This window comes from Rhinoderma darwinii, chromosome 2 (genome assembly GCF_050947455.1).
Source record: "Rhinoderma darwinii isolate aRhiDar2 chromosome 2, aRhiDar2.hap1, whole genome shotgun sequence".
Lineage (NCBI taxonomy): Eukaryota > Metazoa > Chordata > Amphibia > Anura > Rhinodermatidae > Rhinoderma > Rhinoderma darwinii.
In genome coordinates, this window is record NC_134688.1 from 85,466,366 (window position 1) to 85,538,454 (window position 72,089).

The 72,089-nt window shown below is 42.4% G+C and overlaps 1 protein-coding gene across 1 annotated transcript; it reads right to left on the minus strand.

Annotated features, from left to right (window-relative positions):
- Positions 1-19,480: 19,480 nt before the first annotated feature.
- CALCOCO1 (calcium binding and coiled-coil domain 1) lies at positions 19,481-51,876 on the minus strand. The gene is made up of 13 exons (XM_075851871.1): positions 51,796-51,876; positions 46,404-46,569; positions 44,425-44,527; positions 44,039-44,229; positions 42,842-43,000; positions 41,387-41,535; positions 39,858-39,948; positions 38,812-39,066; positions 35,943-36,068; positions 34,316-34,411; positions 34,115-34,220; positions 33,281-33,492; positions 19,481-20,741 (listed from the first exon to the last, which is right to left on the minus strand). The coding sequence occupies exons 2-13, from the start codon at positions 46,548-46,550 to the stop codon at positions 20,736-20,738; spliced, it is 1,641 nt and encodes a 546-aa protein (XP_075707986.1). The 5' UTR covers positions 46,551-46,569; positions 51,796-51,876; the 3' UTR covers positions 19,481-20,735.
- Positions 51,877-72,089: the final 20,213 nt, after the last annotated feature.

Genomic DNA, 72,089 nt, shown 5'->3' on the forward strand with positions numbered 1-72,089 from the left:
GACACTGGACGTGGCAGAAGACACGGGACGTGGAAAACGACACTGGACGTGGCAAACAAGACGACGTGGCAAATGACAGCAGGTGCAGTAGACACGACTCCAACACTGGTAGGCACAGGAACAAGAACAATACTGGATACAGGAACGGGTAACAGGGCACGGGTAACAACTGGAACGGGGAACACTAAGGGACCATTTTCAAGACAGACTGGGAAAAACTAACAATGCTCAGGCAAGGATCAGAAGGCCTGGGGCCTTCTTATAGACCAGGAAATCATGGTAGTTGATAATGATGACGATTTCCTTTGTGCGCGTGCTGGCCCTTTAAGGCCGGGCACGAGCGTGCGCGCGCACCCTACGGGACACAGCAGAACGGAGTGGATCCATGGCTGCGGGCGCATGGAGGTGAGTAAACCCGACAGCCCGCGGCCATGGACGCTACAGACAATAATGTGGTTGCATAATGGTAAGGACACACGGTGCGGTCACCGTGCATTTATGTTGCGTTTTTAAACTGCAGCAAGTAAATTTTCAATAGAAGTCAATGTTGAAATGTTTCTTATGGACAGACTGCTGCTATTATATTACAATGTGATTTTTGTGCAGTTAACTGCATCTTCATAATGTCCGACCGCATGCAGTTAATGACCGCGCTGCCAATGTTGTTGCTGAACTGCTTGCGGTTTTGTTAACAGTTCTGCAATGCATTGTAATGAACTATATACAGGAAGCACCTAACAAACTTCAACACGGATGAAAACTATGTCCATCAATTATTTCCTTTAAAAACGCAACAGAACTGCAGCATTACAGACAAAAAACGCATGCAGTTGACCGAATGCAATTTTCAAACGCAGCAAAACCGCGTCAACGACGCACCGTGTGGCCTTACCCTAAGTGTGAACACCCTCTTATAATTGGGGATGTGGTTGTGTGCAAAATTAGCCAATCACATTTAAACTCATGTTAAATAGTAGTCAGTACACAGCTGCCATTATTTAAAGTGATTCTGAGTAACCCCATATAAAGTTCAGCTGTTCTATTAGGATTTTCCTAACATTTCCTTTGTGGCATGTGACAGCAAAAGCCATGGTCCGTAAAGAGCTTACAACACATCAAAGAGATCCGATTGTTGAAAGGCATCAGTCAGAAGAAGGGTACCAAAGAATTTCCAAGGCATTTGATGTACCATTGAACACAGTCATTAAGAAGTGGATTACATTTGGCACAATAGTGACATTACCAAGAACTGGACGTCCCTCAAAACTTGCTGAAAAGACAAGACGAAAATTGGTCCGGGAGGCTAACAAGAGGAATAGCAACATTAAAGGAGCTGCAGGACTTTCTGGCAGGTACTGGTTCTGTAGTGCATGTGACAACAATCTCCCGTATTCTTAATATCTCTGGGCTGTGGGGTAGGATGGCAAGACAGTAATCTTTTCTAACAAAGACAAACATCCAAGCCCGGCTATGTTTTGCATAGACCTACATGAAGTCTGCCACAAGCATGTGGGAAAACGTGTTATGGTCCGACGAGACCAAGGTTGAACTTTTTGGCCATAATTACAAAAGGCATGTTTGGCGCAAAGCCAACACTGCACATCACCAAAAGAATACTGTACCCGCAGTAAAGCATGGTGGAGGCAGCATTATACTTTGGGGCTGTTTAACTGCAGCTGGAACTGTGGCTTTAGTCAAGGTGGAGGGAATTATGAACAGTTCCAAATATCAGCCAATATTGGCACAAAACCTGCAGGCCCCTGCTAAAAAGCTGAGGATGAAGAGGAATTTCATCTTTCAGCACGACAACGACCCAAAGCATACCTCCAAATCAACAAAAGAATGGCTTCACCAGAAGAAGATCAATGTCTTGGAATGGTCCAGCCAGAGCCCAGACCTGAATCCCATTGAAAATCTGTGGGGTGACCTGAAGAGGGCTGTACACAGGAGATACCCTCGCAGTCTGACAGATTTGGAGCGCTTTTGCAAGGAAGAGTGGGCAACAATTGCCAAGTCAAGATGTGCCATGCTGATAAACTTCTACCCAGAAAGACTGAATGCTGTCATAAAGTCAAAGGGTAATTCAACAAAGTATTAGTTTAAGGGTGTGCATATTTATGCAACCACATTATTTTTGTTCTTTATTTAAATTTTTCCACCCTAAATAAAAAACAAAAACCTGGCATTTAACAGGGGTGTGTAGACTTTTTATATCCACTGTATGTATATATATATATATATACAGTGAAGGAAATAAGTATTTGATCCCTCGCTGATTTTGTAAGTTTGCCCACTGTCTAAGACATGAACAGTCTAGAATTTTTAGGCTAGGTTAATTTTACCAGTGAGAGTTAGATTATATAAAAAAAATAAAAAAAATCACATTGTCAAAATTATATATATTTATATGCATTGTGCACAGAGAAATAAGTATTTGATCCCTCTGGCAAACAAGACTTAATACTTGGTGGCAAAACTCTTGTTGGTAAGCACAGCAGTCAGACGTTTTTTTGTAGTTGATGATGAGGTTTGCACACATGTTAGATGGAATTTTGGCCCACTCCTCTTTGCAGATCATCTGTAAATCATTACGATTTCGAGGCTGTCGCTTGGCAACTCGGATCTTCAGCTCCCTCCATAAGTTTTCGATGGGATTAAGGTCTGGAGACTGGCTAGGCCACTCCATGACCTTAATGTGCTTATTTTTGAGCCACTCCTTTGTTGCCTTGGCTGTATGTTTCAGGTCATTGTCGTGCTGGAAGACCCAACCACGAGCCATTTTTAATGTCCTGGTGGAGGGAAGGAGGTTGTCACTCAGGATTTGATGGTACATGGCTCCATCCATTCTCCCATTGATGCGGTGAAGTAGTCCTGTGCCCTTAGCAGAGAAACACCCCCAAAACATAATCTTTCCACCTCCATGCTTGACAGTGGGGACGGTGTTCTTTGGGTCATAGGCAACATTTCTCTTCCTCCAAACACGGCGAGTTGAGTTAATGCCAAAGAGCTCAATTTTAGTCTCATCTGACCACAACACCTTCTCCCATTCACTCTCAGAATCATCCAGATGTTCATTTGCAAACTTCAGACGGGCCTGTACATGGGCCTTCTTGAGCAGGGGGACCTTGCGGGCACTGCAGAATTGTAATCAATTACGGCGTAATGTGTTATCAATGGTTTTCTTGGTGACTGTGGTCCCAGCTGCCTTGAGATCATTAACAAGTTCCCCCCGTGTAGTTTTCAGCTGAGCTCTCACCTTCCTCCGGATCAAGGATACCCCACGAGGTGAGATTTTGCATGGAGCCCCAGATTGATGTCGATTGATAGTCATTTTGTATGTCTTCCATTTTCTTACTATTGCACGAACAGTTGTCTCCTTCTCACCCAGCGTCTTACTTATGGTTTTGTAGCCCATTCCAGCCTTGTGCAGGTCTATGATCTTGTCCCTGACATCCTTAGAAAGCTCTTTGGTCTTGCCCATGTTGTAGAGGTTAGAGTCAGACTGATTCATTGAGTCTGTGGACAGGAGTCTTTTATACAGGTGACCATGTAAGAGCTGTCTTTAATGCAGGCACCAAGTTGATTTGGAGCGTGTAACTGGTCTGGAGGAGGCTGAACTTTTAATGGTTGGTAGGGGATCAAATACTTATTTCTCTGTGCACAATGCAAATAAATATATATCATTTTGACTATGTGATTTTCTTTATTTTTTTTTATATAATCTATCTCTCACTGGTAACATTAGCCTAGCCTAAAAATTCTAGACTGTTCATGACTTTGACAGTGGGCAAACTTACAAAATCAGCAAGGGATCAAATACTTATTTCCTCCACTGTATATATATATATATATATATATATATATATATATATATATATATATATATATATATATACATATATATATATATACACACACATACATATACACACTAACAGGGAGACATATATACAAATGCAGTTACATATAGGCACACAGGCACATACACATACAGATACAAACACAGACACATATATGGCACTTACACTTACCATCTCTCATTGCTGACATGCTCACAGGTTTCTTGCAGGGGTGAAGCTTCCTCCTCTTCATTCCTCTTCTCTTCCTCCATGTGTGTAACCAAGAGCAGAGGACAGAGCAGAGGCAGAGCCCAGTGGCGCGCCTACACGCTGGGAGGGTGCAGCGTGTCATGTCCATGGCTGCGGGCCGTCAGGTTCACTCACCTCCTGACGGCCGCAGCCATGGGTCTGCGAGTGCTGGCCCCAGTCTCCTCTTAAGGAGACGCCAGCGCTCACTTCCACTCACCTCGGCCGGGTCCCGTATGGTGCGCGCGCACGCTCGTGCCCGCTCTTAAAGGGGCAGCGTGCGCACAGGACTTTAATGTTTTAATCAGTCCATGAGTGCCCTGGACTTTAAGAGGGGTCCATTCCCTTGCTTCGATGCCTGAGCGTTGTTTGTCATATCCTAGTTTGTCTAAGCTAATGGTCTCCTAGTGTTTTCCAGTTCCCAGCTCCTGTATCCTGTATCCGTGCTATCCTGGTCAAGTGCTGTGCTTTATTCCACGCCTGTCCTACTACTCCATGCCTGACGTCTACCTGCTGCCTAGTCCCAGCCTAGCCTGTCATACTACTGTCCGAGCTGTCACAGGTACCCTATACGAACTATAGACTGTGACCTGCGCCCTGTTGGCCAGCTGCCATACCGCCAAGGCGGTACGGCCCAGTGGCTCCATGAACCCGACATTACACAGCGCCCTGTGCACTCACGCAGGTCGCACACCCCTAAGGCCGGCCCTGGTCACTGCAGCTACTGTGGGACATCTGAGAGAGGAGGATCAAAAGCAAGAGAGAAGAGTCTGTGCTGGGGAACCTAAGGGTAAGTTCTACTGAACCTAACTACAGAGGAGTCTATTTGTAGTCAGAATCAACTAGTTAACCACAAGATTCTGTCCATCGGTAGCAAATAAATCCAGTGAAACAGCACTACGAAGGAAAAATAAGTGATTAGGGTATATTACAAAGTGGTGTATATTTACACATAATGCATTCTTTGTCTATGGACAGGGATTTAAAGGGTGAAAGGATGCTTAATATGATGGGGATGGACAGGGGTTGGAAAAAAATCCAACATGGATGATCTTATTTTCAACTCCCTAAAAAAAGCTTATTCTTGGGGGAGTCTATCAGCCTTCTATAGAAAACCAGAAGGAATCTGAAGTAAATGAAGGTTTCAGAAATGGAAAAGGAGTTGCCTATAGTAAATAAATGGATTTAATTTCCCACCAGAAGTAACCTCACAGATGTTGTAGGCAGCATCTCCACTTTTCTGTGGCGTATTTTGCATGTCTCCTTTCTCAAAGGGGTTGTATGAGTCTAGGAAAACATTGCTACTTCTAGAAACAGGGCCACTTGTCCATAGGCTGTGTCTGCTATTGCAACTCAGTCCTATTCTAGTGAATGGGGCTGTTGTAATACCAGGCATAGCCCAAGAACACGAGTGGTGCTGTTTCTGGAAGTGGAAATGTTTTAGCTCAATTTTCTATAGGTGTTCAGTTGACAACACATTTGTGACAACAGTTTTGTGCCCTAGAAGTCACATGCTTATATTGTCCTAGTCCGGACATGTATCTGCCACCGTTTTGTTTCAAGTGTCCAAATAGTACCCCTGTGTTTACGGAGAGTCTGCCTGTGACGGAACAACCATCACTTTGCCAATTATTATCCTCCATGTACAAACCTGTATTAATGAGGTGGTGTAGCCATTTTTGTAAGTCTGTCACTATTAATCCATTCATATTAATTTATGAAACTTTGCTATGGAGTGCACTTCACTGCAAGACCATCTGTCAGTGAATTGATTGCATTAATTATTAATTGTTCATCCTGCAGAGCTGTGCAGTAATATTAGGAATTAAACACTTTGAAATGGTAATTGCTATAAAAAAAGCAAAGTGTTAAGTGCAGAGAAGAAATTAGACAGTATTTATAACATAGATCTGTGCGACATGTGTAAAGATAATGCAATTTGCTCTGTAATGAGGATTAAGAAGCGAGAAAAAAATGACATTTGTGCCGCTGACATGTACATAAAAGTGGTTAATATGCTTTTAGATGAGATACAAAGAGTGCGGCCCCAGCCTGCTGGATTTAGAAGAGAAAATTTTGAAAAGGCTGCTATTCATGATTCATTTTATACCACTTAAAGGAGAACAGCATATGGGTCTGGTGATACCAGAAATCTGTTTCTCTACATCAGTAAAATACACAAAAAGAGAGATGTAGTTATATATTGATGCAGTCGGACACAATTGCTATTGAGTAGATCAATACATTACAAACATACAGTAGTATGTAAAGAAAAGTCTTAAAGTTTTATGTCTAAAATATACTGTGTGACTGCAAACAAACCCTATATGGTCTGATCCTTCTATCTGTCCCATAATTCATGCTAGCATACGAGTGTGTAGATGGAATGAAATATAGTTGCAAGATTGACTGCACAGGGTTTGTTTGTAGTCTGTTACCATGGAGACAGATAGGTCTGTATAGGAGTTGTAGACACAGAAGAGTAGTATATTTTTAATCAAGACTATTTGCAAAGTTGCTTAATTTTTATTTAAGATGCATGAGAGCAATACAAAAAATTGGTTGTAAAGGCTTATGTAGTCTTTAAGTCGCCTGTCATCCCTACCCTGTTAGAGAAGAATGTACCATATGTATTATAGATAAGAATCTCAGGCGGAAATACCTCTTTTAACCCTTTCAGGACCAAGGGTCCTCGATGCCTCAATGATCATCCCCATTTTTTCCAATCTGACATGTGTCATTTTATGTGATAATAACTCTGGAATGCTTTTGCCTATCCAAGCGATTCAGAGAATGTTTTCTCGTGACATATTGTACTTTATGTTAGTGGAAAAATTTGGTCAATATATGCATAGCTTATTTGTGAAAAACGCCAAAATGTAAAGAAAATTTGCAAAAATTATAATTTTTCTAATTTTAAATGTAATCTACATTGTAAAACAGATAGTAATACCACACAAAATTGTTGCTAATTAACATCCTCCATATGTCTACTTTATATTTGCATTGTTTTTTGAACATTATTTTATTTTTCTAGGACGTTACAAGGCTTAGAACTTTAGCAGCAATTTCTTACATTTTCAAGAAAATGTCAAAAGGCTGTTTTGTCAAGGACCAGTTCAGTTCTGAAGTGGCTTTGAGGGCCTTATATACTAGATAGACCCCATAAATCACCCCATTTTAAAAACTGCACCCCTCAAAGTATTCAAAACAGCATTCAGAAAGTTTATTAACCCTTTAGGCATTTCACAGGAATTAAAGCAAAGCAGAGGTGAAATTTACAAATTTCATTTTTTTTGGCGAAATTCATCCGTAATACATTTTTTTCTGTAACACAGAAGGTTTTACCAGAGACATGCAACTCAATATTTATTGCCCAGATTCTGCAGTTTTTATAAATATCCCACATGTGGCTCTAGTATGATAATGGACTGAAGCACCGGCCTCAGAAGCAAAGGCGCACCTAGAGGATTTTGTGCCTCCTTTTTTTAGAATATATTTTAGGCACCATGTCAGGTTTGAAGAAGTCTTGTGGGGCCAAAACAGTGGAATCTCCCCAAAAGTGTTTTGGGAAAATACACACCTCAAGGAATTTATCTAGGGGTATAGTTAGCATCTTGACCCGACAGGTCTTTTGCTATATTTATTGGAATAGGTCTGTGAAAATGAAAAACTACTTTTTTTCGTAAAAAATATAATGTAATTTTTACAAGGAATAAAGAATAAAAAGCACCCCAAATCTTGTAAAACTATTTCTCTCGATTACGGCAATACCCCATATGTGGTAATATACTGCTGTTTGGACCCACGACAGAGCTCAGAAGGGAAGGAGCGCCATTTGGCTTTTGGAGCGCAGATTTTGCTTGGTAATAATTCTGTTTGGGGTTTTGCTGGTATTTCAGTTTATAATGTGGGGGTATATGTAAGCTGGGCAGAGTACATCAGGGCATAATAAGGGGGTAAATAAATAATTCATAGATTTGTGGCCGGTGTCGCACTGATAAATGGTGCCCAATCTTATCCATTTTTTTTTTAACGGTTTATTTTTTTTTCCTATAATAAGAGACTTATTATAGGAAAAAAAGCATTTTTTGTTTTTGCAGCTTATAACTTGTTTTTACACTTGTATAAAACATTTTTATTACTTTTTTTTTTTACTTGAAGACCTGTAGCACTGATATCTGCTATAACACATTACACTACCCAGGTAGTGTTACGTATTATAAACTGTCAGTGTGACGCTGACAGCTAGGGTATGTTCACACGAGGTCATTACGTCCGTAATTGACGGACGTATTTCGGCCGCAAGTACCGGACCGAACACAGTGCAGGGAGCCGGGCTCCTAGCATCATACTTATGTACGATGCTAGGAGTCCCTGCCTCGCTGCCGGACAACTGTCTCGTACTGAAAACATGATTACAGTACGGGACAGTTGTCCGGCAGAGAGGCAGGGACTCCTAGCGTCGTACATAACTATGATGCTAGGAGCCCGGCTCCCTGCTCTGTGTTCGGTCCGGTACTTGCGGCCGAAATACGTCCGTCAGAAACGGACGTAATGACCTCGTGTGAACATACCCTCACACTGACAGGAAGCCTATGAGGACCATCTGGTCCTCATAGGCTTCCGTGAATGGCAGACCAGAGGCTGTTGTATGGCCTCCGGTTTTGCCATGCAACTGACGGCAGCACCCGCAATCGGTCCTCGGCAAACTTTCCAGTTTGTTGCTACAACAAACTTTCCCTGCGATCACATGATCGGGACCTGAACCAATAAGGTCCCGGTCATGTCTGCGGAACCAGAGGCAGGAGATAACAGCGCGATCCGGGTGTCAGCACTACTCTGAGACACCCGGATCGCGCTTTTAACACCCACTGTGAATTCACATCGGCGCTGCACAGAGCCCAGCAAGCGCCGACGTGAATTTACAGTGGGCGGTCAGGAAGCGGTTAATGACGGTGATCATATTCTCTGCAGCCGAACCAATCGGTTCGGTTGTCAGAGAACAGGTTGCTGGGGAGCCGGGGACACTGACACAGCCGGCGTTCGAGCGCTTTTCACAGCGCTATGCTGGATGGAACAGTGATCTGTATATTCACGCACTGGCTGCACGGGGTATGTGCGAAAAGGACGTGAATATACAGATTGTCGGCATGAAAGGGTTAATATATCCTCTAATTGAGTTGAGCTTTATGCCCCCAGTTACTATTTACAGGGGTCCATCCTATGGACCTTTAGAGGAGTTGTCACTTTGAAAAACTGAAAACAGAGCACCAGGATTTCATTGTAGAAAAATAAGAGAAACTTATTTTCACTTTACGGTTACCAATTCATATAAATACATGTAATATCGTAATTAGTTGATATGAACAAAATTAAGGGGTGGACTTAGGTTACATATCATACACAACAATCTTTTTATCCATAAATGAGAATGTTACATCTGTTTAATAAACACGTCACAGAAAGTCATATCAGGTTTTTGCCTTCCATCGGAGGTAAACGTCGGCAGCATTTCCCAACATATATATTCCCAATAAAGGCTGTGACACATGCCACTGTATAGGCATACAGTAGCATACATCACCCATAGGAGCCCATAGTAAAAACATAATGCATACCGCGTGGTATGCTTTTATACTGTATTCCTCTGTATAGAAAAGCATAGCAGACTACACTTTCCTATACAGTAAAAAGAAGGTATAGTGACATTTACCGTCTGGTCTGCCAAAAGTACACTCTTAACATACGCTGGGTACCTGGGACCCTTCGGATATGTTTGGCGTATGTGCATACACCAAACATAGTTCACAAATGTGAACTGTCCCTAACTGGGCAATTTGCAGCAATGTATTGGTTCCATAGCCAACAGAGTACAGTAGTAAAGGCTGTGGAAAAATCACCCTGTAATTAAAGAGGGATGCCCCTCTATAGCAAAGGCCTCATGAAGCCCACTCCACTTGGTGTGGACCCTTGATTGGTGGCACCAAGGACAGGATTTTAAAGTGTATATTTTTGGGGCCATGCTGAGGATGAGATTAGACGTTAACCTATACCTTGAATAGAACTCATGTACAAAACCTTATGCTTTGTATATCAGCATAGCATGTGGGAAAAATAGCGGTTTATGTCTTGCTTGTCTGGCATGTATGTGAAAATGTGGGATCATCTACTTTCCCTGTTGAAACAGGTGCGAAGAATAAATATAGCTTCAAACAGGCATGGCAGGAAACCGATCAACACGGGAAAGGCTCTTGGGCAGTGTGGATATCAAGCTGTTTGCAGAGTTGTTGACACCGTAATTGGTTTCAATTATCATTGACAAATTGTGCAGTAAATGGTTTGACAAATGTCTTAGATCTACGAGGGGGCATGGGGCCAAAGACTAAGTACCTTTAGCACTCTCAAAATGTGTCAAAATTGACATCATTGAGTGCATAAGTATGTGCTTATAAAATGTCCTGAAAGCACAGAATATAAAATCAGATAGTACATGGTAATACCAAGCTCCATTCTTATAGGTCAAGGTCTCTGCTTAGTAGATCGTGTTGGGTAATAACAAGAAAGCAATGAAAACAGCCTGCTGATGTCCACACAGTCAACTGACAACATATACAATAATATAAAAATGAAAGTTGTATGAAGAGATGACTAATTAATAAGTAATAATAATAATGTACAGTAGTTATGAAGACGCTTTAATCTGGTTGCTGGAAAATATGCGTCATGTCCGTGGCTGCGGGCCATCAGGTTCACTCTCCACCTGATGACCGCAGCCATGGGTCTGCGAGCGCTGGCCCCAGTCTTCTCCACAGGAGACGCCAGCGCTCACTTCCACTCACCTCGGCCGGGTCCCGGACTTTAATGTTTTAATCAGCCCATGAGTGCCCTGGACTATAAGAGGGGTTCAGCCCCTTTCTTCGATGCCTGAGCGTTGTTTGTCATATCCTAGTTTGTCTAAGCTAATGGTCTCCTAGTTTTTTCCAGAACCAGTTTTCCCCTTTTCCTGTATCCCGTGCTATCTTATTCTAGTGCCGTGCTGTGCTGTATTTATGCCTGACCTGGTGCTCCACGCCTGACGTCTACCCGCTGCCTAGTCCTAGCCGAGCCTGCCTTGCTACTGTCCGAGCTGCCACAGGTACCTTATACGAACTGTGGACTGTGACCTGCGTCCTGCGTCAAGGCGGTACGGCCCAGTGGGTCCACAAACCCAACGTGACAGTACACTCAGGCCATGGACCCCGCTGGTCGATCCAAGACCATGACGACGTCACAAGAGATGCGGGCGGATATGCTAGACCTCCGGTCTCAACAAGACCAACTCCTCCAGGCCTGAACATTCTCTCACAGAAAGCACGAGCTGCCGTTGCTCCTACTAACCCTCCTGGCAGTACTGTTCCTCAGACTACACCTCCTGGCAGTGTTGATCCTCGTTTTTCTTTGCCACTTCCTGACCGCTATGATGGAGATGCAAGTACATGTCGTGGATTTTTGAATCAGTGCCAGATCCACTTCAGCCTGTATTCAAGGGCATTTTCGTCTGATGGCGCAAGGGTCGCTTTCATCATCTCTCTTTTTACTGGCAAGGCACTTGCATGGGTGAACCCTATCTGGGAGAGACAAGGACCAGAGACCCGTGACTTCCAGGGGTTCGTCCGGACATTTCGCACAGTGTTTGAAGAGCCTGGACGAGTCTCCTCTGCAGCGGCTTCCTTGCTGAACCTACGCCAAGGAGACATCTCTGTGGGCGAGTACGCCATCCACTTCCGCAACCTGGCAGGAGAACTGCTGTGGAACAATGAGGCCCCAGTGGCTACATTCTGGCTTGGACTGTCTCCTAAAATTAAGGATGAACTTGCCGCTCGAGACCTGCCATCTACCCTGGATGACCTCATCCTTCTGGCTGCCCGGATTGATAGAAGGCTCCGAGAATGGCTCCAAGAGGTTCGTCGGGAGGGAGGTCTTCCTAGTCCGGTCCTTACCTTGCAGAAACCCCTGCCGTCCTCAGACGCCGATCCTCCTAAGGAGTCTGTGGGGATGGACCAATGTAAGCTATCTACCCAGGAGAGACAACGCAGACGCACATCGGGACTCTGTCTTTATTGTGGCCTCAGAGGCCATCTTGTGGGTCTGTGTCCACAAAAGCCCTAAAGAGCCTAGGGTTGGTAGGAGAGACAACCTTGGGCAAAAAGGGACTCCTGTCTAAATTGTCCATACCCGTGACCATAGTGTCTGGTGAGAAAACGCATCAGGTCTCTGCATATCTGGACTCTGGATCTGCTGCTAATTTCATTTGTAGAGACCTGGTGGGCCTTCTTCAATTACCCACTACCCCTCTGGAGAGACCGTTGATGGTTGCATCAGTAAATGGACTACCTCTGCCAGACCCAGTTATAGCTGTGACCAAGCCGCTGAGGCTCCAAATAGGGGCTCTACACTCCGAACTTCTACCAATTTATGTCCTGTCCATGGCCATTAACCCTGTGCTGCTGTGTCTGCACTGGCTCCGACTACATGCCCCAATCCTGGACTGGAACTCTGGAGAGGTTCTCCAGTGGGGTCCGGAGTGTCACAGCCGATGCCTGGTGCAGATTCGTTTGGCTCAGCCTCCTCTGCCTCGGTAATTGGCAGGATTGTCTGGTCATTATGCTGCATTTTCGGACATCTTCAGCAAAAGGGACGCGGAGACATTGCCCCCACACCGGGCGTATGACTGTCCTATCGAGCTGATACCTGGTGCATCCTCTCTCCTTGCCAGAGACTCTGCCCATGTCCACCTATGTTAAGGAGAACTTGGAGAGGGGCTTCATACGGAAGTCTTCCTCCCCGGCAGGAGCCGGGTTCTTCTTCGTCAAAAAAAAGGAGGGCTCCCTGCGTCCTTGTATTGACTACCGGGGTCTCAACCAAATCACGGTGAAAAATAAATATCCGTTGCCGCTGATCTCTGCATTATTTGATCGTATACATGGTGCAAAGATTTTTTCCAAACTAGACCTGGGTGGGGCTTACCACCTAATCCGGATTCGTCGGGGTGACGTATGGAAGACTGCGTTTAATACCCGTGATGAACACTATGAGTACATAGTAATGCCATTGGGCCTATCTTATGCTCCCGCGGTCTTCCAGGAGTTTGTTAATTACATTTTCCTTGACCTCCTCTATGTTTGTGTTGTGGTCTATCTTGATGACATCTTGATTTTTTCTCCAGATCCTGTGACTCATCAGAGACCTGTCCATCAAGTTTTGTTGTGGTTAAGAGAGAATCGTCTCTACGCTGAGGGTATGTGCATACGGTAGCAGGCTTTTACGTCTGAAAAGACAGACTGTTTTCAGGAGAAAACAGCTGCCTCGTTTCAGACGTAAATGCTCCTCCTCGCATTCTGCGAGGCTTCTCTGACAGCCGTAAATTTTGAGCTGTGCTTCATTGAGTTCAATGAAGAACGGCTCAAATTACGTCTGAAAGAAGTGTCCTGCACTTCTTTTGCCGAGGCTGTATTTTTACGCGTCGTCGTTTGACAGCTGTCAAACGACGACGCGTAAATAACAGGTTGTCTGCACAGTACGTCGGCAAACCCATTCAGATGAATGGGCAGATGTTTGCCGACGTATTGTAGCCCTATTTTCAGACGTAAAACGAGGCATAATACGCCTCGTTTACGTCTGAAAATAAGTCGTGTGAACCCAGCCTAAGTTGGAGAAGTGCGTGTTTGAAAAGGATGCTCTACCCCTCCTTGGCTACATTGTCTCGAATAGAGGTCTCAAGATGGATCCTGAAAAGGTAAAGTCCATTCTGGAATGGCCACGCTCTCAAGGCTTGAGGGCCATGCAGCGCTTTCTGGGATTCGCTAATTTTTGCAGACAGTTTATTCCAAACTTCTCCTCACTGACATCTCCTATCTCTGACCTCACTAAGAAGGGCATGAACGCCAAGGTGTGGACTCCTGAGGCAGAGTCTGAATTCAATAGCCTGAAGAGTGCCTTCACGTCAGCTTCTATCCTCCATCATCCAGACGTTTCCCTACAGTTCTTGTTGGAGGTGGACGCATCCTCTGTCGGTGCTGGTGCACTCCTGTTCCAGAGAGGTTCCAAGGGTAAGTCTATGGTATGTGGATATTTCTCTAAGCTCTTCTCTTCCGCAGAATGCAACTACTCGATTGGGGATCGGTAGTTACTGGCCATCAAATTGGCCCTGGAGGAGTGGAGACATCTACTAGTGGGCGCAGCTCATCCCATCCTGATTTTTACTGACCACAAGAACCTCACCTATCTCCAGACGGCCCAATCGTCAGGCCAGGTGGTCGCTGTTCTTTACCAGGTTCCAGTTTGAGCTCCATTATCGCCCGGCCGACAAGAATGTGAGGGCTGATGCCTTGTCCAGGTCTGTCGAGACAGAGGTCACCATGGAGATTCCACAGAACATTATTGATCCGTCTTGCATTGTCTCTGTCAATCCCCTGCAAGTTGGGGACATTCCTCCAGGGAGGACTTTTGTGCGCCTGGCTGACCGAGGGAGAATCCTCCGCTGGGGACACTCCTCTAGAATGGCAGGTCACACGGGAACCAGTAAGAACCGAGATCTGATTGCCCGTCATTTCTGGTACCCCACGCTGCCCAAGGACATTTTGGACTTTGTTTCGTCCTGCTCAGTGTGTGCAGCTAACAAGGTCACTCACTCCAGACCTCCTGGCCTGCTCCAGCCATTGCCTGTGCCCGATGCTCCCTGGAAGCATATAGCTATGGACTTCATTACTGACCTGCCTCTCTCTGCAGGATGCAGTGCTGTCTGGGTGGTGGTGGATCGATTTTCGAAGATGGCCCACTTCGTTCCTCTGACCGGTCTTCCTTTCCTTCTCCTCCTCTACTGGCCAAGCTGTTCATCCAACAAATCTTCCGCTTGCACGGTTTGCCGCAGAATATTGTGTCTGATCGGGGGGTTCAGTTCACCTCGAAGTTCTGGAGAGCCCTCTGCGGACTCCTAGGTGTGAAGATGGAATTTTCCTCGGCCTACCATCCTCAGTCCAATGGTCAGAGGATCAGTCAGATCTTGGAGAACTACTTACGCCACTTAATCTCCAAGCAGCATGATGACTGGGTGCAGTTGCTTCCGTGGGCTGAATTCTCATACAACAATCACACCAGCGAGTCCACACAGAAGACACCGTTCTTCATTGTCTACGGCCAACACCCACAAATTCCTCTTCCGGTGCCTGATACGTCCGAGGTACCAGCTGCTGACACGGCTTTTGGAGACTTTCTGCAGATCTGGCAGCAGACACGATCCTCCATTCTGCTGGCATTTGACCGCATGAAACGGAAGATGGACACAAGGAGAAGAGAACCTCAATGCGTCTACCCTTCTGAAGAAGTTTCTCTCTCGCCCTGTCCCCAAGAAGAGGGGGCGTAAGAGCGCTGACCCCAGTCTCCTCCTCATGAGATGCCAGCACTCACCTCGACCGGATCCCATAGGGTGCGCGCACATGCTCGTGCCCGCTCTTAAAGGGGCAGCGCGCGCACCGGACTTTAATGTTTTTATCAGCCCATGAGTGCCCTGGACTATAAAAGGGGTCCAACCCCTTGCTTCGATACCGGAGCGTTGTTTGTCATATCCTAGTTTGTCTAAGCTAATGGTCTCCTAGTGTTTTCCAGTTCCAGTGTTCCCTGTTCCTGTATCCCGTATCCTGTTCTAGTGACATGCTGTTGTCGTGCTGTGCTGTATCTACGCCTATCCTGCTGCTCCACGCCGGATGTCTACCCGCTGCCTAGTCCCAGCCGAGCCTGCCTTGCTACTGTCCGAGCTGCCACAGGTACCTTATACGAACTGTGGACTGTGACCTGCGTCCTGTTGGCCAGCTGCCATACCGCCAAGGAAGTACGGCCCAGTGGGTCCACGAACCCAACGTGCCAATATGTATTTCAAAGTGGAGCTCTGTCTTTAAATAATGGAACTTAGATACTGGTATCGAAGTAAATTTGTCTGCCTTTAAATTCCGGGACTTAAACATTGATGGCCTATACTTAGGATAGGCCATCAATATTTGATCGAAAGAAGGGGCTCCAGCCCCTTCGTTGTTTACACAGGTACAGCACCTTAGGCCCCATGCACATGACAGTAAAAAAACTCCGTAATTGCGGACCGCAATATGGTCCGCGATTACGGATCCGCCCGGTTCTATTGGCCGTGGACACCTTTCCTTATTGCTACGGAAGGGTGTCCGTGCCGTAGAACCGTGCCGGGAATTATGGAGCATGTCCTACTTTTATGTTTTTACGGGCTGTGCTCCCATACTTTGTATGGGAGCACGGCACAAAAATGCGGCCCACGGCCGTCCTCACTATCGCAGGCCGTGATTACGGGCACGACCGTGTGCATGAGGCCTTAGGCTTCGCTCACATCTGTGTCAGCTTTTCCGTTGTTCTGCTCCATCAGCGCCGATTCCGTTGTGCAACAGACACCATCATACAGATCAGTCCTCTAGTAATGGCAACGAACAACCAAGATTATTGAAAGTAAGAGTGGTGGGAACAGAAGAAATGTGCGTTGTAACAGAGCAGTCCAGCTTTAACAAGGATACTGAAAATTAAATAGTTATGGTAGGTATACTTTTAAATGTCTGGTATAGAAAAACTATTCTCAGATACCCTATTAGAAAATTATTTAATATGGGTGGGTTCCTTATTCAGGATCCTTATGTGTTATAAAGAGCAGAGAGCTACTAAGAGCATCTCATGCTCTGGAGGACCTGGTACATCCATGAATTACACAGACAGACCAGTGATTTCCTTCATTGCCCATGTGGTGGCGCTGCAGGGAAATAGAACACTTGTTGCTAGGCTCCCTCACAGATTACAGCTGATTGAAGGAGTTCTCAACAGCAGGACACCCTGTGATCAGCTTATTGTTAAAGGACACTTGAAACAAAGGAATTGTCCAAAGAGGGCAATCCCTTTAAGAGCTTTTTAGCCTAAATTTATTACTAGTATAAAGACCAGTTACAGTTTATAATGAAGGGTATGAAAAATCTAAAAAAGAGGAGGGATGACAAGTGGTGGCATGTACTTATTACGCTATCCAATATTCATGTTGGGTAAAAGTCTATGTAAATACAGGATTTATGCAGGTTACACATGCCTGACATCCCAAGCAGTCCCGTAGTCCTCCAGATAAATCACCAGTGAAGGATCTATAAGTGGCTTCGCAGTACAAGTATATTGTGTTTGACAATGGGACTTTTTTCTTTTCTTTATGGTGTTACTGTGGTCTTTGTCATCGGGCCATCAGCACGGAGTGTTCTGCTCGTCTGCAGGATGAATGGCACAACCCTTAGCTAATTAAAACACTGAGGGGATTGATGACCCATACTTACAATCTGTATGAATTTTTATGGCATATTTACTGTATCTGTAAATCAAATAGGAGCTCAATGTTTTCCATCATAGCAATTAATCACGACTTACACCGCATAAATTAACTGACTAGTTCTCTTTTTGTTTCCAGCAGCTTCAGGGGAAACCTGTTTATCGACAGACGCATATCCTATCTCACACTGTGCCTACAAAGAATAAAGAGGACATTTATGAAACCACAAGCCCAGGTAACTGTAGGCAAAGTGATGTAAGCCATGGCAAAGGAGTACTAGAACCCTACTTAAGCATTTTATAGTCAAGTTTACAAAATCATTGCATATAGTTCAATTATTTAGTTGTTTTGTGTCATCATTTTTGCAAAAAGACATAAATGTTCCCACACTAAACAGTTTACATTAGTGATGGGTCCTGAACTATAGCGCAGATTTTAACCTTTTCAATGCCAACTTAATCTTTCGAAAACAAAGCCCTTTCTGGTTCCTTCTTCATTTTCTTTACCTAAACCGGATTCCTCCATCTCTGTCTGTAACACCACCATCCTCCTTAGACATCAGGCCCGATGTCTTGGGGGTTATTATTGACTCTGATTTGTCCTTTCTTCCACGCATTCAATCCATTGCAAGAACCGGTCTCCTACAAATGTAAAACATCTCTAGTATCTCTTCCTACCTCACCAATGATGGCACTAAAACATGATTCCAGGCCCTAATCATTTATCATCTAGACTATAGTAACTCACCAGTTTCTAGAATTCAACAGACTGGCTCCACTTCAATCCATCACGAACGTAGCAGCAGCCAGGGTGATCTCTCTGTCTAGCGGTTATCCTAATGCCGCCGCTGCTCTCTGTCGATCATTACACTGGTTACCTGATTTTTACAGAATTAAACTCAAAGCTCTCCTACTACCTGTCAAACATCTCCGCTCTCAACTCTGTTTACCAAGTCACTCAAGCTCTTCCCTCAGCCAGTAACCTTAATGCATTCTCACACTACCATCTGCGGAACTTCTCCCGTACTGCACCCTATCTGTGGAATGCACTTCCTGTTCACCATGTTGGTTCAGATGCTGGGTGACTGGTTCATGCAGTTTTATTTATATTCTTCTTGCAAACACAAGGGGTGGGTCCCCCAATCAATATTAGAACCTCATACCCATTGCGTCACTTCTCCTATTACATTTAGATTGTAAGCTCTTACAGGCGAGACCTCTTTCCTTTATATTTTAATGTCTGTTCATTTGTTCTGATTATTTGTCTTGTATGTTACATCCCCACTTGTAAAGTGCTGCAGAATACGTTGTATATAAAGATTATTATTAGTATTTTGACTATAGAGTCAAAGTTAATAAAAGGTGGAGCTTCACTTTAAAAGACAACAACAAAGAAAACCCCAAAAAATATTAAATTGATCACTCATTATACATTAAAGGGGTTTTCCAGTCCCTAAAAATTGATGGCGTATCCTCAGGATAGGCCATCAATAGCTGATCGCTTGGATCGCACTGCCGGCGGTTCACAGTATTACAGCCTTCTTACATTCACTTCAATGGGAGAAGGTGGTAATACTGTGAATCGCCGCTACTGCTGTGTCGGTGATTCACAATACGAGCAATGACCGGAATAAAGGGGAAGCAGTGCTTGCATGAGCGCTGCGGCCTCTTCAAAACAGCAGATCAGCGGGGGTCCTGGCAGTCGGACCCCAAGCGATCAGCTATTGATGCCCTATCCTGAGGGTAGGCCATACATTTTTACTGGCTGGAAAACCCCTTTAAGGCCGAATGCAAGTGCTCTATTGTGATTTGCTTTCAAACAAATGTATTCTTGCACCTAGACGGTTAGAAGAGAAGGTATTCTTGCTTCAGCGGTCAATAATGTCTGATCTTTATGAACAGAGCAGGCACAGATTTTTTTTTAGCAGTTTAAATCTAAACTATGCTTATGTAATCTGGTACATACTACATAGAACAGATAAAACATATATACAGTAATATCCGACATTAATTACACACACCACTAGACTGCAGAAAGGTTATTAGTCCAGGACACAATATTTAATCTATTAAAAAGTACATGTTAAAGCTGTGCACTGTGGATGTTACAGCCCTCCACAATTGATTTTTTCAGGATATAGAATACCAGCGATGATAGGGCTTAAAGATCACAGAATGAAAAAACGTATAAACTCCCTGGTGTCAGATCACTTCAAACCGGTCAGAAAAAACGAAAAGTTGGAATCTGATTGGCTTTTATGGGTGAAACTGAGATTTTTTTGTTAGACCTGTTTTATTCATAAGGGCCTTTTAAATTTGTAATTTTAGTGAGGACGTGAAGCACTATTAATGCAAATGTAGTCTGTATAGGGGCAGAGATGGAACATAAGGGATTCATTTTAAAACAAATCTCTGATGTGTAGAAAATATGTATCATGGAGAAAACAGAAGCCCCTGGCTGCTAAAATTTAGAAACTTCATTGTAACACAGAATACATTAAGCACAAAGCTTTTACAATGTGCAGGTGGAAGTTTTTCTTTAAATCCAATTTATTAATGACAAGAACTAAATATAATAGCCTATTGCTATTATCAGTCTAAGGATACAATGGGTCTGTAATATGTAATCGTACTCTTCACCAGGTCTCTCTAACTGTGTAGGGCTACCAGTCACACTCACTATTACTTCACTGTGCCAAAATTTCCTAAAAACTAAAAAGAAAAATTAATAAACATTTAAGATGTAATAAAAAAACCTGGATACTAAAACAACCTTTAAGACTAAACCATATATAACATATAGTGACAAATATAAATTGAACTGGTGGCTGATCATTCTGTAGGTTTCCCCACTTAAGAATATTATTGCTATAAGAGACAGTTTAAGTTCTGTGCTTTAGGTAACTTTCCTAACTTAGTGCCAAAATGATACTGCCATGTGAATATTGCTAACAATCGACACCATTGACTGAGCAACTGGATACATATGAGCGGTTGATAGTGCTGCATAGGTTACGCAAAAATAGCTCTTTGAAGAATAAAGAAATGGTGTTTAGGGCCACTCAAAAGCCGTTATAAAACTAACATTGATGTCTTATTCAGAGCCCAGTCATTGCATAATGGAGGCTGTCCGGCCATGGCGCAAAACTGCACAACCGCTATAATGGGAGGATAAAGCAAGAGCTTTATAGAAAATGGCGACGTGACTGCATCCTTCAGCGTCTTTCTTTTTCATTTGTGGGTTTTCACTACCACACTCTTCTACAAGACTGATCTTGTTGGGAAGATAAGATGTTACCACTGTAAGAAAAAAAATATATATATATTACTGACATTCTACTACAATACAAGCAGTACAGTAACAAGCAGTGTTTGATAACCAAAACATTTTATGGAAATGGAATATATCATCTAATTTTAGGTTTTCTAATTATATTAAGACATGTTAAAAAAGAGACTAATATCCTTATTTATTTTCTTCTTATTGTATTATCTTTGCTGCTAGTGGGGCATCCTTAGGCTGCACCCATTGGGACAAAGCAAGGAAACCTATCCCTACTATGTCCTGATATCTATACAGACATGGGATTGGATCCTAAGTGTGTGTGCTTTATGGCAACTGCAATGACTATAAAATATTAGAACTGGAAGGGCCTCAAAGACTAATACAGACTCTCGGTAGAGGAAGCTGCCACCTTACCCCCAACCTAAGACAGAAAAGGGCAGGGGTAGCTTTAAACTGCATTTTCCCCTCACACAGCTTTGTGTGTAGGAGTCTCTTTACTCTGTTATTGTCCGTGGAGAAATCCTGCCTATCTAGTCTCCAACGGTACAGTAGACTTTCCATTATAACAGTCAATATGCTTTCCGGTAATATTCAGTATGCGCAGCACAGTAGAAAAGAGAGATGTATAGACCAAAAAGTGTCAGCCTTTAGTGTAGGCTCTAATGGTTGTATATGAATGGTCACAAGGAAAGCAAAGCAAAAAAACAAGTCGGCACAAAATCAACTTGTAAACATGTGACTACCTGTGATGGATCAGTTTCCGCCTACCCCAACAGACTAATGGCCCCATCCCCGTGGCATAGGCCCTTTAATTTACAGGCTACCTTTGACGACACTGTGCACTCCTGCAGCCCAGACCCTTCACTATGACAGGAAACAGAAATAATCTGTTTCCTGCCAATAAAACACCTAAACTAAAATGCTTGGAAACATGCAGAAAAGATGCAATCTGCGTCTTTCAGGTCTACAGACACTGGTAACATATCTAATGGGCTGTTATCAGTAATCTGTGTATGGGGATAGCAAGGAACACAAAGCTCATGTGATCCCTGCTAACCCGAGTCCCATAGTAAAAAAGAAATACATGAATAAATATAGTAAATTGTAAAAGAAAAACGTAATAAAAATAAAACAATGACAAAATAAATAAATAAAAAATGTCCGCCCCCTTTAAAAAACGGCACACCTCTTTGATCCCACACGCACTAATATTAGACATGACACGAGCGCATATTGCATGGTCGTCAGGTGTTCCGGCATTAATAGATTTATATCATGCAGAATGTACTTTACCCCTAACATACAATAATTATTTCCGGTCATCAAGTTTGGGCTGTTCTACCCCAGCCCTATCTAAAAATCCTCTTTAAACTGCAACATTCCAAATTTTTCTCTGGGCCGTCAAGGCCTATAACACCCTCTATTATAAAACAGCCAATGAAACTGCTCCTATCATGACTGAGCTCCAAATTCAAGAAAGTAGGATAACTATATGAAATAAGGCAATGCCAGCCAGACTATGCATATTTTCAATACAGTAGCTTATAGCGGATCTGTCATCAGACTATGGTTCCCTCCCTATGTAGCGCAGAATAGTATGACGACGGGCCGCTCTCCTATTAGCGAAGAACAGCATAAGGAAAAAAATAATATTGTGCCGTTTGGCTAATGGAAGCGTTCAAAGAATACACTGGACTCTTGCTACTCCCCTACCCCTCTTGGAGGTGATTATTGGCTGGCTGCTATATATCTGCATACACAGCAGCCTGTCAATCACTGTGAGGAGGGAAGGGGTGGTAATGAGAAGAGGGAGGAACAATCATGAATATACCTATTAGCAAGGACTTGTCTGCTAATAGGTATTAGTGAAATAAAGCCCAAAAAAAAAATTGGGTGCCGTTTTTCACAAATAAAAAAGCAGACATGTCCTCATACTGTGCCACCCTTTAGCAGCAGGAGTCTTCTGCATACAGAACACTTCATATTCCCTGTGGTTACCTATGGACATTTTACAATGTCCTCCTGTTGTCTGCTGAGAGACATGCAGCTATATATTAAACACACTGGGTCCTCACGCGTCACAAAACATGAAATACAGAAATAATAGAAAACTTCTCTGTTAAAGCCTTTTCACACAGGCCAATTATCGGACAAACGAGTGTCCATGTGAACATCATTCCCGATCATTTCTCTGAGTAAACAAGGCAACGATCAGCTGATAAACTAGCAAACTGTGCTGTCAACATGATAGAAATGTATGAGGACAAGTGATCGCAGTAACGATCGCTCGTCCACAAACATAGCTCCTTGTGAAAGGATCAAATGAGCGCCGATTAACGAGCTGTCCCGTTCGTCAGCACTCGTTTACACGGCGCATATCGGCCCGTGTAAGAGGACCCTAAATGAGCTCCTTGTGAAAAGAGCAAGTGAACGTCGATCAACGAGCTGTCTTGTTGATCGGCACTCGTTTACACTCCCCGTGTCGGGACGTGTTAGAGGATCCTAAGTCCGAGAAAGAAAATCATGGGTGACCAGTGTTTCAACGGTATCACAGGGACAACTAATTCAGCTCTACAGTCTGAGGATCATCCCAAACAACCTCTCGTACCTCAGCTTATTGAACACATCTGAGCAGGGATGTAACAATGAGGGAGCTGCCAGGGAATGTGCCAACAAGCCTTGGTCAGAGTATTTAAATAAAAGGCAAGGGTTGCAAATTGGATCTTTGCCTCAGGCAAAGGAAAGCCTAGCTACGACACTGCCTCGGAGCGTGACCAGAGGAAAAAAGGAATTACCTGAATCTCCTCTTGAATTTTCAGGTATTACGTGGAGTTAGGCTTCATGATAGGCAGCAGGCTAACTACTGTGTTGACAGTTTTGTATTTTGCCCCTTTTTATGATTTTAGTGGCATTTATTATGTCTTGCTACATTGGGGCACATTTACTACCACTAGTGCACTGCTCTGTAGTGTGCGCCACACTTCTGACTGCGATTCTGAACAGAAAAGTGGTGGAAAACGTTAATAAATCAAACCGTTAAAAAAAAAATAAGCCCCCTTTTCGGACACAAACACTTTGTATGGTAAGAAGTGACAGTAGGACTTGATAAATATGCATTTGCGCCAAATGCCATTCTTTTGCCAATTCAATTACGCCAGAAAACCAGTGTAATAGCTTTGATAAATCTCGCCCTGTCTGTATTTCCCATTTTTTTCAAGGTGCCTTCTCTCTCTCCTTCCGTTTGATATTTCACTTGCTCCCCTCCTCCCCCTTTCTCTACACTCCTCAAAAGACTTCCATTTTGATTTTATCCATTACACTTGCAAATTGTGCTGCCTCCTCCTCCCTCCCTGGACCCCTAGTATTTTCCTCTCATAGCCTCTCTCCCTATGTCTGACTCCAGGAGAAAAGAATCTAATGATGCTGAAAATTGATTCTGAAGCGTCCTGACAATGCTGTACATCTTTCCCCCTCCCCGCCTGCCATCTTTATGGCCTCCGGCTGTAAAAGTCCCTTTTACTCCCACTGGAGAGAGGCGGATTTATATCAGTGCACAGGCAGCAACCCGTCTCTGCTGTGCCCTATTCCAGAGCAAGGAGGGAAAATGGTTTCCAAATATCACAAGTGTCTTGTCTAGGAAAGTTCTGACAGGAATAGAATCAGAAATCTGCTCCTCGTGTATCTTAACGCAGATACTGTCTCATTTGGATACAATTTTAAAACCAACCTGTAGGGCAAAAATGTCTATTTGCTGTATATTTTCTGGTTTTGGGTGATTCTTCAAATAAATGACACTCGTTTTCTTACATTATGCAGTACATCTCATACCGTCTATATACTGAATTGCTCTTGCAGCTATGACAAGTGTGACAATATGAGCGATGAGAGGGATAAATCTTATACTGAAATCTACAAATACACTGGTGTTCTGTATGGAGGGAGGATTATTGCTGTTTATTTGGTATCTGTATTACATTTGATGATGTAGTGTCTAGTCTTTAAAGGGGAACCACCTGTTAACTTTAGGCTTTGTTCACATCTGTGCATAGTTTCTCCGTTCTTCTGTTCCGCCATAGGAATAGAAGAACAAAAAACTGAGGTGCCTGAGCCTTTGCATCACAAACACTAACGGCGCCCGATGGAATTAATTGGTTTCAATGGGTTCTGTCTGGTGTCCGTCATTTTACCGGAAGGAATAGCAAAGCATGCCCCTATTTTTTCCGGTATTTTTCACTGGATCTGCGATAAAGACTCCAAATGGAGCCTGCGACACAGATGTGAATACAGCCTTAGGCCCCATGCACACGACCGTAAAATCGCCCGTAATTACGGACCGTAAAATCGCCCGTAATTACATGCCCATTCATTTCTATGGCCGATGGACACCTTCCTGTATGTCTACGGGAGGGTGTCCGTGCTGTAGAAACCTGCCGAAATAAATAGGACATGTCCTATTTTTTTATTTTACGGACCGTGCTCCTATATTTCATAATGGGAGCACAGCCCGTAAAAACTGCCGGTTGTCCGTGTCCGTAATTACAGGCACGGTCTTGTGCATGAAGCCTTGCAAAGTAAAAAAACGAGTTATATATGTTACTGATTAAGGAGAAATTCCATCTAATTAGAGAGTCCCTCTTCTAATGCAGATTTTGCTGGGTGTATTTATCCAGACCAGTTTATTTTACACTCAACCACAGGTAGAACAGCTAAGGCCTCGTTCGCATCTGCATTGGAGGTTCTGCCTCCGTCACAGATCCGGCCGTGAACATCGGAAACAATAACGCAGCATGCTGCGCTACGGTTTCTGGCAAACCGATGGACACCCTGACAGAACCCATGGGTTCTGTTGGCTGCTGGTGGTGTCCGTGGTGCAATAGAAGTGGCGCTTCCATTATTCCCTTGTTCTGCCCCTCTGATGGAGCAGAACAACGGCATGGCGAACGCAGATGTGAACGAGACCTTTGATGTTTATATGCCCAACCTAGCCGCAAAGAAGCATGGTCCAAAATTTTGCGACATTAACGAAAGGCATTCAGAGAGCCCCTAGTGCCATGTTTACACATAGATGCTGACCATTATTGATGTTGGTGGAATTGTTTCTTAAAGAAATACACTGGGGCGAAATAGGAAGGGTCTGGAATTAGAACACAAATTCTACCGAACCAGGTTAAGACACCACACCCACAAGTCTGGAGGTCAGTGATCTTGTTCCGAAGTAACGGAATGTAATTTAATGAGTAAAGGGCGTTTGGATTCCAAGATAGGTACACGCCCAGGTATTTGATACTAGATGAGCCCCATTTAAAGGGAAATACAGAGGCCAAGTCTGAGACTTTTGCTACATTTAAGGACACATCTAGGGCCTCCGTTTTGGGGTCGTTCAAATTCCGCCATTAGAGTAGGGAAGGCGATTCTAGGATTGAACAAATATAAAAGGGAGGGGAAGAAGTGGGGAAAAGAAGGGCAGGAAGCATAGAGATCAACTGATCTCTTGAATTGATTAATAGAAATTCAATATTCAAATGACCAGCTTAGAGAGGTATATTATACCTGACAGGGATGGGGTGAGCGGTCCCTCTTTCAAGTACACCACATAAATTCGAAAAACCCAAACAACCTATGTATGATAAGATGGGAATGAAGGGAAAAGAGTGAATGCATCAGGTATCAGAGAGATCCCACCAAATATACCCATCTCTCTAAGTGTTATTAAAGTGGTCTTATTTATTCCACAGGTATCAATTAGCACCAGAATATAACATAGTGGCGTGCCTTGGGCACATAGACATTACCGCATGGTTTGCCCATCTGTGCAATCCACTTTAGCTATTTGATACCTGATGCATTCACTCTTTTCGCAATCCGGAAAAACCCTTTAATCAAATAAAGTTTAATAAAGTTTATAAAAAAAAACAAAAGGTGTTCGCAGTAAAAAAAAAAAAAGAAGATTTTTTCCCCCATAAAAAGTGGTTTTATGTTTGTGTTAACACATATGGTATTTTTGCAATAATAGCGACTGGTATAATAAAGTTAACATGTTATTTAAACCGCACGGTCAACGTAAAAAGCAAATAAAAAATAATGGCAAAATTGCTTTGTTTTTTTACCCACCCGAAAAAAATTATAACCGTTAATGAATAATCTATATGTAAAAACAAAAAAGCCCTCATATGCTAAATAAAAAAAGTTATGGCTCTTAGAATGAGACAACATAGAAACTATTTTTTTGCAACCTTTTGGTCTCAAGTCTTTTCCATAAGAGAACATCTTTGTGGAACCATCATTCTATTCTGACACATTAGCACTCATCTCAATTAGTCATGGTTCCCTGACCTCTCTTAAAATCAAAGTGTCCTCCACTATCTACTTGTGGCAGAACAAACGGTTCTTCCTCGCCACTGGCGATCTGTAACTCCCCTACCTATTGCAGAGTGGGCTAGAGAAGTAGATGTAATTTTGTGAATGGTAGAACTCATGGCTGATCGGTCTGTTTGTAACGATCATTTTTTACACATTTGGCTTGCATGGATCTCATTCAGGTCCTCCACTGATTTTGATACTCTCTTCTAAGGTTATTTATTCCGGTCTCCCCTCCTTGCCACCCCTTCTTCTTTTTTGTTTTGTGGGGTCTTTCAGGTTTTCTCTATTAGTCTATGCATTTCATTGGTATAGTCTACATTGTGTTTCTATGTTATCATTTATTGCAATGATGGCCTTACAGTACACATTTTGGAGTATTGTTTTATTATATTTTTTATATATATGCCTACCCTGTACATCTACGTTTGTATTCTTGTAAATGTTTTACGATTATTACCTTTGCATTGGTTTATACTTTATTGCATATATAAAACCTTCAATAAAAATGGATTAAACAAACTGACGGGCAATCTATTAAGCTGTGCATATAGCCATGGCAAGCCCAGGGGCCTTTTTCAGGCCCATAGCTGCCATGGCAAACTGGCTGAAATGGCAATTCATTGGTGCTCCACGACAGATGGAGCCTTTCCCTCTGTCAAACATCTTAGATGCCACCATCGCTATTGACCGCAGCATCTAATGGGTTAAACGCCCAGGATGCGATCACCATGATGTAGATGTACGTCAGTTTGCCTTAAAGTGAAGCTAAACGTTTGACAAACTTCTGACATGTCATAGTGACATATCAGAAGTTTGGATTGGTGGGGGTCCAAGCACTGAGACCCCCACCAATCACTAGAACGAAGCAGCTGAAGCGATCGTGTGAGCGCTCAGCCGCTTTGTGTCTGTTCGGCTTTTTCCGGAAATAAATGTATCGGTGTACGGACTCAATAGAAAGTCTATGAGCCCGTACTCCGATACATCGGCTTTCCGGAAAAAGCCGAACAGACACGAAGTGGCTGAGCGCTCACACGAGCGCTTCAGCTGCTTCGGTCTAGTGATTGGTGGGGGTCTCAGTGCTCAGACCCCCACCAATCCAAACTTCTGACATGTCACTATGACATGTCAGAAGTTTGTCAAACGTTTAGCTACACTTTAACCCGTTAGTGACCGCCAATACGCCTTTTCACGGCGGCCACTAATGGGCTTTATTCTGATGCATAAGCCTTTTTACGGCGCTGCATCAGAATAAGTAAACAGAGCAGGGAGCCGTTAAATCTCCCTGCTCTCAGCTGCCAGAGGTAGCTGAGGGATGGGGACATCCCTGCTCTAACGTGTGAGATCGATATAAGTATCGATCCCACCCGTTTAACCCCTCAGATGCTGCGTTCAATAGCGTGCGTGGTTTTGGAGAGAGGGAGCTCCCTCTCCCACCGACACCCGGTGATACGATCACCGAATGTCTGTGTCTCCGATGGCAGCCGGGGGCCTAATAAAGGCCCCCAGGTCTGCCTGTAGTGAATGCCTGCTAGGCTATGCCAGAGGCATGTCCTAGCAGATGCCTGTCCATTTTAAACGGACAGGCAGTAATACACTGCAATACAAAAGTATTGCAGTGTATTATTATAGCTATCGGAGGATCGCATATTAAAGTCCCCTAGTGGGACTAGTAAAAAAGTTTAAAAAAAGTTTAATAAAAAAAAAAGTGGAAAAAATTAAAAACCCACTTTTTACGAATATTTGGTATCGCCACGTCCGTAACGACCCCGACTATAAAGCCATTACATTATTTAACCCGTACGGTAAACGCCGTAAAAAATGTAATAAAAATCTATTGCTGTTTTCTGTGAATCCGGACTTAAAAAAAATGTGATAAAAAGTGATCAAAAAGTCGCATGTACTCCAAAATGGTACCAATAAAAACTACAAGTCTTCCCACAAAAAAACGTTACGGCTCTTCAAATATGGAGACACAAAACCAAATAATTTTGAAAAAAAAAGCGTTTTTACTGTGTAAGTAGAAAAACATACAAAATATATACAAATTTGGTATCATTGCAATCGTAACAACCCGCAGAATAAAGTTATTGTGTTATTTATACCACACGGTAAACGGCATAGATTTAGGACGCGAAAAAGAGTGGCGAAATTTCTGTTTTTTTTCTATTCCCCCCCAAAAAAAAGTTAATAAAAGTTAATCAATAAATAATATGTACCTCAAAATGGTGCTATTAAAAAATACAACTTGTCCCGCAAAAAACACTGTGTGAACATACACTTAAGGCTAGGTACACCTTTAAACAGATTTTTGGGGATTTTTGGTTTTAAATAGAAATGTCAGTGTGTTTTGTGCAACTTTCTAAATACTTTTTATTAAAAACGTATATTTTTACTTCTTGAGCTACAGCTGCTTTATATACTGTATAGAGAGCAGCTGTATCTAGCGCTGAGACCTGTATCTGTCAGGGCAGCGGCACCGACGGGTTCAGTGTCAGCGGGTACTGCGTGTCTCTGACATGCAGGATCAAGCGGTTACTGATCACATCTAAACTCATAACTTAGTTGTGATCGATAACACATGGATCCTGCTTGGACCCGATGTCACTGAACCCGTCAGTGCCGCTGATTCAGGTCTAAGCGCTAGACGCAGCTGCTCTGTATACAGAATATAGAGCAGATGTATCTCAAAAAGTAAAAATAATTTTTGATAAAAAGTATTTAGAAAGCTGCACAAAACATACTGATATATATATATAGGCTTCAAAGGTGTACATAACATTTAAGATACACAGTTTATCGGGCAATGCACTGTGTAGAAAACTCAGCTCTGCTGATTGATCATTAATAAGAGTGCATACCCATGATTATTGCAGTTCTGTTGCTAATAATGCCAGATTATGAGGATTTATGGACAATCTGTTGCCAGACTAACGGAATTTTACTCTAAATACTTATTTTACAAGCTTCTCGTCAAGTTGGTTTTCCTTACCCTGGTAATATATTCCTCATAATACAAATTAAAAGGCTTTGATCAGGTACTATGTACTTAGGAAATCTTCTGTATGATGTTAAAAATTTAATTGACCCTTTCGTGACCCGGGATGTTTTGGGCCATGAAGACCCAAGCAAAGTTTCAGTTTTTGGAGTGATCATTTTAAAACTTTTTTTTTTTCTTAATCTACCCTAAAAAAATTGTTTCTTTTTTTGCAGAACACATGGGCTTTCTAATAATTTAAAATTGGAGCCAATATCAATTCATTTTGGAAGTCTTTTTTAGGGAAAAAAAGTGGACAGAAACAGGAAAAAAAATACTGTTTTCTTTATTTTTTCCATGCTATGTTTTAAAGTATTTTGTTGAATGAATAATATTTATCCCGAAAATGAATCCTCTAATTCTCCCGCACATAGCGATGTCAAATATGTGTTCAGGTGTAACGCATGATGTCAAGTATCCTCTGCATTATCAACTGCATGTTTTTAAAGGGCCTATCCACTTCTGACAATACCTTTTTGTTAGAAGGGTCCCCTAATAATTAGCTGATCACAGGATCTTGCCGGCACCCCCCTGCAATGAGCTGTAATCTGTTGCAAGTGTTAATTTTCCCTGCATCGATCCCACAAGGGAAATTAAACATTACATGGTGCCCATTAAAATCAATTGGCTGTCCTTTGAATGTAGGACGTATCACCATTAACTCACATTCCCTAATAGGGTAAATGAAATATTATTTTCTAAACCAGACAACCACTTTGAGGTGCCTTTAAACCGGAATGACTTATCAAACCGGCAACCAACGATGAGTGCTATTAAATGTTGTACAACAACGATCTGATGGTCGTTTTCATTAGGACGATCCCCACTGCCAGCGAGGAGGAAACTTCACCAACTGGACAAGGGTTGTCATTGTTGCCTAGCGATGACTTAAGAGAGCCGTGCACTTGGCAGCAATGCCGGCCAGCATTTAGCGTCACAGATTATGCCAACATTTTTACAGTGGCACAATCAATGAAGATCAACAATAAATGATAGCTTTATCATTTATCGCTGATATTTTTCTTCATTTACACTGGGTAATTATTTTTATGATCTCTCGGAAATAAGCAAATCCTAATAATTTGCCAGTGTACATGGATAAAAGATATGCTGTAACTTTACATTTAGTATAATGATCCTTCGTTTCACCTTTATATGCGAGAATGGCTTAATAAAGTGGCGCCTGTGTTTTTTTTAAATGTTCAGTTCAATAGATGGTGCACTTTAGCCGTCAGACAGAGACCCACAACTTATTATGTGCCTGCCCCCGTCGGTCCTGGCCTGTAAAAAGGTTGACATAAAATGATCAAGTATTTTAAGACAAACTACATCAGTGCAAGGTTCTTGTACAGAAGACAAGTGATCAATCTGTGGCTTTAAACAAGGTGCCAAATACACAACAAGTGATCTTGCTCCCCTAGCAGTGGATGTAATCCTGGAAATTAATAAATCTAATCCGAGAAGTTAGCAGTTGAGATCAGGTATATGTATAAGCGAGAGTAACTGGCATATAGAAGCAGTGTGAGCGAAGTATTTTTAATTTCACAACTTGTGATTCACAGACAGCCCAGTGTTACCAAGCCATACGATCAGAAATGTACTGCAGTAAGTGTGCTGTATGTGATCATAAATTGCTATAACCTGTTTAATGGACCTGCAAACTAACTAGGCATGGAGGTACATTTCACTTGACCCTTGACGGCTGGCACTTCCAGCACGCACCCCACACTGCAGATTTATAGGTTCTCTGTTTTTGCACAGTGTGTGTAACCATGCCAAATACAGAAAGACATAAGGGAGATGCCTACCTGCAGTACAATAAGGTATCTTTATAATCTAAAGTATCAAAAAGGTTGTTTCAGAAGTAAAGACCAGCACTGGAGGCAAATAACTGCAAAGGAAAGGGATATTATAGTACAGGGTGTCGTAAAAACAATGTGCTCAAACGACAGAGCAGATGGGAGATAGAAAACAAGAAAGAAGCCAGCATGAACAGATCAATGATCGCGGTTCCAGCTGGAGACGGCAATAAGCAAATTGCTTGTACCAAAGGCTCCAGAATGCGTAACTGCTGCTCATGTAGGAGAAAAGCCTGGCAGCAGAAGAGTTACACGCAAAGGTGATACTAGAAGTGATAAAGAACATCCTATAAGAAAGCTCCAGAAAATCGGAGTTAAAAGTGTAATGCTATGAGATGTCCACAGAGCGCTGTGCCATCATTCGCCCTCTGTTCTGAACTTTGTGTGGTCGCAATGGCCGAAGATCTTAATTTGACGCACAGGGAGTAGCTGACCGCGAGTTGCTTCCTGTCCTTTCTACGGTCCCGGTCTTTGTTAGTTTTAATGCACCTGAAGCTGCATGTGTCTACTGCCTTTGTGATAATGGTAGGGAGGGAAAAGTGGGGGTAGTGCGAGACATGTTTCTGATGGTAAAACTGACAAAGTGCATTGGCAAGCTGTCAGCATTATCTAGCAATATGTTCCCCATGAGGATCTACAGATAAGGCAAAGGTGAAAAACAAGGAGCTTACAACTAGACATTCTTACAGTATATAAATAAAGATATTGATAATTAAAAGCCCTAGAGATTGTTTGCAAAACTGAACAATTAAAAGCAGAGGTTGCAAAACCTAGTGGTATAATGGAATGCATATTTTCCTAGGACAAGAGCATTGCCTGGAACCAAAAATTGCACCCCATGTCCCTCATTATTGCACCTTTATAATTCTGGGGGGACATCAACAGTGGTGTAACTGTTAGAATTATTGCCGTGCAGCATTGGGGCCATGGGTGCAAATCCAAACAAGCCTATCTCCATACAGTTTGCCCCGCGTCGGTTTGTTTTATTAGCAGATACTCTGGTAAAATTACACGTCAGCTCTGCTGGAGATATAAACAGATGCGAATGCTACATCAATAACATTCAATACATAGTAAGTATATAAAAAGAGATACGTTTTGATAAAAGGCCGTGTAGTCATCTACCCTATATCCCTCCAGGAATCTGGTAGGGTTACTTATGGAAGGGCAATTTTCTGTCTTTGATTATGTTTTAATTTGTTAGCATTTTGTCCAGGGCTGCTATATGCTGTGCCAAACAAATCATCCTTGTAAATTATAAGTGTCTCATTTCCATCGGTGTAGGCTGAAATATACTCACAGAGTCAGGACTATCTTCAGGAAGTGGTTGCAGCTGACATGCGATTGGTGCCGGTTGGTTGATCACCACCCTCTGACACTCTCGCGGGAACACAGGTAAAGTAGAAGCGAGCTTATCACTCATTTTATAGGAGTCTTCCTGCTGATGTAGTCTTATGTTTTCAACAAACTCATCATCTGAGTCAGGGAGACCTAGCAGCGAATTTGATGAACCTGTGTAATGTAAATAAAAGTAATTTATGATGATATAACAGGACTCAAAGACATACATGCACCTAGTCTATGTAATTATGTGGGTCCCAGCCTGCCTGACCACATCCAGGCAGAGTATCAATGTGCGCAGATCTCTCCAGTGATTCCTGTGAAAGTTTCAGAAACAGCCAAGCCCGGTCATTGCTTCTCTGCCTGGAAGTGGCAGCAGTATCATCAGGCGCGACAGGCTTTGGGAGACCCCCATTCTGGTAATAGGTGTGGGTCCCAAAGCTGGGACCCGCACTATCAGACATTTATGACATATCTTGTGGATATGCCATAAATGTCTTAGATGGGAATACCCCTAGAATGACAAATTCACTTTGATCTTAGTGCATATATTATTTGACCCACTCAAATATAAAAAGTACATCTATATAGAAGTAGAACTGTAATTATTAGACAATTCGATGTGCACAAACAAAACATTTAATGTTTTGTATTTGAAAAAAATTATTTGATTAAAAAAAGAAGCCTGGGGCAGACATTGCTAGATTCTGTCCAATTTTATCACATTGCTACCTAAACAGGTGGCTCATAAACCTTGCAGCCATACTCATATGTGCGAAAGCAAAATACATACTTAATGCTGCTGGGATATCTTCTTCAACAGTTTTGTCCTCTCTCCATTTCTCATCTGCGAGTTTGTCCAGACGTTCCTCCAGCCTCCTCACATACTGCATCAACTCCTGAAGGGGGAAACAGAAAAAGAGCTCAACCCTAAGGAAATATAAGAGGAACGGGAAGAGAAGCAGATTTGGGAATACAGTGGTAAACCTCTCACCTGTCTCTCCTCTCTCAGCTGCTCCTTTTCCATTTGTGCAACCTTCAGGGCAGATTTTAACTCGCTCAACTCCCTCCTGCTCTCTGATAACTGCACCTGTATACAAGAAAGACAATCAATTATAAGCCTTTGACATTATTCACATTAGGACTGCAACGTGTGTGGCGGCAAACAGAGTCCCTGTGGATCTGTATTAGAACCCATAGACCCAGTGGCGGATTATCATTAGGGCGTTTCGTGCGGTCGCCCGGGGCCCAAGACTGCCAGGGGGCCCAAGGCTCCCAGCGAGCCTATGACCGCCCGAACCCCCTCATGCCCAGTGGCGTCGCTAGCACCGGAGGGAGCCCCGGTGCCAGGACCGCACCTGTCAGGCGAGGGGAGCTTTGCTTCTACTTAGCAGCCGTGGTCTGTGCTGCTTTAGAAGCTCCCCCTCCAGCCCCCCTTCCCTGCTCTAAACATCTCTGCTGCTAGCTGTCGGGACATGGGGGAGGGGAGACTGTCGGCGGGCTCTTTGCTGTGAGCAGGAGAAGAGCTGCAGTGAAGACATAAAAGGTAAGTGCATGTGTGTTTAATATCCATATTCATGTGTGTTTAATATCCATATTCATGTGTGTTTAATGTCCATATTAATGTATGTTTAATGTCCATATTCATGTATGTTTAATGTCCATATTCATGTGTTTACAAGGTGTACTTTGTGTATAATGTGCATACTCGTGTATAATGTGCCTACTTAGTGTATAATGTGCATACTCGTGTGTACTTTGTGTACTATGCATACTTTGTGTATAATGTGCCTACTTTGTGTACTTTGTGCATAATGTGTGTACTTTGTGTACTGTGCGTACTTTGTGCATAATGTGCGTACTTTGTACTGTGCGTACTTTGTGCATAATGTGTGTACTGTGCGTACTTTGTGCATAATGTGCCTACTTTGTGTACTTTGTGCATAATGTGGTACTTTGTGTACTGTGCGTACTTTGTGCATAATGTGCATAATGTGCGTACTTTGTGCATAATGTGCCTACTTTGTGTACTGTGTGTACTTTGTGCATAATGTGCGTACTTTGTGCATAATGTGCCTACTTTGTGTACTTTGTGCATAATGTGCCTACTTTGTGCATAATGTGCCTACTTTGTGCATAATGTGCCTACTTTGTGTACTGTGTGTACTTTGTGCATAATGTGCGTACTTTGTGCATAATGTGCGTACTTTGTGCATAATGTGCGTACTTTGTGTACTGTGTGTACTTTGTGCATAATGTGCCTACTTTGTGTACTAGTGTTTAGGTAGTGTTAGCAATAGTTACGGCGCGGCAGGGTGGTGGTGGAGAAGGGGGGCCCAAGTTTGGGTAACAGCCCAGGGCCCATGGTCTTCTTAATCCGCCACTGCATAGACCATCTGTGTTCAGATGTAAAGTGCAGCATTTTCTCCCCTGCATAAAGAAAATGCATTTTGTGTATTCTAATAGAAACCATGAGAAAAAAACGTATGTGCCTTAATCGAAATTCAGAAGCATCCTTCAGTGTATGGGCCCGCATTAAGTCATCAAGATAACCTGACTCAATGCTTGCCACTAACAGCATGGGCATACAGATTGTATTACTTGTAATGTCTATCTGGTACCTGACTGGCATCTTTCTCCTGATTTAACTGGCATTGAAGTGATTGCCTCTGGCTCCTCTCTTCGTGTAGGCTGCTCTCCAAATTCAGCTTTTCAGCTCTCAGATTCATGATCTGGTCCCTCTTAGCCTGGAATGCAGAATAATACTCACTGATAAATGGTTTCAAGTGTTTGTGTGTGACAACAAGAGTTAAATGTCCATGATCGCAGTTCATACATTACTATAACGGAACACTTTAGGCAAAACTCATACACTGTTTTTTATCTAGTGCAGGGCCATGGTTGGTGCATGACACAGGGATTCTCCCCTTGGTGTTCTTTGAATCCCTATGTCACCACTGTCCGGCGCTAGGTATAACATGGTGTATATGTTTTACCTGGAGTGATCCTTTCACAAGTTCATTCAACTCCATTCGGTTTGAGTGGCATTGGGTCCCTTTTCAATGGTGCCCTGATAAAAATAAGGTTTTACATAAACATCACATGTTATTGCAGGTTATAGCATACTGAGAATAATGTATGAATATTACTATCCATACTGCACGCATGCTCCAGAAGTACATATAATAAGATGACACACATATTCACATGGTATATACTTAAGTATCTTATTAAGACAAATGTACAATATTACAACTATCAATTCCCTTACAACTTTATTTAACTCCTGGTTTACCTGTAAACCCATAATTTATGTGAAAATGTAACTAATAACCGGTTATACCACCATTATCTGCGATTATTACAACTATACACTTATCATTTTATATCAGTCTTTTATTATTTACCATTGATTATATTGCTGCAACATATTGTCACCATTCAGAACAGACCCTGTTATGTCTCCAATGGGGCTCACAATCTAAATTTCCATATACACATATACAAACTAGGGTTAATTTCATAGACAATTAATAAAAATCAATCAGTATGCATTTGGAGTGTGGGGGGAAAGCCACACAAACACAGGGGGGACATACAAAATCCATGCAGATGATCCTCTTAGGCCCTATGCACACGAACGTGTTTTTGCGTCCGCAATTCCCCCGAAAATCCACGGGAGAATTGCGGACCCATTCATTTCTATGGGCCCATACACACTATCCGTTTTTTCACGGGTCCCCGCATGTCCGCAAATCCGTGCCGCACAAACTCAGGACATGTCTTATTACGGCCCACAAATTCGATGTGGACATGCCCATAGAAGTCAATGGGCCCGTGGAAATTGCGGATACACCTCCGTGTGTCATCCGCAGTATGCGGATTTGCGGAAATGTTGCTAGGCGACGACTGGGAATGAGTTCTGTCGTCATCCTGTTTTACCTAGGCTTTTTTTTTTTATCCGCATCTTGCGGATTACATACGGATGAACTGCGGATTACATACGGATGAACTGCGGAGGACATTTCACGGAACACGGTCCTGGAATTTGCGGACCAGAAAAACACTACGGTCGTGTGCATGAGGCCTTAGACAGATCTAAGCCCAGGATCTCAGTGATGAAAGGCAGCACTGCTAACCCCTGAGCCGCCGGGCTACCTATTTTAACATATTTAGCATACATAGTGAAATAGTCACCACAACGTTTTTATAATATTACTTAAAATGGGATTCCTGGAAGAGTAGCGAGGCAGATATCACTGGTACCAGTAATATCGCTGCTTGCCTCACATTTACAAAAAAAACAAACAACAGCTGGATGATCCCCAAGCAGTGGATAAAGCCCCACGGACAGGTGAGTCAGAACAGAAGGTTTTTGACAATACAGGCCCCATTACCTCCAGCTTAAAGCAAACGAAGCATTCCAAAGTGAGAAAATCATACCAACATTCATACATTGTGGTGGTAGTGGGAATACATTACTGCCTCCGGACCTGGACAATTTTCTATTATTGAAACATCAATAAATTGTGCATTTTATGAGACAATGTATAGGAAGAATGATTAGTCATCTGTCAATAATTGGAAGCAAGTCTACTGAAGGGCTGACGAAAAACAAAATTTTGGATTGACATGGCCAATGTCACAATTCAGATGATGTGGCAGAGCCTGAATTAAGCAGTTCAAGTAGGAAAACCAACCAATGTGTCAGACTAAGGGAAATGTGCTGTCGACTAGCGACCATTTTATTGGCCACGTAAATAAGCAGATCAACCGATAAACGAGCGTTTGCTCGTCAATCGGCTAAAAGGGTCTTTAAGTAGTTATATAAAGATAAATGGGCTAAAATTCTTCAATATTGACTTTAAAGACGGATATCAAATTACAGGCAGTGTCTGGTTGTAATTATTGCTGCTAAAGGTGGTGAAACCAGTTATAGAGTAAATTCGCCCTTTTTCATGTGAACGCTCGTTCCCGATCATTGCCCTGTGTAAACATGGCAACGATTAGCTGATGAACGAGCAAACGCAAGTTCATCGGCTGATAGTATCGTTCATGCAGCATGAAATATTAGCGTTGTCGGCAGCACATGTCATGTGCTGCCGACATGATGGGAATGTATGGGAACGAGCGATAGTAGTAACGATCACATAGCTCCTTGTGAAATGAGCGCCGATCAAAGAGTCTTGTTGATTAGCGCTCGTTTACACGGACCATGTCAGGCCGTGTAAGAGGACTCTAAGTCAGGTAGCAGTGACTTTTTTACATCAATGAGATGGGTTGGATAACTTTGTTCTTTAAATTAATGCAACGTAATTCCAAAAACTGTGTTGTTTTCTCTGGTGCACTTTGCTGAGTATTACATTCATTCAACAAAGATCAGAAACCAGTTAGTATGATGAACATACAGTACAATGAGATGAGATGTCTGGAAAAGTGCAAATATTATTCACAGTACGGTGTCACAAATCATATTGTCATTCTGTTTACCTCCATGCTGTGATTAAGGGCTGTCTTCTCCTGCCACCATTGCCCCATGCCTTCCTTATATCTCAGACTCAAGTCAGATACTTTAATGGCAAGGTCAGCAGTTTCAAGACGGCTCTTGTGAAGGTCAGAGATAGTACGGTCTCTGATAGAAGAGACTGTTGTTAGTTCCTCCCCCAATAGCATCACTTTCTGCTGGCTTGCCGAGAGTAGATCCTGCGTGCAACGCAGCTTTTCACGCAGTGTGTCCATCTGCAGCTAAACAAATATATATAAATGACCTCAGAACACGTTAAGAAAAGAAATATTTATAGAACTAAGCTAAAGGCTCAGATCAGAAAAGTGCATAGCATAGAACTTTTTCTAACATCTGCTTTGGGGACACAGCAATCATGGCTATAGGCCATGTCAATAGCTTGTTTAAAAGGGTTTTCCGGCAGTCAAACATTGATGGCCTATCCTTCTGACCTTATGGGGCGGCTGTGCCCTATTCTGAATTTCGGTCCCATTTAAGGATCTTAAAGAGAACCTGTCACCTCTCCTGACACGTCTGTTTTAGTAAATTTGCGTACTCCCCATAAAATAATGATTGTGGAGAACTTTCCGTTGTACCAAGACTCTGTAATTCCTTCTACAATTGTATGAATTCATTTACAACTGGGTGTTTCCAGTTAGGGGTGTGTCCCTACAGTCTGACATTGTCCAATCAGTGCTCCCAGTCTCAGACTGTGTAGGGACACGCCCCTTTGACAAGGGAAATAGTAACACCCAGTTGTCAATTCATTCATACATTTCTAGGTGAAATAACAAAACCGCACAATGCAGAGTTCTAAGAAAATATGTTCTAGAATTGTTATATTATGGGGAATACAACAATTCGCTAAAACAGACATGTCAGGAGAGGTGACTGGTCCTCTTATTAGAACGCCTACTTGTGCAGAGGCAGATGAAGAACATGGAGAAGTTATATGAGGATAAACAGGTATGGCAGACACTTGACGTCAGAATGGCCAGAAAGAAGCCTCTCATTTCTATCATATGGCACACACCTGGGAGCGTTCCAACTCTGATGTTGTCTCTCTAAGACGTTGTTTTAGCTTGGTCTTCTCTGTTTCCAGTGACATTTGTTTTGTCCCAAGCCTAAGTAATAAAGAAAAGCATATGAGAATAATGTACTAGTGTAGTATGACTTTAGATAACTTGACTACCTGGGCACACATTGTATAATATTCAATCACGTCCCAGATAATCATTGGCCCACAAAGTGCCTCAGTGATGACAATAAAAGGGGTATTAACTCACCAAGACAACTCCAGTCCATATGCCCTATTAGGGCACCTGAACGTCATAGAGGGGGTTTCTCAGCTTTGGACCCCCCTCTGTGAGCCCCAACGGGGAGCCGCTATGAAAGAGCTGCTCCTGCTATGGTGGGCCCGGGGGGGTCTATGCATTACATGGTCGGTCATTCATTTCAAAGGCAGCTGCTGCAGGAAAATGTGTAGCCAAACGTAGATTCCTGCGACAAAAATAGCTGATTGCCAGGGGTTACAGAAGCTAGACCCGTGTCGATCAGTGTATTGCCGAGATGGCTTTTGTTTAAAAAGGGATTGTCTTTGTGAGATAAGCCCTTTAAAGGCTGCACATACATAATAATTGTCACTAAATGCAAGCAATATATGTATGGTCATAATCCAGCCAAACAAAAAACAATCAGACTGCTCAACAAAGATTAACGTTGTGCATGACCTGTAATGCAAAAGCCTGATCTCTTAACAGGATACAGGGTGCCTAAAACTGCCCCTTTATTCTGATGAAGGCAATTCTGATAATATTATATTAGGTTAACTATTCATAATGGTATTGAATAATATAAATCTTAATGTGAATGTACACTTTTTAACACCATGTTGTATTTAGGTCCAACATTCTGTGCAGAACAATGTTTTTTCAAATATTTTTATAGCAGTTGGAGCTCTGTTCTTCTTCTTCAAATCCCCTTTACAAACATAGAGTTAAACGGGTATTCCCATCTCAGAAATGTATGACATATCCACAGGATATGTCATAAATGTCTGATTGTTGTGGATCTTACCTCTGGATAACATACAGCCACCACTAGGGGGAGCTACGGTACACAATGCATACTGTCACTCAATGTGTAAACAGTATACAGTATTTAGTTCGTTTCTAATATCCCCCTAGTGGTGGCTGCAGACAGACAGAATTTTGTCTATGTAGGGGATTTGGGGGTTTATAACAGAAAATATCTCTGCCTGCTATAAATATATATTAAGAAATTAATCAGCACAGTGTTTTGAATCAATCTCTAATAAGTTCAAACCGGAGCTAAACTTTACTGAACTTTGTTACTGACAGCACATTCTGAAATCCTGTAGAAATGGCGTAAAAGGTACCAAGTGTATTTCTCATAAATGACACACACTGCTGTATAACTAGTGTAAACAGATCTGATTTTTGTCAGAATTTTTTTTTAAGAATTAAAATTTTACATTGTAGATTACTATGACAGCACAAATAAGACAAAAGCAGATAACTCAGGGAAGAACAAGTTTTTTACATGTCAAGCTCCTTCTCTTTTTCCAGCAGCTTTAGACTCATGATGTGGATATCCCCCTCAAGTGTCACAATGTGATCTTGATGCTCAGTTGCCTTACAGCTCAGTACATCACGTTCTTCCTTCACGATCTGTTCTCTCAAGAAGAGATCCTGTAAAGGAATTGAAATGATATCTTAGCAAGTTCACTTCTTAAAGATCTATGCCAAGAAAGTTTTAAATCTGCACATTCCAGAGAAATAAACCCTTGTTGATAAATTTAAGATAGTGGACATAAAAGACAGATTGGCGAGGTTCTCCAAGTAACAATCTTCCATACGTCTTGACCACTCCCACTTGTATCGCTACTACAGTATGTTAGATCACATGACACATAATGAAATCTGTGCACTTACTTCCCACCCTAATAGTTCCCCTATTGATCCCATTGCCTTACATCTCATTCTCGTTCTGTCTCAGCAGCTCTTATTGGTTTTAGTAAATTCTTCAACCTCTCTTTTTCATCTGGAATGTACAACTATGGGACTTCAAATTCTCACGGCTGTTTTGTCTACGTGCATAGATGTATATAAATTCTATGCATTGAAAACATAGGGGGAATTGATCATATGTCCTACACCAGTTTTCTGGGGCAGAGTAGGCGCAAATGCTGCAAAAGTCTCAATTTGCAACTTTCGAGTCATTGCCCTTTTCCGGAAAGTGGGTGGGCTTCTGAAAGGGGGCGTCACAGCCCAAAAAATATATATATATAATTTACACCAGAAACTGGCGCAAATTATAGCGCATGGACAGCCAGAGATCTGCCTAACTTAATAAGAAGTGTGCGCCTCTTAAAAAATTAGACGCATCTTACTCCAGCGATCTCAAACGTCAGTCTTAATAAATCTCCCCCATAGTGGAGCACTAGACAGGCATAGTTGGATTCCAAACCTGAATGTTTGAAGCGCAAATGGAATGATTACTAACTCATTTTATCCAGATGGATATATAATCTACCAGATAAAAACGGTTTGATTGAGGTGATCTAATGTTGCATCTCAATGCACATAAGTTATTGCTTCTGTCATACTTTAAATCTATAGAAGTATCCTGCCCCTCCCAAAAATACCTTTCTAGGGCATTTGGTATCAATTAAAACGTTAAAGATTTTCCTCCAAAGTTACTGTCCCGTCTGATCTGACATCGTAATTGCGAGGCAACCGTACGACGCCCAGCAAGTATCGTGCACGGGTCCTATTATTAAAAAAGGACTTGAGAACACTACGTGATGGGCGTTGCACACGAGGACCTCAGAAGTGTCAGTGCTGAATCGCTGGGGGAAAGAACAGGCGAGTACTGGTTGTTTTTTTAAATTCAGGTCATTTGCAGCCACTACTATAATATTTTAGGAACCTGGATAACCCTATATGCATGAAGCATATCCTATATTTGAAACTACTGGATGATTGAAATGTATACCTGGTATTTGTGGTTGAGTGTGGAGTGTTTGCTGTTTGTGGTCTCCAGTGCAGCCTCAAGATCCCTATTTTGTTTCTTAAGAGAGATCAATTCCTCCTCCAGTGCAAGTCGGACTCTCATCAGATCATTCCTCTCCTGCTGGGACAGCTCCAACTGTTGCTGTTGAAAAAAATGAAATTCGTAAATTAAAAGATAGACAAAAAGACAGATAGAGAACTTTCTATAATCGAATCAAACTTTGCATTATGTTTGACCAACCTTAGGCCATATCCAGAACTATCATATATCCACCAATAAACACCAAACGCTGTTCGTTTCAGCGATCTCGATTTTAGCAGAATGATAAATGAATGTATTATATACACATTTTATCAATGTTAAACAACAGAATATTGACCTGCACAGGCCAAGAATCACAATATCACACTGATACATAGCGTGATCAGTAATACGTCAGAAAAAAAGAAACATTGGGGTATTGTCATGAAATCAAGTGAATTATCAAAAAGAAATAATAAAGTAATGGATTAAAAAAAAAAAGAAAAAGGAAATATTTATTTTTAGGGACTCAACCCATAAATACCACATTCATATTTGAGTGGATTAAGAGATTATTTTTGACACTTTCAAGACTATGGCCTTAGAGTTAGTGTATCATAGACAGTGACAAGACAAAAGTCTAAAGGGCTTTTTACATAGGCCATGAACAGGGCAACGATCAGCTGACAAACAAGCAAACGATTTGTTGGCTGATCACATCTTTTATGCGACCCAAAAAATTGGTTGTGCTGTCGAAAAGATGCAAAATGTATAGGGACATTTGTATCCACAAACATTCCGATCACTGCTCCGCTTAAACGGCGCAAACGAGCGCCGATCAACATGCTGTATTGTCGATCAGCGCTCGTTTACCGGCCAGAAAATCTGCCCTTAGACACTAAATGGATCAATCTATAAATCTGAGTGCTCAAATTCAATAGATTTTTAAAAACTGAAACCGGTTTCAATTTGTTACTAGTTGGTATAGACTAGTAAATGTGGCCGGTGTTAGCCCTCGTAACCATTTCTGGATTCTACAGGTACTAGACCGTTTAAGCGTCGCATGATGGGTAAAATGGGCACATTTAATTGAACTTTTACATAGATATGGCAGATTCTTTTTCCAATGTACATTAAAGTAATAAGACATTAAAGTACCTGCAAAAAAGTAGCTTTAGGGATGACCAAGATCATGTCCAGAGACGCTTCCTCATCTTCCACCGTGACCAAGTCTTCTATGGGACGCGGTAGATTGAACAAAAAAGATTCACTCATTCCTTTCACAACTCCATGGTGATCCACATAGCGAAAATTATACTGCTGCTCACCAGGGCGTGGTAAATAACAGGCTGCGGGTTAATAAAAGTTTTGTAAAACCTGACATGAAATAGTTTATAACTTATATTATAAATGTGATTCTGCTTTAGTATGCTACACTATACATGAAATATTGTCCCATAGTAAAAAAAACAAAAAACAGAAAAGGAAATGAAAGAACGCACTCTGTAATGTTAGTCATTTCTTTCAAGACATATATTTCTGACCTTGAAATTGAACACTGCAGTGAGATTCTGATCCATTTGCAAGTACTTCAGAGGACATTGCCCAGACAAAGGTTTCATAGTCCCGTATGGAAGAAGCTTCCACCTGTTTTAAAGACATCGCAAGAATGTTTTATAAGCTGCACTTTTTGAAGAGCATTTTCCCTAAAATATATAGAAGACGTTTCCTTAAACTCCTTGGTAAAAAAATAGGATTTTTGTACTCACCGTAAAATCTTTCTTGTTGAATTCATTGGGGGACACAGGACCATGAGTAAAGGCCCTTGCCACAAGGTGGCTGACACTAGGTAGAAAAAGTCTTGGCATTGCCAAGGCAGGCCATAACCTTCCCACAGACACTGGCTAAATTAGTTTGTACAGAAGACGGACGAAAAACAAACACCAAAATGTTCACAGTCCTGCTAGAAATGCCAAATAAAACTGCCAAAACAACAGGTCTCAGGCTTTGGAACAAACCAAAAAAAAAAAAAGAGGACGGGAGCGGTGTCCCCCAATTAATTCAACAAGAATAACATTTTACGGCGAGTACAAAAATTAGATTTTCTCGTTAATATCACTAGGAAACACAGCACCATGGGACATCCTGAAGCAGTCCGTGCTACCTGCTTAACGCACAGCTGCCTGCAGTACCTTGTGGCTGGCATAAGAGGGGGCCAAATAATGAATCCGGTAAAATATTTTGAAAGTGCGCATCAAAGGCCATTGAACAGCCTTCAAGATCTGAGCAACTGAGGCTTAATGCCTGTCCGAACACGAAGCACTAACAGTCCTCATAGAATGGGGAGTGACTCAAAGGGGAGGAAATTTACCCTTTCGACCAATAGGCTTCCAAAATCACAGACCACATCTAACATGCAATGGTGGCCATGGACACTGCCAATCTCTAGTATGGCCCTTCATGAAGAACAGAAGGACAATCGGACACTGACGCAGCCAGATAGATGGGGACTGCTCTTACCACATCAAGACAGTACAAAGCCCACCCCCTTGGATGAGTTGGGGAGGACCAAAAGTAAGGGAGGGCAGAGACCACCTTCGGGAGAAAGTACGGGACAGGTCAGAACAACTCTCTATTGGTTCAGAGAAACCCTGGACCCTCAGAACTTCTGTTTTAATAGTTACTCTGTTAAATGCATTATAGGTAAAGTGAGGTGGAAAAGCAGACCTTGGTAAAGGGATCGGGTCGAGATGGAAAACCCCAAGATGCATCCGCGAGTAGGTTGACTAGATTGGTGTACCATGCCTGGCTAAGCCAGTCAGATGCCACCAGAATCTGGGAACCTTCCCTCTGAGTCTCTTGAGCCCTCTAAGCAAGAGTGGAAGAGATATAGGAAAGAGAACTCATCCCACAGAGTAACCAAGGCATTGACTGCGATGGCCCAGGGATCCTGTGCCCTGTCCATGTTGTGGCTGAGACAAGATGCGAAGAGATCCACATCTGGGAAGCTCCACTTCTTCCAAAGTTGATGGAACACTTCTAGGAGAAGAGACCACTCTCCCGACCAAATTCACCCCTGTATGGCAACAGTATTCCCTAATGACAGTGGCCTCTTTCAGCAGGATAATGTGCCCTGCCACACTGCAAAAATTGTTCACGAATGGTTTGCGCAACATGACAAAGTGTTCAATGTGTTGACTTGGCCTCAATATTCCCCAGATCCTAATCTGATCGAGCATCAGTGGGATGTGCTGGAAAAACAAGTTTAATCCACCTCGGAATTTACAGACCTTAAGGATCTACTGCTAAAGTGTTCTTAGTGTCAGAAACCACAGGACACCCAGAGCACTCGTGGAGACCATGCCTTGATGGGTCAGAGGTGTTTTCGCAGCATAAGGTGGACCTACACAACATAAGCTAGTAGACAGGACAACTCGAGGACTTATATTTGCTGTCAATTTTGGTGACCAGGATTAGAAAAGATAGACAAATTTATTTACAAAACAGAGACCCATTTTCTCACTTTAAAAATGCCGATCCAGTCGCTGGTAGAACCCTTCATACCAGCTGGCAGGGTGTAGTGGCATTCGACTTTGGTAGTGGGTACATAGGTTTGAGCCACATTTAAGAAGCTGACACATGGCACCTGAGATACGGGAGAATCCTCCATGATGCTCACTTTCCTGTAGCTATGAATGACAAAATATAAAACTGTTATTTTCATTCAATGTACATTATCATTTAATTTAGACATTGTCTAAAAATAACAAAACAAAAAAAAAACATTGATCAATAAATGTGAAATCTTTTAACACTGATCCAATAATTGTTGTGAAACAGGGAAGATTTCAAGAACAGAGTTTAAAAATTGAGTCCCAATGTTCCCACCTCCAAGTCTTTCTTTCTTTAGTGCGGGTCCATTAAGAAATGAGGGAGCTCAAACTAGGTGGGAATATATTGTTTAAATGTATAAAACTTTGCCCGCTGCCATCCTATCCCATCTTCCTGCATTCAAATGGATGAATTTATGCAGGTTACATGGCTAAAGGGGTGGAGAATGACACAAAAAAATTGTCTATGTTATAAGCCTGACCTAGTAGTTGTAAAGCGCCTTTGACGTTCTAATTTGTTTCATCGTTTTTGCATCAATTTTACCGATTCAGATTTTCCTACTTCATAAAATTCTACGAACAAAATAAAGCAGCTAATAGATGCGTATTTATGAAATGTGGTTTGTGTGCGGAAATATATCAGTAAGCAGATGCCTGGCCCTTTAATTTATAGTTGATCAGTCTCTATATGAAAATAAGTTAATGGAGTCATGTATTCAGAATGAAGCATCTCAGCTTAATGCCAATGGGTGCTTGCCATTTGGATCTACTCCAGATCTCACTGGGAGAAATGTAATCTGTTGCTTTGTTTTACTGTACCGGTGCCCTAACCTCCGACAGCTGTTTTTGCAAGATCCTCAAGGTAAGCTATATAATGAATTGACTTTAATATTTTTAATCCCAATTAAACTCTGCACGAATACCAAAGGACATGAATTCGTATTTCATTTGTGGGCAAAACTTAGCTTGTTTCCATATTTTACATGATGTTTGCCAAGTCATGAATCCTCCTTTCCCCAAATTCGGTGTTAACACTTCATATTCCACATGTCAAGTCGCTAAAGTAGTTGCTGTTAACACATGATCTCTACGAGTAAATGGTTAAAGGGGTTTTCCCACGAAGGACATTTATAACCCATCCACAGGATAAACCCTGCAGCGGTCTATGGGGACATCCGAGTACAGCACTTGGCAGTTTCCATCATTCTCATAGTCTTTGAATAGAGCGGCAGCGCACACGCGCGACCGTCGTTCCATTCCATGTCGCCCTCATTGTGATCGTGCAGTGAGGTAGAACGGAGATCGGAACCCCCGTTCTAGAAATCGGTCGGGGGCCCAGTGATCATACATTTATCACCTGTCTTTTGGATAGGTGATAAATATCCTTTGTGGAAAAAAGTCTTTAATGCCAGGATCACACTAGCAACTTTTTTGGCAATTTTTGGTTTAGTTTTTTTAACCAAAGCCAGAAGTGGATCGAAAAGGAAGGAAAGGTGTAAAGAAAAGACTGATGCATCAAAACTGTGTGTGTGATCCTAGCCTGAGGCCGGATTCACACGAGCGTGGGCGTTTTGCGCACGCAAAAAAGGCGGCATTTTGCGTGCGCAAAAGGCACTTACCAGCTCCGTGTGTCAGCTACGTATGATGCGCGGCTGCCTGATTTTCGCGCAGCCGCCATCATTATGACACTCCATTTGGATGTTTGTAAACAGAAAAGCACGTGGTGCTTTTCTGTTTTCATTCATAGTTTGACTGCTGTTGCGCGAATCACGCTCGTCCCACGGAAGTGCTTCCGTGTGGTGCGCGTGATTTTCACGCACCCATTGACTTCAATGGGTGCGTGATGCGCGATATACGCACAAAGAACGGACATGTCGTGACTTTTTCGCAGCGGACTCACGATGCGTAAAAATCACACAACTGTCTGCACGGCCCCATAGACTAATATAGGTCCGTGCGACGTGCGTGAAAATCACGCGCGTTGCACGGACGTATATCCTGTTCGTCTGAATAAGCCCTTAAGGGTGTTGTCTGGTTTAGAAAACCCATTTACAAATAGCCTGTTAGGGTGTTCTGAGTTCATAGAAAGAGGTATCTCACCTAGGACCTCTATCAATTGGCTAGAGCCGATTGGCTATAAAGAGTGCCTCTCTAAGGGCGCACTTCATCGGCTGTGTAGTTTTTAAATGCCGAAAATATTGTTGGCAGCACATCTACCTGTGTAAACATGCTGTCGACATGATAGAAATGTAGGGGGACAATCGATCGTAGTAACGAGCGCTCATCCACATAATAGCCCCTTGTGAAAAGAGCAAACCAGCGCCGATCAAAGAGCGTAAAAAAGTTGAGAATTTTGGCGCACACGATAATTGCGCTAAAATTTGCGACTTTTCACTTTTTTTCTGCACTTTCCGAAAGTGGTGAGAAAAGAGGGTCGGACTTAGACAAAGGGGACGGGGCCTCCATTTGAATAACAGATTTATTATGACTTATACCAGAAAAGGTGTATACCGTATTTGCTTTTCTGTCACACGAACAGACAAAGATGCGCCAAATATAATAAGAGGTCAGCACCTCTTAATATATTTGGCACATTTTCCATCAACTTACATTAGTTTAGGATGAGCGTTTGACACGCCAGTATTAATATAGTTCAGCCACAGTGTTAGCAAATTTCCTGAGTACTGGGGACTTCTATTACCAGATTAGCTCCATTTATGAGCAGAGGAGCTCCCCAGATCCCCTAGGTACCCGCACCCTGGCTATTCCCTTTATGAAACGCTATGTGTGTTAGACCGGAATGTAGCTTTCCACAAAAGGCAGCCTGTATTCTGCTGGAAATCTAACAGGGATTACCAGGTAGAGTAATGCAAGGTCAATTTATGTTACAAACAGAGAGCTGTCTGAGGTTTTTAACTAATCCTAACATTTTATATGGGATGAACTTTGCACTTGTCATTTGCCGTTTGTAAAAAGTTCAAAGTGCAGTTGTAAAATGTTGGACTTCACAGCACAGCAGGATCCAAAGTCACTTCACACTGGTAAGGCCAGACGTAGCAGAAATGTTAGGGTATGTGCACACGAGAACTGTCTTTTACGTCTGAAATTACAGACTGTTTTCAGGAGAAAGCGGCTGCCTCAATTCAGACGTAAATGCTCCTCCTCGCATTATGCGGGGCGTCATTGACGGCTGTAATTTTGAGCTGTTCTTCATTGAATTCAATGAAAAACAGCTCAAATTACGTCCAAAGAAGTGTCCTGCACTTCTTTGACGAGGCAGTCATTTTACGCGTCGTTGTTTGACAGCTGTCAAACGACAACGCGTAAATGACAGGTCGTCGGCACAGTACGTCGGCAAACCCATTCAAATGAATGGGCAGATGTTTGCCGACGTATTGGAGCCGTATTTTCAGACGTAAAACGAGGCATAAAACGCCTGAAAATAGGTCGTGTGAACCCAGCTTTACAATTATTATTTGTGCTGATTTTTGTTGCAGATTTGCTGTTGATTTCATCCAATGCATTACAAAGAAAATCCGCAGCGTGCCCTCGATTCCGTACAGATTGATTCACTATCCAAATGTATTGGCCTATAAATTGCCACAGGTTTTCAATGCGGAATCCGCACCGCAAATACGTGGAAAATCCGCCACGCCCAAACATGGCTTATGGTGAAAGCACAAATTAAAAATTATGATTTCTGCTTTACTAATATATAGAAGCTTTCAGAAGCTTAAGAACTAGTATATTGAATACTTTTGTGATAAATACCTTCCACCAGGCTAACATGTTATATTTCAATAGTATATAGTAATATAGAACATATATACGATTTATCTTGGAGCTAAATATAAATAAAAGCAGCAAATGTGCCACAAGTATTTTTACTCATGATTTTAGGTGGTTATCTCTTAACAAATCTCTCCACTCCACCGCGAGTCCCAAACAGGTATTTTCACCAATTTCTCTTTCGTCCTATGTCGGCATCTTTACCTGCAGAGAAGAGAGTGTTGCAGGTGCAGATGCTGACATAGGTCAAAACATTGCTGGGGGTACAACCTCTGGGACCCCTGCCTACCCAGAGAACAAAAGGGGCAGAGGTTCCTATGGCATTTTACCCGCGCAGCGGCACTCCCGGCCACCTGCTGTTCTGCGAACTGGAACACTATTCCATAAACGACAGTATCCTGCACCGTTGGTGGCCGGGTGTCCCGCTGTGCAGAGAAAAACGATAAAGTTTAGTGATGCAGTCCTTTATTGTACAGTTGTACCCCCACGATCAGACAGTGATGGCATATGCTAGCGGTGTCTAAAAAAATCCCTAAAAACACTATACTCTGTCTCTGTACACCCGGTCTCCAGCGATGACGTGTTGTCACATACATGTGCGCAGTAGCAGTTGTGTGTCGACACGACTGGAGGCTGGGCGCAAAGAGACCGAGGGAAGCGTTGCCACAGGAGCACACGGGGGAGCCGAGTATCGTTTTTTTTTTATTTTAAACCTGGACTTGCGGATTGTGTGGCAAATTCTTCCCAATTGAATTCAATGGGAAAAATATGCAACAAATCCACGCACTTCCTGCAGCAGAAATCCACGTACTGCACCGCAGGTTAATTTCTGCAGCACGTGGATGAGATTTGTTCAAACTACCGCATTTCTCTGCAGATTTTCTGTCCGCAAGTCTGCGGAGTGTGAACGTAGCCTATTGCTTACATATGGGTTGTCACCCAGCTGTACTTATATATATATTTGTGGCAGATTTCTGTGCAGAATTGATATAAAAAGGGTGATCTATGGCAAATTTTTCTGCAGATTTACATGCTTGAACTTATCTGAAACAGTAAATCATCAAAGACATTTAATGATGCTTAGGCAGACTTGTCATTCAGGGGCACAGAAAAGCTGGGTGACAGCTCTTATGGCAGCAGTAATTACAGCAATATTAGATGGTCCACACAAACTTATATAACTAATCAAGAGCATTTATAACAGGAGAGGACGACCCCATGATCATGCACGGGTGTTTATAAAGAGGGAATCTTCAGTATCACTCCCGTAGTCCAAAGCCAAACTTATGGTGGAGGAAAACTCCAAGACGCTGATACTTCGGGCATCTCCTCCCCTGCAGCCGCCAGAACGAGGCCTATGCAGCAGCTGGAGACTTGCTGCGCAGCATTTGTGTCCCCGCATCACATCACGTCGCCCTGTTCTAGGCTGCGCACCCAGCCCGCCCTCATACAGAACGCCACACACCCGGCGACACCGCACATAACACCCCCGTAGGAACAAACAAAACCTCTTACCCCCGCACTCAGAAATCAGCTGTCCCACAACAACAAAAGCTTTGCGCGCTGCTACCTGGGAGTTGTAGTTTCAGGGTGATATGAGCAGGCTGTTCATTCCATTGTACATACTACATTACCCAGATAGACTTGCACTGGCAGAAGGTCAGAAGCCTCGTCAGGATTCGTGTTGCTATGGGTAACGGGGGCAGTTTTGGCGTTCTTGTTATTTTTTATAATGGAAAGTTTCCATTCCTCACTGCCAGGAAAATGTGGTGGCTGGGAAGTGGAAATGAGCGAGAAAAATCTGTCATAACTTCATGGATATTACTGTGGTTCTTGAGGATTTGCAATATAATAGAAGAATCATAATGTATTCAAATATAGAATACATGATTTGCACCTAAATGGAAGGGGGTCCGCTGTGCTGGGGGAGAGAATTCTAGCTGGGGTGGCAACTAGGGTTGAGGAGGGAGGTCAATGTAGAAAAAAAAGGGGTAGTCAGGTTAGAGAGGGGTCAGACTATATTGGTGGGGGGAGAAACAGAATGTGGGGAGAGGACTAGACAACAAGATAAGGAGATCCTTTCGTTACAAAACATCAGTGTAAATAAAAAGGCCCAAATGTCAAATCACATTTCTGATAATAAAAGTGAAAAACTGACAGGCAAGTTAAAGTGTATGTTCACAAATGCCAGAAGTCTAGCAAGCAAAATGGGGGAGCTGGAGGCCTTGATACTGGAAGAAAATATAGATATAATTGGTGTTGCTGAAACATGGCCAGACTCTTCACATGATTGGGCTGTAAATCTACAGGGTTTTACACTTTTTCGGAAAGACAGGACAAATAGGAAAGACGGTGGTGTATGTCTGTATGTGAGAAGTGATATGATGGCGGTGGTGTATGTCTGTATGTGAGAAATGATATGAAGGTGAGTGTGAAAGAGACAATAGTGGGTGAATACTGTGAGGAGGTTGAAACCTTGTGGGTGGAACTAGAAAGGGAGGTAAACACTGAAAAAATTACTTTTGGTGTAATCTATAGACCCCCCAATATAACTGAGGAGATGGAACTTCAGCTATATAAACAGATGGAGCGGGCTGCAGAGGCGGGTACTGTAGTGATAATGGGAGATTTTAATTTCCGGGATATTAATTGGGGTCATGGTTCGGCTTCAACTGCAAAGGGGAGACATTTCCTCAACCTGTTGCAGGAAAATTTTATGGGCCAGTTTGTGGAAGACCCGACTAGAGGTGAAGCTCTGTTGGATCTGGTCATTTCTAATAATGCAGATCTTGTTGGGAATGTCAATGTTCGTGAAAACCTCGGTAACAGTGATCATAATATAGTTACATTTTACCTATACTGTAAAAAACAAACGCAGGCTGGGAGGGCAAAAACATTTAATTTTAAGAAAGCCAATTTCCCCAGGATGAGGGCTGCAATTCAGGATATAGACTGGGAAGAACTAATGTCAAATAATGGAACAAATGATAAATGGGAGATTTTCAAATCTACTTTGAGTTATTATAGTGCAAAATGTATTCCTATAGGTAACAAGTATAAACGACTCAAATTAAACCCCACATGGCTTACACCTTCTGTGAAAGGGGCAATACATGACAAAAAAAGGGCATTTAAAAAATACAAATCTGAGGGTACAGCTGTAGCCTTTGTAAAATATAAAGAGCTTAATAAAATCTGTAAAAATGTAATAAAATTAGCAAAAATACAAAATGAAAGGCAGGTGGCCAGGGATAGTAAAACAAATCCCAAAAAATTCTTCAAGCATATAAATGCTAAAAAGCCAAGGTCTGAACATGTAGGACCCCTAAATATTGGTAATGGGGAGTTGATCACAGGGGATCAAGAGAAGGCAGAGTTACTAAATGGGTTCTTTAGCTCTGTATATACAACTGAAGAAAGAGCAGCTGATGTAGCCGGTGCCAGTGCTGTTAATATATCAGTTGATATACTGAATTGGATGAATGTAGAGATGGTCCAAGCTAAATTAAATAAAATAAATGTGCACAAGGCCCCGGGACCAGATGGGTTACACCCTAGAGTTCTTAAAGAGCTTAGTTCAGTTATTTCTGTCCCCCTTTTCATAATATTCAGAGAATCTCTAGTGACTGGTATAGTGCCAAGGGACTGGCGCAGCGCAAATGTGGTGCCTATTTTCAAAAAGGACTCTAGGTCTTCCCCAGGTAATTATAGACCAGTAAGCTTAACATCCATTGTGGGGAAAATGTTTGAGGGGCTATTGAGGGACTATATACAGGATTATGTGACAATAAATAGCATTATAAGTGACAGCCAGCACGGTTTTACTAAGGACAGAAGTTGTCAAACTAACCTAATCTGTTTTTATGAAGAGGTGAGCAGAAGTCTAGACAGAGGGGCCGCTGTGGATTTAGTGTTTTTGGACTTTGCAAAGGCATTTGACACTGTCCCCCATAGACGCCTAATGGGTAAATTAAGGACTATAGGTTTAGAAAATATAGTTTGTAATTGGATTGAGAATTGGCTCAAGGACCGTATCCAGAGAGTTGTGGTCAATGATTCCTACTCTGAATGGTCCCCAGTTATAAGTGGTGTACCCCAGGGTTCAATGCTGGGACCACTATTATTCAACTTATTTATTAATGATATAGAGGATGGGATTAATAGCACGATTTCTATTTTTGCAGATGACACCAAGCTATGTAATATAGTTCAGTCTATGGAAGATGTTCATGAATTGCAGGCAGATTTAAAGAGGCTCTGTCACCAGATTTTGCAACCCCTATCTGCTATTGCAGCAGATCGGCGCTGCAATGTAGATTACAGTAACGTTTTTATTTTAAAAAAACGAGCATTTTTGGCCAAGTTATGACCATTTTCGTATTTATGCAAATGAGGCTTGCAAAAGTACAACTGGGCGTGTTGAAAAGTAAAAGTACAACTGAAAAAATGGGACATAAATATCAAAACCACAAAAAAGGCCATACTCACTAGGTAGGTGGGTGGGTGAAAACCCGTTCCCATCAGGACGCAGACGGGTCAAAGAATGCTGCAGAAGGAGTGTGCATTAAATAGTGATAGCCCCTCCCACTAGTCTTGAGGGGAGTGGCAGACTAAGTGCTCAAAGGTGTGTGATAAATGTGTGTCAGTGTAGTGCTAGGGTGTGAATGGATGGTAAAAAATAAATATGTATGTATGAAAGTGTCAGAACTGTGTAATAATGTAATAAAAATAAATAAATAAAATAAATGTGATGAATAGGGGTCAGTGCTGTGAATAGTACATGGGGTGTCAGTACTATGTGTAATACGTGGAGGGATAATGTGCTGGTCGTCAGGCATGGCGTAACTTGCCGAATAACAGCCTATTTGTAACGCCGCTAGTGTTAGCTAAAGCGGGCTGCTCTGCATTCCAAACCAAACGCCAGCACATCATGCCCTCCCAGCATATAAGACCCGGCTGCGTCCTGAAAAAAAGTGTAGTATACGTAGTAAGAAATATCCATGAAACATGGGGTATTAGTTGTTATTTTGGCCAAAATACGCAAAGCTCGCAACCCAACGTCAAGGGTCCCCAGTGCCTTGCGAGTCCCTAACCAGAACTTTTCGTTCCTAATTTAAAAACACAAACAGAAAAAATGGGACATAAATATCAAAACCACAAAAAAGGCCATACTCACTAGGTAGGTGGGTGGGTGAAAACCCGTTCCCATCAGGACGCAGACGGGTCAAAGAATGCTGCAGAAGGAGTGTGCATTAAATAGTGATTTCTACACATAGGAGCTAATATTTTTTTGTTCTAGGAAATTATCTAACCCTTTTTTAAAGCCATCTACTGTCCCTGCTGTGACCAGCTCCTGCGGTAGACTATTCCATAGATTCACAGTTCTCACTGTAAAGAAGCCTTGTCGCCTCTGCTGCTTGAACCTTTTTTTCTCCAGACGGAGTGAGTGCCCCCTTGTTTTTTGAGGGGGTTTTACAAGGAACAGGATTTCACCATATTTTTTGTATGTGCCATTAATATATTTATATAAGTTAATCATGTCCCCCCTTAGTCGTCTTTTTTCAAGGCTAAATAGGTTTAATTCTTTCAATCTTTCCTCATAACTTAAATTCTCCATGCCCCTAATTAGCTTCGTTGCTCTTCTTTGTATTTTTTCCAACTCCAGGGCATCCTTTCTATGAACTGGAGCCCAGAACTGGACTGCATATTCTAGATGAGGCCTCACTAATGCTTTGTAAAGTGGTAATATTACATCCCTGTCCCGCGAGTCCATGCCTCTTTTAATACACGACAATATCCTGCTGGCCTTTGAAGCAGCTGATTGACACTGCATGCTGTTATTGAGTTTATGATTTACAAGTACACCCAGATCCTTCTCAACAAGTGAATCCGCCAGTGTAGCTCCCCCTAGGACATATGATGCATGCAGGTTGTTGGTACCCAGATGCATAACTTTACATTTATCTACATTAAACTTCATCTGCCAAGTGGACGCCCAAACACTTAGTTTGTTTAAATCTGCCTGCAATTCATGAACATCTTCCATAGTCTGAACTATATTACATAGCTTGGTGTCATCTGCAAAAATAGAAATAGTGCTATTAATCCCATCCTCTATATCATTAATAAATAAGTTGAATAATAGTGGTCCCAGCACTGAACCCTGGGGTACACCACTTATAACCGGGGACCATTCAGAGTAGGAATCATTGACCACAACTCTCTGGATACGGTCCTTGAGCCAATTCTCAATCCAATTACAAACTATATTTTCTAAACCTATAGTCCTTAATTTACCCATTAGGCGTCTATGGGGGACAGTGTCAAATGCCTTTGCAAAGTCCAAAAACACTAAATCCACAGCGGCCCCTCTGTCTAGACTTCTGCTCACCTCTTCATAAAAACAGATTAGGTTAGTTTGACAACTTCTGTCCTTAGTAAAACCGTGCTGGCTGTCACTTATAATGCTATTTATTGTCACATAATCCTGTATATAGTCCCTCAATAGCCCCTCAAACATTTTCCCCACGATGGATGTTAAGCTTACTGGTCTATAATTACCTGGGGAAGACCTAGAGCCCTTTTTGAAAATAGGCACCACATTTGCCCTGCGCCAGTCCCTTGGCACTATACCAGTCACTAGAGATTCTCTGAATATTATGAAAAGGGGGACAGAAATAACTGAACTAAGCTCTTTAAGAATTCTAGGGTGTAACCCATCTGGTCCCGGGGCCTTGTGCACATTTATTTTATTTAATATAGCTTGGACCATCTCTACATTCATCCAGTTCAGTATATCAACTGATATATTAACAGCACTGGCACCGGCTACATCAGCTGCTCCTTCTTCAGTTGTATATACAGAGCTAAAGAACCCATTTAGTAACTCTGCCTTCTCTTGATCCCCTGTGATCAACTCCCCATTACCATTATCTAGGGGTCCTACATGTTCAGACCTGGGATTTTTTGCATTTATATGCTTGAAGAATTTTTTAGGATTTGTTTTACTATCCTTGGCCACCTGCCTTTCATTTTGTATTTTTGCTAATTTTATTACATTTTTACAGATTTTATTAAGCTCTTTATATTTTACAAAGGCTACAGCTGTACCCTCAGATTTGTATTTTTTAAATGCCCTTTTTTTGTCATGTATTGCCCCTTTCACAGAAGGTGTAAGCCATGTGGGGTTTAATTTGAGTCGTTTATACTTGTTACCTATAGGAATACATTTTGCACTATAATAACTCAAAGTAGATTTGAAAATCTCCCATTTATCATTTGTTCCATTATTTGACATTAGTTCTTCCCAGTCTATATCCTGAATTGCTGCCCTCATCCTGGGGAAATTGGCTTTCTTAAAATTAAATGTTTTTGCCCTCCCAGCCTGCGTTTGTTTTTTACAGTATAGGTAAAATGTAACTATATTATGATCACTGTTACCGAGGTTTTCACGAACATTGACATTCCCAACAAGATCTGCATTATTAGAAATGACCAGATCCAACAGAGCTTCACCTCTAGTCGGGTCTTCCACAAACTGGCCCATAAAATTTTCCTGCAACAGGTTGAGGAAATGTCTCCCCTTTGCAGTTGAAGCCGAACCATGACACCAATTAATATCCAGGAAATTAAAATCTCCCATTATCACTACAGTACCCGCCTGTGCAGCCCGCTCCATCTGTTTATATATCTGACCCTCCATCTCCTCAGTTATATTGGGGGGTCTATAGATTACACCAAAAGTAATTTTTTCAGTGTTTACCTCCCTTTCTAGTTCCACCCACAAGGTTTCAACCTCCTCACAGTATTCACCCACTATTGTCTCTTTCACACTCGCCTTCATATCATTTCTCACATACAGACATACACCACCACCTTTCCTATTTGTCCTGTCTTTCCGAAAAAGTGTAAAACCCTGTAGATTTACAGCCCAGTCATGTGAAGAGTCCAGCCATGTTTCAGCAACACCAACTATATCTATATTTTCTTCCAGTATCAAGGCCTCCAGCTCCCCCATTTTGCTTGCTAGACTTCTGGCATTTGTGAACATACACTTTAACTTGCCTGTCAGTTTTTCACTTTTATTATCAGAAATGTGATTTGACATTAATCGGGCCTTTTTATTTACACTGATGTTTTGTAACGAAAGGATCTCCTTATCTTGTTGTCTAGTCCTCTCCCCACATTCTGTTTCTCCCCCCACCAATATAGTCTGACCCCTCTCTAACCTGGCTACCCCTTTTTTTTCTACATTGACCTCCCTCCTCAGCCCTAGTTTAAATACTCCGCCACCCCAGCTAGAATTCTCTCCCCCAGCACAGCGGACCCCCTTCCATTTAGGTGCAAATCATCTGCAGAATACAGTTTGTACCCCAATGAAAAGTCAGCCCAGTGCTCTAGGAACCCAAATCCTTCTCCTCTACACCAAGACTTCAGCCATGCATTTAACTCCCTGAGCTCCCGCTGTCTTTCCTGTGATGCGCATGGCACAGGCAGTATTCCTGAGAATACTACTTTGGAGGTCCTTCCCTTCAGTTTGTAGCCTAGTTCTTTAAAATTATTCTTAAGGCTCCTCCACCTACCATTTAATTTATTCTGTCGTTGGTACCGACATGGACCACGACAGCTGGATCATCACCAGCCCCTCCCAGCAATTTGTCCACCCGTTCCACCACATGCCGAACCCTGGCACCAGGGAGACAGCAAACCATTCGGTTGAGGTGGTCTTGGCGACAAATTATTCTATCCGTCTTCCTGATTATAGAATCCCCTACGACTATCAATTGTCTTGGCTTACATGCATTACCATCCCGCCGACTACTAGCTGGGCTGTTCTCCCGGCTGTTAGGGAGATCAGTATCCACTAGGGCTGCCATTTCTGAGACTGACACCCTCGCATCATCACCCAACTTGGCAATTTTGCCTGGAATGTCAGAAACCGGAATGGCCTTCCTTTTCTTTGACCCCTTTCTACTGCCCCTAACTACATTAACCCAGCTACTTACCTGATCCTGATCACCCATGTCTTCACCCTCCAGTTCAAACCCACTAACTGCATGCTCTGTGAGCAGCAAGCTCCGCTCAAAATTGTCTATCTATTATGGCACTTAGGGGGCATAATACTGTGTGGGCACAATTAGAGGAAAAAATACTGTTTTCTTGAAGGGGTTATAATATATTATTAAATATTATTATTATACTGTATGGGGTGCACTAAAGGGGCATTATACTGTGTGGGGGCACTATATAGGGAATTATACTGTGTGGGGCATTATACTTTTTTATAGGGCATTTTTATTATGATGGGGTGGGGCGCCGAAAGATATTTTCGCACGGGGCGCCGAAAGATATTTTCGCACGGGGCGCCATCTATTCTAAGGCCGGCCCTGGGCTTTTTTTTTTTAGGGCTGAGCTGTAGTTTTTATTGGATTCGGCAATACCCTGTGGCGTAGCTATAGGGGTTGCAACGGTCTGCGAGCGGGCCCCCAAGCCCCGTTGCCACCCAGCGCTGACCGCGCTTCCAACTGTATTTGCACCTGTGCCGCGAGTGGTTCGGCGCAGGCAGGCGCGATGTAGTGACGTCATCGCGCCTGTGTGCACAGAGTCACTCACAGCACAGAGCAGAGGAGGAGGATTCTCCACCCGTCGTGGGAACAGGGATAGGTAAGTAATTATGTTTTTATTTTTCTATTAGGTACGTACATATGGGGGCATTATACTGGGAATGGGAGGGGGGCTCATATGGTTGCTTCTAAGGGGGCATTAAACTATATGGGGGCATTATACTTTATAGGACAACTGAGGGGGGCATTATACTGTATGGGGGACATTATGCTGTATGGGGCAACTATAGGGGGCATTATACTGTATGTGGCATCTATGGAGGGCAGTATACTGTATGGGGGCATTATACTGTATGGGGCAGCTATGGGGGGCATTATACTGTATGGGGGTATAATACTGTATGGGAAAGCTATGGGGGGCATTATACTGTATGGGGACATTATACTGTATGGGACAGCTATGGGGGGCTTTATACTGTATGGGGGCATTATACAGTATGTATTCAGTAAAATGCCCCCACCATATCAGCCCCCCATACAGTATAATGCCCCCCACCATATCAGCCCCCCATACAGTAAAATGCCCCCCGCCATATCAGCCCCCTACAGTATAATGCCCCCATATGTGCATAATAGAAAAATAACATAATTACTTACCTATCCCTGTTCCCACGCCGGGTGGAGGATCCTTCGCCTACTCCAGTGTGTGCTATGAGTGACTCGGCGCAGACAGGCGCGATGATGTCGCTACATCCCACCTGCCTATGTTGAGTCACTCAGGGCACAGTGAATGCTTCACACAATCCCCCAGGGAGAAACGAGCCACAGTTTGTAATGTATTGTGTTGTATTGTGCAGTTTGCGTTGGAGGGAGAAGGGGGGACTGTAATTTAACGGCCCCCCCCTCTCCACTGCAAACACAGACAGCACAATACAACACAATACATGACAAGACAACACAATACATTACATTACAATACAGACTCTGCAGCTCACCTGGAGTCCTCCGCGCCGGCTCTTCCACGCTGGCTGGAATGCCCCTCACGTGACGTCACGGTCACATGGTACACTAAGTATACCATGTGACCGTAACTAGGAAGTGCCGGCTTCACGGCACAGAAAATGTATTTAATCGGCATGCTGTATGGCTACGGCGGCACCCTTGGGCCCCGCTGGCATAGAGGCCCGGTCGCAACTGCAACCACTGCGACCCCTATAGCTACACCACTGGGGTGCATTATTACTATGTGTGAGCAGCTATGGGGGGCATTATACTGTGTGGGGGCAGCTATGGGGCTTTATACTGTGTGGGGGCAGCTATGGGGAGCATTACACTGTTGAGGCATTTATGGGGTCTGTCGGGCAAGGCAGCTGGGCATAGGCATGCGCAGGGATCTGGTGCTGTTGGAAAGGGGTAGGGGGGCCCAAGCTGAATTCTTGCATCGGGGCCCATAAGCCTTTAGCTACGCCCCTGGCAATACCAATTATGGTATTTTTATGGTTCACGTTATCCTACTTGAAAAATCTAAAATGGGGGGTTATTTTTTGAACAATGTTAAAAACTTTATTTAATTTTTACATTTTTTCCAGTCCTCCATATGGGACTTGAACAAGCGATCGTTTGATCTCTGGTACCATACACTTCAATGCTAATGTATTGCAGTGTATGGTCTTTTTAACAGTCTCTTATTAAACCCTGCCTCTGGCAGGGCTTAGTAGGAGATTAAACATTGGAAACCTGGGGGCCTTCAGTAGGACCCCAGGCTGCCATGACAACCATTGGCGCCCTACGATCATGTCATGGGGTGGTGGTGGGGTGACCGGACAGTACAGGTGAAGCTACTGGGCTCATACTGAGCTCATACTGAGCCATAAAAGCTCTGAAGTTAGTGGAGAAAGGGTCAGAGCCTGGGAATCCACACAAGGATAGTGTGGAAAACCTGATCCAAGAAACATTGTACTCATGGTTTATAATAGGTGAGGAAACTTGCTGCTTAGTTAGTGCCCAGACGGGCCAGGTGTTTGTTTTATTTATATGCTGCAAATCTTGTTTTCCGGATAATCACTTGTTTATTTTTGGACTGAAATAAAGCCAAGTGTGGACTTTAACCCCTGTCCTCTTTAGCCACTTTTGACCTTCCTGACAGAGCCTCATTTTTCAAATCTGACATGTTTCACTTTATGTGGTAATAACGTCGGAATGCTTTTACCTATCCAAGCGATTCTGAGATTGTTTCTCGTGACACATTGGACTTTATGTTACTGGCAAAATTTGCTCTATATTTTCAGTATTTAATTGTGAAAAACATCAAATTTAATAAAAAAATAGCAAAAAATTGAATTTTTCTCAATTTAAATGTATCTGCTTGTAAGACAGGCAGTTATACCACACAATGCTAATTAACATCCCCCATATATTAGCAGCAATTTCTCACATTTTCAAGAAAATGTCAAAAGGCTATTTTTACAGGGGCCAGTTCAGTTGTGAAGTGGCTTTGAGGGCCTTATATATTAGAAACCCCCAAAAAGTCACTCCATTTTAAAAAAACTGCACCCCTGAAAGTCTTGAAAACAGCATTTAGAACGTTTCTTAACCCTTTAGACGTTTCACAGGAATTAAAGCAATGTAGAGGTGAAATTTACAAATATCTGTTTTTTTTGCAGAAATTAATTTTTAATCCATTTTTTTTGTAAACACAGAAAGTTTTACCAGAAAAATGCAACTCAATATTTATTGCCCAGGTTCTGCAGATTATAGAAATATCCCATATGTGGCTCTAGTGTGCTACTGGACTGAAGCACAGGCCTCAGAAGCAAAGGAACCCCATAGTGGATTTTCGGGGCCTTATTTTTATTAGAATATATTTTAGGCACCATGACAGGTTTGAAGAGGTCTTGTGGTGCCAAAACAGTGGAAATCCCCCAAAAGTGACCCCATTTGGGAAACTACACACCTCAAGGAAATGATCTAGGGGTGTAGTGAGCATTTTGACCGCATAGTTTTTTTACAGAAATTATTGGAAGTAGGCCTTGAAAATTAATATCTACATTTTTTCAAAGAAAATGTAGGTTTAGCGATATTTTTTTCTCATTTTCACAAGGACTGAAGGAGAAAAAGCACCGCAAAATATGTAAAGCAATTTCTCCCGAGTAAAACAATACCCTACATGTGGTGATAAACGACTGTCACTTTTACAAAGCCCCTGAGGGGACAAAACAGTGGAGACCTCCCACAAGTGACACCATTTTGGAAACTACACCCATTGAGGAAATTATCTAGGGGTATAGTGATCGTTTTGACCACACAGGTTTTTTGCAGAAATTATTGGAAGTAGGCCCTGAAAATAAAAATCTAAATTTTTTTCAAAGAAAATGTAGGTTTAGTAATTTTTTTTCTACTTTCCACAAGGACTGAAGGAGAAAAAGCACCATAAAATTTGTAAAGCAGTTTCTCCTGAGTAAAACAATACCCCACATGTGGTCATAAACGACTGTTTGGACACACAGCAGGGCTTAGAAGGGAAAGAGCGTCATTTGGCTTTTGGAGCTCAAATTTAGCAGGAATGGTTTGCGTAGGCCTTGTCACATTTGCAATACCCCTGATGGGACAAAACAGCGGAAACCCCCCACAAGTGACCCTATTTTGGAAACTACACCCATTGAGGAAATTATCTAGGGGTATAGTTAGCGTTTTGACCTCACAGGTTTTTTGCAGAAATTATTGGAAGTAGGACCTGAAAATAAAAATCTAAATTTTTTAAAAGAAAATGTAGGTTTAGCTAATTTTTTCTAATTTCCACAAGGACTGTAGGAGAAAAAGCATCATCAAATTTGAAAAGCAATTTCTCCCGAGTAAAACAATACCCCACATGTGGTAATAAACGGCTGTTTGGACACACGTCAGGGCTTAGAACGGAAAGAGCGCTATTTGGCTTTTGGAGATCACATTTAGCAGGATTGGTTTGCGGGGGCCATGTTGCATTTGCAATGCCCCTGAGGGGACAAAATAATGAAAACGCCCAAAAAGTGACTGCATTTAGGAAACTACACCCCTTGAGGCATTTATCTAGGGGTGTAGTAAGCATTTTGACCCCACAGATGTTTCATAGAATTTATTAGAATTGGGCAGTAAAAATAAAAACAATCCTTTTTCCTCAATAAGACGTAGCTTTAGCTTAAAATTTTTAATTTTCTCAACAAATAAAGGAAAAAAATAATCCAGGATTTATAAAGCTATTCCTCCCGAGTACGGCAATACCCCATATGTGGTCATAAACTGCTGTTTGGGCACATGGCAGGGCTCAGAAGGGAAGGAGCGCCATTTGGAGAGCAGATTTTGCTGGATTGGTTTCTGGGCACCTGTGGGACCAAAACAGTCGAAACCACCCAGAAGTGACCACATTTTGGAAACTACACCCCTCAATGCACTCACCTAGGGGTGTAGTGAGCATATTAACCCTGCAGGTGTTTTGTAGAAATTACTGTTCACTCCATGTTGCAGAGTAAAAATTTGATTTTTTCCATAGATATGCCAATATGTGGTGCCCAGCTTGTGCCACCATAACAAGACAAGCTCTCTAATTATTATGCGGTGTTTCCCGGTTTTAGAAACACCCTGCATGTGATCCTAATCTTTTGCCTGGACATTTGACCAGGCTCAGGAGTGAATGAGTAACATGTAAAATTGAGGTATGATTTGGCGATTTATAAAGTATTGGTTCACAATTGCACAGGCCCAGATGTGAAATAATAAAAAGAATGTGACCCCATTTTGGAAACTATACCCCTCAAGGCATTTATTAAGGGGTGTAGTGAGCATTTTCACCTCACAGGTCTTTTCCATAAATGAATACGCTGCGGATGGTACAAATTAAAAATTTATATTTTTCCCTGGAGATGCCATTTCAGTGGCAAATATGTCGTGCCCAGCTTATGCCACTGGAGACACACACCCCAAATATTGTTAAAAGGGTTCTCCCGGGTATGGCGATACCATATATGTGGAAGTAAACTGCTGTTTGGGCATGCTATAGGGTTCAGAGCGGAGGGAGCGCCATTTGGCTTTTGGAGAGCGGATGTTGCTTTGTAGTAGATTTGTTTGAGTATTACTGGTGTTTCCATTTATAATGTGGGGGTACATGTAAGCTGGGCAGAGTATATCAGGGGCATAGTCAGGTGGTATAATAATGGGGTAAAAAAACAATAAAATGATCCATAGATGTGTGTTACGCTGTGAAGCAACCTTTTCTGCACAGGCCGGTGTCGCACTGATATATGGAGTCCTTTCTTATGCCCCTTTTGGTCCACACTCTGCACCTTTGCAGTTTGGGGAATTTTTCTGGGAAGTGTTGTCCTGGTATAATACGGGTGCCCTTGTTTCCAGCAGATATGTTTGGGCCCTCCGCTTCCTGGTTCCATAATTTTAGGGATTTTAGGATAAATCGCCTCTTGAAACAGAACAAATGTTCCCCTCGGGCCGGCACAACTGCATATTTTTTATTTCCTGACTTATTGGAGCCTTAACTAATTTTATTTTTTCATATACGTAGTGGTATGAGGGCTTTTTTTTTGCAGGATGAGCTGTAGTTATTATTGGTATCGTTTTGGGGTACATGCGACTTTTTGATCACCTTTTGTTCTATTTTTTGGGAGGCCAGGTAACCAAAAAAAACGCAATTCTGGCACAGTTTTTTACGTTTTTTTTATACAGCGTTTACCACGCGTTATAAATGACATATTAACTTTATTCTGCGGGTCAGTACGATTCCGGCGATTCCTAATTTATAACACTTTTTTTATGTTTTACAATGTTTTGCACAATAAAATTACATTTGCAAGAAGAATGTATTTTTTCTGTCGCCAAGTTGTGAGAATCATAACTGTTTAACTTTTTTGTCGACGGAGCTGTATGAGGGCTTGTTTTTTGTGAGGCAAGCTATAGTTTTTATAGGTACCATTTTATGTGCGACTTTTTGATCACTTTTTATTTCAATATTTGTAGGGCAAAGTGGCCAATTAACAGAAACTCTGGTATAGTTTTTAAAGTTTTTTTTTACGCTGTTCACCGCGTGCAATACATAATATAATATTTTTATACCTCAGGTCATTACTGTCGCGGCGATACCAAAGACGTATGGTTTATTTATTTTTTTCAATAATTTAGGATTTGATAAGGGAACAGGGTGATATTTTATTTTATTGCTTGAAACTTTTATTATGTTTTCAAACTGTAATTTTTTTCACTTTTTTTTATACTTTTTTTTTTACACTTTTTTTCAAGTCCCACTAGGGGACTTGAAGGTCCAACTGTCTGATGTTTTTTTTTCTAATACATTGCACTACCTACGTAGTGCAATGTATTAGATCTGTCAGTTATTCACTGACAGCAAGCCGATTAGGCTTCGCCTCCCGATGGGGCCTAATCGGCTTCCGTAATGGCAGAGCAGGAGGCCATTGTGTCCCCAGTTGCCATAGCAGTAGTCGCCAGTCCTGATTGCCTGTCAGGTCTGGCAATCTGCTAGCAACTGCTAAGATGCAGCGATCGCTTTCGATTGCTGCATCGAAGGGGTTAATGGCAGGGATCGGAGCTAGCTCCGGTTCCTGCCATTACAGGTGGATGTCAGCTGACTTCCACCGCTGATGACGCCGGATCAGCTCCTGAGCCGACGCCATTTTGCCGGCGGCTACGGAAGTCGATCAGGCTCCGCCGCCGGGCAGTTCCTGACCGGCTTCCGTGCTAGGCAGATCGGGAGGCCGGTATTAGGCCTCCGGTTGCTATTGCAGCCACCGGAACCCCGGCAATTTCATTGCTGGGGTTCCGATGAGCTGCAAACACCTTAAGTACAGCAATCGCGTTTGAGCGCTGCACTTAAGGGGTAAATGGCGGGGATCTAAGCTAATTTCGGTCCCCGCCATTACAGCCGGATGTCAGCTGTAAGATACCGCTGACATCCAGCGATGATGGCAAACATTTGGCGTATGAATACGGCAATTTGCGGAAAGTCATGTCTTTCCATGGCGTACCCATACGGCAAATGTCAGGAAGGGGTTAAGGCACTGTTCACACGGAGTATTTTGCAGGCAGATTTTGACCTTCCTGCACTTTGTTTTTGGGGCGTTTTCACCCGTGGCCATTGAGCGCCGTGGGCAAAAAAAACCTGTGAAAAACAGGGTAAAAGCCTCTTGGGAAAACAAATGCCACCGCCTCCCATTCAAATCAATAAGAGGCGGTTTCGTCCATTTTTTGGCGCTGATTCCATAAGCGGTTTCCATGTCAAAATCAGCACCAGAAAACGTTGTGTGAACTGGGCCTAAACCTGAACTGTATCCAACCGCAACCCCCTCATACGTACAGATCCTGACAATATATATCATACTTGCCAACTTTTTAGAAGATTATGAAAAGCATCAGATGAGGCGGCATGTTGCACAAATTTTTTATATGTGACCTGCACATTTATATAGAACATGCCCCTAAACGACAACATTTAAATCACAAATAGCACATGACACCCTTCATCACACTGCAAAATTAATACAGACTTTCTGAAATAATACAGACTACATGCCCCCTAAATACAGACCCCCCCCAAATAAATACAGACCCCAGACCCCCTATATAAATTCAGACCTAAATAAATGCAGACCCCTAAATATAGAACCTTAAACCAGACAGACCAGCTGATATTCACCTCTCTCTGTTCTTGTAGTCCCTTTTACTCCCGGCCTTCGCTGCAGACAACATACCGATACTGGCCATGGGGCACTCGAGAGATTACCCTGCCCTTCCGGAAGACTGGAAGATCTCCCTTTTTTTATGAGTCTCCCAGATATTAGGAGAGAGTTAGCAAGTATGAATTAAATACCTCTGCCACCCCGACGGATATGGAGCTCTAGTATACATAGCTGGAAAAAAAGTAAAGAAATTGGTCCGCTCACCACTCATGCAAAGTAAAGACATTACGCCCCGTCATCGGTCGGTTCTCGGACAGGAGATCTACGTCGGAAGTAGGCAATGATCCAAGGAAAGCAGTGAGGGGTCCGGCACACGATAAAATGTAAAATTGCAAGGCTGTTTATTGGTATCACATAATGGTAAACCAAGTGTTTGTTCTCTGCCCGGGATTTTAAACACTTTTAAAGACTATTACAGTTAGGAAATCTTCTAAATAGGGCATATATATATATATATATATATATATATATATATATATATAAAATTACACTTGTATCAATAAAATCAGCATTATATGTGTAAACGCGTATTGCGGGGTACAAAGAGCTTTTACATGGTATAATCTAGCCACATCGTAAACATTTTTTTTTGTATTGTTACTAATAGAGCAAACTGAATTATTTACTTAAATATCAGCCGATACAGGTACGACAACGGGATCCTTGGATGATGCCACAAATTCACAGGCGGCACTTCCCAGTCCCAGAGCATCTACCTTCTAATATAACTAACTTGTACAAGCATATAAGGATATAAGTATATAAGATATACAGTAAGTCTAAAACACTTGGGAAAATATTTTTGCTTTCACAGGAGCGTCTCTGAAGTCAAGGCAACCAACAGACTATGGAGGCCGAGGAGGACCAAAAGAAATAATGCAAAATGCTTTCTGCTTTGCATTTTTTTTTGTATTGATTATACCATGTAAAAGCTCTTTGTACTGCAATACGCGTACCCACTGTGGGATTATTCCTTCATTCTATTGTTTCGTTTATTTTACTGTTTGTTTTGCATCATTTAGAATTTTTTATGACGTCAGATTTAAGTGATTCTGTTTGTTAATCTGTGTATGGCCTGATGAAGACGTTAGTACAACATCGTAACGCGTAGCGTCACACAAATAAATACCCTTTTATTTATGGTAATTGTCCTTGAAATGTATATATAGCAGCGCTACTTTTTGTTCCTTTTTTTCCTTCCCTGAATAATTCTTCTACCTATTGCTATAACATATTGTGTTACTGGAACGGACCGTGGCAGCAGCATACGCTTTAAACCTTTATCCCTGCTTACATCAGTGTTGTGTCTGAATTAACACAACTATTCTTTTTACTCCCTACAGACCATATATGGATAGTGTCACCAGGAGCGTCAGCAGCGCTCTAGCCGGGGGCTCCGCTCCAGGTGTAGCCCCTGACGTCACTGTCCATATGTGGACAGTGACGTCAAGGGCTCCCTCTAGGAGCGGAATCCCTGGCCAGAGCGTTGGCAACGCACTGGCCGGGGATCCCGCTCCAAGAGTAGCCCCTGATGTCACTATCAATATATGGACAGTGATGTTAGGGGCTTTGAGATGCTGGAGTCCCCATCCAGAGCGTCGGCAACGCTCTGCCTGGGGATTCTGTTCCTGGAGGAGCCACTGACGTCACTGTCCATATATGGACGTCAAGGGCTTTCCCAAGACAAGAGTCCCCGGCCAGAAAACTTGTATTGCTCAGGCTGGGGACTCCATAGTTGAAGGCCTGACATCACTCCCTGGGTTCAGCGCTTAAAGTAGCTCTGTGCTTGGGGAGTCCTTGACAAGTGGACAGTGAATGCTGAAGCAGGGAGCTGACAGTTCCTTGTTTCAGCATTGGATTCAACTATATCTGCATACTGAGAATGCAGATACAGTTGTCAGTGGGACATATCACCAGCCGCCTGGGACAGTGGGATACCGCTCAGAATCCATAGACATCAGTATTAGAAATATAAGCGCCGGTTTAGTGCTGCGTCCCCTTCAAATTTCTCCCTGCACAGCAGAAATCCTGGCCACGAGTTGTGCAAGGTGCTGGAGCATGGCCTCATTCAGGAGCGAAGTTATAGGGGGTGCAGCGGTAGCAGTTGCACCTGGGTCTTGGTGCCTGAGGGGGCCAAAAGGACCATCTGCCCTATAGGTAGACACAGAGTATTATAAATGGCAAATGCTAGGTAAGGGGCCCTGTTAAAGATTTTGCATTGGGGCCCAGGAGCTTCAAGTTACGCCTCTGGCACCATTAACTTGTATAGGGCTGTGCTGCAGTTACCTGCAGAGTGGGTGCCCGGGAGCACTGCTGTGCAGAAAAACACAGTGAAGGGGCCTCAGAACTAAACTACTGCAGCAGCCCCTTCAGTCTCAGGATCAGAAGAACAAAGAGGCTGTGTTGCCCCATTGAATGCTACAGCCCAGTCAATGTGTATCGAGTAAATAGGGCTGAGCTGCAGTTCCAAGCACCGTGCCACTTTAGATACAGAGCACATTTCCTTATGGCCCCCTGATTAGGAGTTGGGAGGCTGTTCAGTGGGTGCTATGGCGCCCACTCGGTTAATGTTATTGTTTGATAAATGCCCTCATTTTAAGAGGTTTGTTTCTATGTCAGATTCTTAATAAATCTGGTTTACAGCGATAACGTAGAGAGGTTACAATCATTATTAGAAGACCAACACTCTAGAATAAAAATAAAAGTGATGTGAAGGGTATGTACTAGACCTAGACTCCACCGAGGAATCAACAGCAATTAAATATTGCCCATCAAAGCATTTATTTTCGTACTATTAAATTGTGGATATTTTTAGCGTCCCCTCCTGCCGTTTACTCCTTTCTATGGCCCCTTTGTTACCCCAGTGCGTCTTTCTTTATACACATTGCCTATTACTGTCATGACAATTTAATATAGCGAGGGTGAATTACACAGCAGAGGAGACAAGTGTTCATTTTTGAATGGCATTGTTTATATTTCCAGATTCTTCTTCTAGAAAATGACATTAAGTTTAGTAGTAGCCTACAAGGAGTAAAGAATTTGGAGGTTTATTTTTAACTCTTTGTGGTTAGACCTTATAAAATGCATTGTGGTTGTTATTTAGTAAATTAGACGGGTAGTATACATCAGTATACAGATGGACCTCGCTGCATGACAAGGGTATAATGGGTATGAATGTACTAATTAATCCCTCCCATTAATAGATCCTTATTTGCATCCCTAAAAAATATGTCCACTTGATGGACTGTCATAGCTAGCAACAGCCGGTGACGTACTGTATCAGTCGGCTGTTTCATCCTGTCTATGTTGACGGTATGTCACCTTGTGGAGTCCTATGCTTCTACTGCACCTTCCAACATTATTTATGACATTACTTGTTGATATAGGGTGTGACTCTAGAAACATATGGCCATTGATGAGGATGAAAGGTACGCTTTATTGATCTACGATATTTCACAAACAAGTATCAAAACCTTTTGGTTTTTAAAATCTGGGATATGATGGGATAAAGCTAATTTAGTTCTAATATACCCTGTACAATATTGTTTATTGTCAGTCAAGGCTTCATGGTAATGCATTTTTATTTGCATAATCTAAACCTTTTATAGATCTGGAGTAACACATTTGCTAAAATACCCTAGGCCTACCTCATATGACTTTTCAGTGATCTGAGAAGATGTCTGTTTGGAAAATGCCTGCTTTGGTCAAAAGAGTGGTGGGGTTGCAGCTTCAGGAAAGAACCTTAGTAGAAAGAAGAAATGAGTAAGCTGTCCTCCTGCCTGGCCCACTGCTGCCTGTAAGTCTACTCAGACTTTCTGAATCAGGGACTCATGCTCAGAGACTATCAGAAAAAGTCCTGCTCATCACAGACAGTCTAAAAATCACTAGAACTAGCTGACCAATAAGCAGAGATAACAGAGCCTTGAGAGTTCATGGACTCCATCCCGCAGGTTCCATAAGTCTGCTTAAGGCCTCCTTCACATACAATATTTAAATGCTTGTAAAAAAAATCCATGAATTTCCTGCTGACCTGACAATTTGATCGCAAGATACAGCTTCTATGTATACAGGATACATAGAAGTTGTATCTAAAGGGAAAAACATTTTTGTAATAAAAAACAATGAAAATATTGCTAAAAATCACATAATATGTTGTTTTATTAAAAAAGAAAAAAAAAAGAGTTCAAAGGTCTGCATATGCTTTAAATGTTTTTGTATACTGTACCCTTCTCTAGAAATAAGGCTTCTAGCACATACACTGAGAAACAGATGAAAACCATTATTCCTCCATTACCAAATTTTACAGTAGGCGCTATGCATTCTGGTAACATTCTCCTGGCATCCAACAAACCCAGATTCACCCATCAGACTGGCAGATAGTGAAATGTGACTCATCACTCCAGAGCTTAATTTATACCACTTCAGCCGACGCTTGGCATTATGCATGATGATCTTAGGCTTGTGTGCAGCTGCTTAACCATGCAAACCCATTTCATGAAGCTACTGATGTACA

What these genes read in the sequence shown, in the direction of transcription:
- CALCOCO1 (XM_075851871.1), bottom strand. Translation starts at nt 46,550, where the DNA reads ATGGAGGATTCTCCCGTATCTCAGGTGCCATGTGTCAGCTTCTTAAAT. An exon ending in CTGCAGTGTTCAATTTCAAG is followed by an intron (nt 44,230 to 44,424) that starts GTCAGAAATATA and finishes ATTAACCCGCAG; the next exon opens with CCTGTTATTTACCACGCCCT. An exon ending in CACTCAACCACAAATACCAG is followed by an intron (nt 41,536 to 42,841) that starts GTATACATTTCA and finishes ATTCCTTTACAG; the next exon opens with GATCTCTTCTTGAGAGAACA.